The following is a 72,089-nucleotide window of genomic DNA, read 5'->3' as shown; positions in this document are numbered from 1 at the left end:
AGACGATATGCCTGACATGTCATCGTAAGACCAGGCGAACATTTCCGCATTGGCACGGAGGAAGTCGACTATGGCAGAACGTTGCTCGGGGCTGATCTGAGTCCCTACTCGGACGAGCCGATCCGGTGTCTCGACCGAGATCGGCACTTCCTCCCAAGCCTCGGCGGGAAGGGGCCGAGAATCTGGGTTCGGCTCGGAAGTGAAGTCGAATGTTTCCGCCCTCGGCCATCTGCCTGAATCAGCGATGGAGTCAAGTTCCTGTGAGTTCGGCAGTTGACCCTTCTGCTTGATCGAAGCGGCGTAGCAAGACCGAGCCGAGCACTGATCCCCCTGGATGACAATGCAGTCGTCGCCCACCGGACACTTGATGAGGAGGTTGGCATAATGGACGATGCAGTCAAGGTCGACCAGAGCCGGTCTGCCCAGGATGATGTTGTAGGCTGACGGCCGCTTGACGACGATGAAGTACGTCATGCAGGTCTTCTTGATCGGTCCCTTCTCGAGCGAAAGGGGAAGGTAAATGTGTCCGAGGGGCTGAACCACTTCTCCCCCGAATCCGACCAAGGCAGGTGTATCGGTCTCCAGCTTATCCTCGCCGATTCCCATCTGCGCGAACGCAGAGTGGTAGAGGATGTTGACTGAGCTCCCTCCATCGACGAAGGAGCGTGCAATGGTAGTTCCGGCCACCTCAGCCACTATGACGACCGGATCATAGTGGGGGAAGATGATCTCATTTGCTTGGTTAGGCTCGAAGGTGACCGGTGCCCAGTCTTTCCGTTGTCTTTTGGAAGTGCTGGGCTGACCCGCTTGGATCGACAGGGACTCGTGAGCTTGAGCCGCCTGTCTGACATACTCCTTCTGGGATCGGTTAGAGCTTCCCACGAAGGTTGGTCCCCCGCCGATCGATCTGATGGCAGCATCCTGGACCTCGATGGTGTTGGTGGGCTTCTTCGACGCGGCCTTGGGTACCCTAGGCCCACCGGCCAGGAATTGATTGATCTTACCCGCCCGGGCAAGAGTCTCAATCCCGTCGCGGAGAGCGTAGCAATCACCCGTGACGTGGCCGTGATTGGAGTGGTATTTGCAGAAGACGCCCTCCCTGATTTTGTCCGGGGGTGGTCCCTTGATCTCCCTGGCAGCTGGGAGTTGGTCCTTGATCTTGGAGAAGATCGCCTCCAGACCGGCATTGAGGGGAGTGTACTCCGTGTACTGGATGAACTTGGGCCCCTTGCCCAGAAGTTGGCGTGGCTCCTCGGTCCTGGTCTTCTTGGATTGGACCTGGGGTTTGGGACTTGCAACCTCTCCCTCCTTCCTCTTGGTCGAGGTTGGCCTGGGATTCAGGGCCTCCACTTGAGCATCCCACTCCTCAGCCCGCGCCCACTTAGTGGCTTCGGCAGAGAGCTCATCGTAAGTGGAGGGAGGATTCCTCATTAGGTGGGAGCGGAGTCCCCCGGCGTGCAGACCTTGCATGAGGGCGTTCTTAGCTGACCTATCGTCGCAATCGTCGCACTTCGTATATTCGATGTTGAAGCGGATCAGATAGGCCTTGAGGCTCTCCCCTTCCTGCTGCTTAATGAGCGACATATCGTTCAAGTTGTAGAGTCGTTCGGATACAACCCGATATCTCGCCAGGAAGGCCCTCCGGAGGTCGGAGAAGGAGTCGATGGAGTTCGGTTGGAGAGTTCAGAACCATCCCCGAGCCGAGCCCTTCAAGGTCGAAGGGAAGATTCTGCACTTCGTGGCTTCAGACGCCTGGCGGGCCTCCATGGCGTATCTGAAGCTGTCAAGATGGTCGTACGGATCCTTGGCCCCATCGTACTGATCCATCTTGGGGGGCTTGGTGTCGCGGGAGACCTCAGCATCCATGATTCTGCTGGTGTACGGGAGGGGGAGTTCCTCTCCGTGGTCGGCTCTACCGGTGTACCCCCTGGAAACCTCGACGTGGCCGAGCCGATCGTGGACGCTCCGGATTTGGTCCTGGACCAAAGTCCGGACAAGATTTTTCACGTCGGGCGGGGTCGGCTCGGCCGCATTTTCCCCTGAGCGTTCGGCCTGGTTACCGAGTCTCTCACTCACCGGTTGGCAAGTGATCCTCTCGCTCACCGGTCGTCGATCCGACATGATCATAGTCGATCCCAGTCGGTCGCTCACCGATCGTCTCCCTGAGTGAGCCCCTGATGGGGAAGGATCCTGGCCGGTGATGGGGCCGAGCCTATCCCCAATCAGGACCCTGGTTTCGGCCGAATCGGCTGGACTGTTGGCCCCCAACCTGGATTGGGCCGGGGGTCGCCGGTTTGTATTCAGGTCGGCACGGTCTCCGCCTGAATTCCTGGGGACACGTTTCCCGAAAACCGCCTGTTTTTGCTGAAGAAGACGGTGGGCGTTCAGGCACTCGGCCTGTTCGACCGGGGGCATGTCCTCGAAGCCCGGGAAGATGTGATCCATTTCCTGCCGATCGGTCTGGCCGTTCGGCTCGGCAGGAGTACTCTGCCGAGAAGGAGACGGTGAAAGGACCTCCTGCTCGGTTCGGGTCCGGCGCGATCGGAAACCCGATCCCCCACTATTCTCAAGCTGAGCACGGTGGCGCGCAAGTTCCCCGGCCAGCTCGGCCTGTTTTGCAAGCAGCTCATTATTCTGCTTCAGGAGTGCATTTTCAGCGGCTAGATGTCGCTGGCTCTCCTTAAGGAGCTTGTGAGCAGCTCGGATTTTTGAGGGACCCTTGGACTTAGATGTCCTGGGGAGTTGTGCTCCCCTCCTCTTCTCAGGTGTCTCAGGTTGATGTTGTTCATCATTCTGAGACGCCCCCGAAGAAGAGCTGGTGTCCCGATAGACGGTAGCCATGATGACTTGTGTGAAGGAAGAGCTTAGCACTTGTGGTGATGAACACAACGGCTGAAGTCAGCTTCCCACAGACGGCGCCAATCTGTTGATGCAAATTCTCGTAAGGTAGATGCAACAACTCAGAATAGCTGATCAGGCTGATCAGGTGCTTTGCTGGATGATGAAGTGGATGTTGGTTGAGATCTTCCTGCAAAAGAAAAAAAGATCAAAGGAGATGGACCGGTGTGGTACCAGCCAAACACACTCCGATGATGAAATCAGTGATGGTGTTTGATTGTGGATGAGGAAGAACAGAGGATGAACTTGGGAGAATAGGAAGAACAAGGTAAATGTTCTGGGTTATTCTCAGCAAGTTGGGTAAGCTCTTTGGTGAGTGGAAATTTTGTGTAAGTGTTTGTGGGTAGATGCATAGATTGCTAGATCTCATTTTGTGCATACATGATCCTTTTATATAGGCAAAGGAAGACTTAATGATTAAGTTACCTGCATGTGAACGAATGGTTGCCAGAGACCCACGTATCTGGCCAGACCTAGTTGCATGTTCAGCTGCTTGCTTCCTCAGCATTCAATGCTGCATTGAATGCCCTATTAAGTGCAAGGTTGGAAGGTTCAGGCAAACTGCCCCAGTAGTCATGAATGCAGGCCTGACATTCCCTCTGTCAGAAGATTTATGTCAGGTGCATTTAAGTGTGGCGGTTCGTCCCAGCGTTATCTTCCCGGGAATGGCGGCGGAGAGCCGAGCCGAGCCGATACAAGCACATATTCTTATGCGTTGACATGAAGTCTATGTGTGGTCGGATCGGACATGGGGTTCCAGACCGAGCTGATCCAGTAAACTGAGGTCTTTCCGAGCCCTAACTGGCCGACGCCAGAACTCGAAAAGAGACCATCCCCTGCGCCGAGCCAAGCCGGGATGACCGTGGAAAGACGGACACTCAATCCCCTGGAAGATCATAGGTTCGGCTCGGACCAGGGGTGGTGGGCCCGGCATGGAGATCCGGTCTGAGCTAGCAGAGGAAGTGCTGGTCAACGATGATGTGGAGGTCAAAGTTTGACCACTGAGAGTCAACAACACCGAGGTTGGTTTTGACTAACCACGTGTCGAGCCGTGATTGGCTGTTCGGATAGATGTGGATTTTCCCACAAACAAGTCCTTAGGCTTAATTGCTACATAGCTTGTTTCTCAAGGAACTAAACAATATTACAACTCTGTGGTAAAAAATAACAATAATAACAATATTACAACGCTAACCTTGTAAAACCTAGCCACTGCCTAAAACTAAAATCACCCTAGCTCCCTTTAATAATTATCCCTTCCCGAATTGGAAACCTTTTAGATTAATCAAATCTTTTCCGAAAACTTTAAGGAAGTTTATGTGTAATTAATTTCATTTTCTAATTTTTCAAAAATTTCAAGATGTAAATTAACACCCACTACTTATCCCCAATTTTTTTTACCCATCTTATGGGTCACATGATTAATTTGCACACCCATATCACTAGTGTGGTATTGTGATTTCGGTGTTGCTTTATTTTATATTATATTTTTTTTAATTAGAGTAGGGGATTCGAACTTGAAAATAACTTTTCCCTACAAATTGTAGTGAAATATCACTAAACTAGTGGTATGTTCGTGACCGGCCAGTAGTCTATACTCGTTAATAGTGCTCACCAAATTTTATTTATCAAATGATATGACCATTTTCATATATTTAATTTTGCCACATTTATCTTTTTAACAACCAAATTATTGACATGCATGCATGATCGATATTGAATATTATTTACAGTTAATTAGAATTACATCCAATTTTGGAGAGTCATTCAAACTAAAATCATACAGAAATTTAGATCTGTACTTAAATTCAATTTTTTTGGTTAAGGTTCAAAAAATAGACTTTTTAAACAAAAATCATAGAGCTAAACTATAACATAAACGCCGACAAACCATCAATCAATTGGCACAATTGAAATGTACCCTTAAAGTATTTGTTTCCTTGTTTGATTATTTAATATTTTGTGAGCTGATGCATTTTTATTAGATTTATATAATTTAAATCCCACAATTAATTTTAGGATAATATGATAATATTAGGATATATAATATAATATTATAATATTACGATAATATAAAACTAGGATAATATTAAAATTTAAATATCATTAATTTTAAGATAATATTAGACATTTTTTAAATTAAAAACATTTAGACAATATTTTTGGACCTCAGTCAAAAATAAAAAAGTATTAAGGTATTAGTCTAAAAAATAAGAGAAAATTGGACTGACCTGTGAAACATTCTATTATTTAATATAGAAACTTGGTAAACAAATTTGGAAAGTCTAAAGTTATTGTAGGTCGGTATATTTTAGTTGTACCAATGTGTGGATTTGACATATTTTAATTGTACCAATACGTGGTGAATTTGTACATTTAAATTAATTGTACAAATACGGTTAATTGAACATTTCAATTGTACCAACAAGTGGGTTGATACATTTTAGTTGTACCAAGGCTTGAATTTGACACATTTTAATTGTCAGTACTATGAGTATTAGCGTATGACTAGTTAGCGTTTATTTTGTAGATGCTGTAAATGTTAACATTTATAGCATTTTATTAATAAAACCTAATTCTGTTATCCTTTTCTTCTCAATAGGGAGCAACCCCGTGTTTGCAAATACCCATATTTCTTGTAGTGACTATACTAGCTAGGAATCTTGAACTTGTCAAAAACAAAACAAAATTCATTAAAGACCCCGTTTCTGTTTTCCTTCATCATGACTCTGGATTGAGCATTTAACAAAGACAGAGAATACAAACACTCACACGAACAGTAATCCTTATACCTAATTAAGATGGATTGAGTTTCCCAACCACGAAGGTAGCAAAGGAAGCACTCATGCAGATTTAATTATTGGCTAAATATTTTTAGTTTTCCAATCACATTTGATTCCAAAGCAACTTATACTTGAAGCACATATATATATATATATATAAAGTGTTGATGCAAATTCTCGTAAGGTAGATGCAACAACTTAGAATAGCTGATCTGGCTGATCAGATGCTTAATTTGCTGGATGATGGAGTGGATGTTGATTGAGGTCTTCCTGCAAAAGAAACAAGATCAAAGGAGATGGACCGGTGTGGTACCGGCCAAACACGCTCCGATGATGAAATCAGTAATGGTGTTTGATGGGGGATGAGGAAGAACAGAGGATAAACTTGGGAGAATGGGAAGAACAAGGCAAATGTTCTGGGTTATTCTCAGCAAGTTGGGTAAGCTCTTTGGTGAGTGGGAATTTTTGTGTAAGTGTTTTTGGGTGGATGCGTAGATAGATTATTTTGTGCATATGTGGTGCCTTATATAGGCAAAGGAAGACTTAATGAATAAGTTACCTGCATTGTGAATGAATGGTTGCCAAAGACCCACGCACCTGGTCAGACCTAGTTGCATGCCCAGCTGCTTACTTCCTCAGCATTCAATGCTGCAATGAATGCTTCATTAAATGCAAGGTTGGAAGGTTCAGGCAAACTGCCTCAGTAGCCATGAATGCAGACTGGACACTCTATCTGTCAGAAGATTTGTGTCAGGTGCATTCAAGTGTGGCGGTTCATCCCAACGTGATCTTCCCGGGAAAGGCGGCGGAGAGCCGAGCCGAGCCGAACACATGTCCTTATGCGTATGCATGAAGTCTATGTGTGATCGGATCGGGCATGTGATTCCAGACCGAGCCGGTCCAGTTAAAGGGGGTCTTTCCGAGCCCTAACTGGTCGGCGCCAGAACTCGGATGGAGACCGTCCCCTGTGCCGAGCCGAGCCGAACTGGGATGACCGTGGAAAGATGGACACTCGATCCCTTGGAAGATCATCGGTTCGGCTCGGACCAAACATGGTGGGCCCGGCGTGGAAACTCGGTCTGAGCTGGTAGAGGAAATGCCGATCAGTGATGATGTGGAGGTCAAAGTTTGAACACAGAGAGTCAACTCCGAGGTGGGTGTTGACCAGCCACGTGTCGAGCCGTGATTGGCTGTTCGGATAGATGTGGATTTTCCCACAAACATAAAGCACTTTACTTGAACAAAGCAACTCTACCGGTGGATATAGGTTTGAATATGTACCAGTTTCAAATTTTAAGCAAAACCAATATATATATATATATATATATATATATATAAGCAAATGTACCGAACAAAATATCAAGCATTAAGTAAGAGTAACAAGCTAGGCATAAAACTAAATAAAACACTCTATTTGTGTCATTGGCTTTCTTCGCAGCTGCCTGTGTCTTGTTCTGCGAATCCTCCTTTGCCAACTTCTTATTCTCCGCTATAATGTCAAGTTTCTTATGGGTTATCAATTTCTTCTAGTATCCTGAGTTCTAGCTTTGTGATGGAACCAGCAGCCTTAGAAGAACCATTTCATTGGACAAGTTGTAGGTTCTCATTGTCAGGAAAGATTCATCTTACAAGCAGTGCCGTTCCTGACTTAGGCCCAGGGCGAAAATATGAAATGGTCCCTTTGTACACAATCTTAGTTTTACGAAAAAAAAAAAATTATAAATTTCTATAGAGATTTGTAAGTTACAACCCTTCACTTATACGCAGCATTAAGGTGGATGATGTAATAAGTTTCTAGATAGGATAGAGTTTGAGTCAATTAAAGAGGTCAAGAGAAGTTTGAAGTGATGGTCGATCAATTTAGGTTTTTTTTTTTTTCTTTCTTTCTAAGTGGGTGACCCAATTTCCTTATTTAATTAATGAAAGGTTCTTTCATATTGTTTGATCACCATAAATAACATCCATGGTCTAAAAATTAAAGTACAAAATGAAGGATTAGCGCAAAATACTAGAAAAAAAGAAATAAGTTAAAATCACATGAGAAAATAGATTATTCAATAGACTATATTATTCCCTTTCCACTAGTAGTACTTTCAACAGGACAGGAATAATGATTTGGTACATATCATATATAAGATTCAACACAATGATAGCACAGTTGAAAACAAATTAAGCACTGCCATAAAACTATATATATAGATTCAGAACTGATATAATGGCCATTAGAACCAAATTAAGTATGCCCAGCTGCGTCAGTTCCACTGAGGATGAAGAAGGCTGGGCTAGAAGCTCCTCCTTTTTCTTGAGTACTTTCTCCTTCAGTTCTTCTAGAGCTCCCTTTAACTTGTAGAGTCCCTCCAAGCTAATGGTATAAATTGGTGCACTGATTAGGCCCTATCTTCTACATTCTCTCCTTGCTTCTACATTCTCTTCTGCAGATTAGAGTACTATATATTTTATTAAGATTACGCAAAACAGCCTCTTGTTCTGCCACAATATTCCAAATGGTATGATCACCATCCGTCTGTCGAGAATGGTCAAAAGAAAAGGCCTTTCCTCCATGGGAGAAGATGACGAGGGCAGACTTAACAGCACGCAAGGTCCAAAGTTCATTACTCTTCTTGAAGATGCCACATCCACAGATATCCTTCCATTGTTCGATCTTCTTTTGCAATATAAAGCAAGGAGAGATGCATTTTGCAATTAGATCGATTGAACTGCATGCAGTCTTCAGGCCGGCTAAAGCAAAAGCATGCACTAATTAAGTTTGCAAGGACATAAACAATGAGAAGTTATAAAGTTAATTAGCAGAACTATTATACTCACCTTTGCACATGATCGATTCTTCGAATATTATCATCTTATTCATGTCAAACTGTTCATGAAGAGAAATAAAACGTATCAATTGGAGGGAACAAATGAAATAGTAGACAATCCTATTTATGCTATAGTAATAGGAGATCTAGCTTGCATATACTGGCCATTTTAAATGTCGAATTTTATTTCTTCTAATTTATCGAACTACTACTAGTTTGCTTTATTGTAAATCGATCACATTGGAGAATGATTACAAATGAAAGAATGGGCTTCTCATATCAACTGTCACTTTAATTTATACGTACTAGACCATTTAGTAAAAGAAAATAACTAATTGTCTCTAGTCAAAGAGTGATCTCTTTACTGGCGACCGGTTCCTTTACTATGGCAATTGACACCCCTAATTAAAAAGTATTGACTAAAAGTAAAGTAATGCATCACCTAAACAATTTACAAAGGTGCAAAAAAAATATTTGTATATAGTATATATGGATTTAGACATACATGCACAAGCATTAATATGATTATGCACCCACACATATATACTCACACACTTAATTTGAAAGTAAAATGAAGCGAGAAAGAGAGAGAATAACGATTGCAAAAGTCTACATACCTAGCAATATATGTTTCCTTTTTCAAAACGCGAATTTGACCTCTTAAAGAAGGCCAGTGAGCTTTCTACCCTATATATGTACTGTTGAGACTGCCCTCGTCATGTTCTCCACTATAGGCAAGGCCTTTTCTTTTGGCCACCCCCGCCAGTGTTCATTTCGTAATAAACAGGTTTGACCATTATATATAGGAAGTTAGATGTTGATACCATTCAAAGTGATGGTGAACAAGAGGGCCTAATAAACAGTACTCTAATCTTCTTGAACAGTTGGAAGTTGAGGAGAAACGAGGGGAGAAACTTAAGCAAAAGAGAATGGAGAACCCGGCCAGGGCCTAATTGGTTAAGGGAACCAATTGATACGCTTAACTTGAGGAGCTCTACAAGTTAAAGGGTTCTCTAAAAGAACTAAAGGAGAATGCTTGTACTAAAGAAAAAGGAGCACCTTCTAGCCCAGTCTTCTTCACCCTCAACTGATCGAGAACTCCGCGGAAATATTGTTTGATACCCCTGGAACTGACCTAGCTGGGGTACTTCTTCTGTTGATTCTAATGGCCTGTATTAATGTGGTCATAACGTGAGCAGATGAAACAAAATGAACATGCATCACTAAGACAGTTGAATTTATAGTGTTTTTTATTTTTTTTCCTATGGACCAAATGACTTTATATATAGTTACTTTTTTTCCGTCACTTTTGGTGTATAGAAATTGGTAAAAGCGAATATACAATACAAACAATTGAAAACAATGCTTTCTCATTTGTTCATACACTCTGTTTGATGATTGTTGCTACATATATAATATATATAAAGGGTATTTCCTTGATCCTTTAATTTTGGTCAAAATTTAAAAAGGGCGTACAATTGAATGTAATATATGAAAGATTGCTATATATCATACCAAAAATAAATTTATATACATGTACACACACACACTACAACAAGAAAAAAATTAACAAGAATATGTTCAGTACTATATATAAGCGATCGAAGAAATAGAGAAAAGCAGAACAGATGGATATATATATATATATATACCAGATTGAACTCAGAAGTCAGAACTGAATGGTTTGGTCACTAGCTATGTGACATGTATTGTACGTAGTCCATGTAGTGAAGAACTGTCATGGTGTGCAGTGGGCACACAATGAAGAGAAACATATATACAGTAGGTGGTGAGTCTGGTGACTGTTGAGCTTCGTGGTTTAGAACGGATTATAAAGCTGTAGGAGAAACGCAGAAAAGGGAACTAGGGATTTTGTTCTCAACAAAATTTTCAAATACATTGTATCCTTCTTAGATTATTTAGCGAGCAAATATGGAAACTGTATTATGAGTGAGACAACTGAAGGTTGGATACAATGAACAGGTTTAATATTTTCCACCCTGTACTATAAGGAAATATTTAGAAAGTACGTAGACCAAATATTACTTAATACTAATACAAGTCATTGAAAAATAACGAATTCTTCCATGTAATTAATTTCCTTAAAATCTAGGATTTTACAGATAAGTTTTTCAACCCAATTCATCATCATTCTGTTATTTTCCTTTCCACAAATGACTTGATTGAGGATTACTTGTCTGCTAATCGAAATTATTTCGATAATTTAACTCTTACATTTCCATCTGTTTTGTCGTTGAGGAGAAATTTTAAATAAAAGTGGTTCATACTAATCCATAATTTCATGTTATATACATTAACAAATATACTTTGAAGTTCAAATTAAAAGAAAAAAGATCGATGATGAATTAAAATAAACAGTAAGTTATCATGTGTGTATCTAAAAGGATCAAATTGATTAATTAGCTCAAGTGTTTGAGGTGAGTGGGGTAACGAGTTAGGTTTTTATTTCACGTGGCATATATATATATATATATATACATGTCATTAAAAAAATCCACGTCAACATTTTCCATGCTGCCACTAAACACTAGCTTTGACAGGTTGGCAATTTTTCAAAGTTTTTAAGTGTTTGAAATTTTTTAGCTTTCATGGATCCACTTGAAAAGGCCATAATAGTTCGTGGGTCAAAAGGTGATTGAGCCTACATGAAAGAGGCCCAATGTGTTTAAGTTAAGGGTATATTGTCTTAATTAAAGAAGTTAGGAATGAAAGACTTATATCCCTTAGTACTTAACCTAAAACGTTCCTAGTCATAGGATTGATATCTTGACAATATATATCAATCTGATATGTCTGGTACAATCCATCGATCTCTACTTAAGGTCTAAGATAATCGGTACCAAATTATCAGTGTAGAGACACTAGGAGAAGATCGTGAGTGTTCTCTTATGGTTCACTGAACATGACTGTAGTATGGCTGGATACATGTAATGAAGTATTACACACTCGTTAACGGGAATTCATAAAATCTTGATAATATAACCAGTCCCTAGAAATTAGACACCACAATTGTCATGTGCATTCAGTCATTATACTTTGACTATACGGTCAGGCTTTAGCCATCGATTTAACTAAGGAGGTTGATTGGGTACTAGCATTGGGATCGAGTAGGTGTGTATGCAATAAAGGATCTGTCACTCCTGATATTAGGAGAGATGTTCTGCAACACAACCAATATACGTTTAAATCCAAGAATCATTGGCTAGAGTACGTGATCAAATAATAAGCTCCTTTAATCCATGGAATCTTTACATACGGGGTGAGCCTCAAAGAATCATGAAGGTTGACGGACTTCCATACATGACTATTATAACTCAGAACATCGTACGTATGACAGAGATAATTTATTATATTGTAGTCAATTAAGGCTTCTTTCCAATTCTAGTTAATCCAGATTATCATGATATGTTGTTAAGTGTCACTCTTGGCTTGTGGAGAACAATATATAGGCAAAATGGTAATTTCATTCGAGCTGAGTATATATAGAAGAAAGTTCTAAACTCAGTATCGGATTTAATTAGAACCTAAAAGGTCACGTGCCAATATGTGTGAGATTGTTAGAAATTGAGTATGGACAAAATTAATTAAAAAGTTAACTAATTGGGGCTATTGCATAAATAATAAAGGTAGAATAAGGGCATAAATTTAATTAATTAAAATTTCATAATCAAACAATTATTTAAATAAGAATTAAATAAAAAATGGGTGAAGCCCATTGCCCATTTGGGTTCATCATGGCCGGCCACTCATATAAAGAGGCTTATACTGAAGTTCAGACTTCACTTAAGTCTTACGAAGTTTTCATTGTACGTTGTTATTTTCTCTTTATCCAAAACCCTAGAGAGCTAAGCTAGTACCTTCCTTTTTGTGAGTCCATATCTTCATCTCCTTCTAGCATTGACTTATTAGAAAGGGAACCATCAACTTCCGAAAAAGATCGAATTGGATTTACTAGATCCTTAATCGACTTTGAAGCACGTCTCGTATGATCCTTTTATGTTTTGTTTATATTTTGCATCATATATTAATACGATCATTTAAAGTTTTAATCTCTACTGCGTTTATATGATTAATTTTTAACGCCTCCAACACTGAAGTCATTATTATAGGTAAATTTGAGCAGAGTAACGACAATCAGCCAAAGTGTCATATATTTCTTACCTTTTAAGTTAGTATTGCAATGTTAGGTCCATGTTATAGTACAAATATATAAGGTCACAACCTTGTCCAAATGAGAAGGTGAACCTATGCTGCCGAATGTCCCCATGAAACAATCCACACCCTTGAAAAATTATGACTTGATCGTCTCACCTGTACCAATTTACACAATCCCCAAACAACATATAAAGGAATAAATTTTGTTGTGACGTTCACTATCTCTTTTTTAATCATGTAGGGATGAAAAAAAAAAAAATCCAATATATTGTACTCATAGTTATCCAACATCGTGTCAAGCAAGTATTTTGGTAAATTTAGGATGTTTTGATGATAATCCTTTTTTTCATGAAAGATTTTTCAATAAACACCCACACATAACATTGGTGGTCTACACGTACTATAAAATGAAGAACAAGATCTACATACTGAATAGAAAAATAAATAATTTAAAAAAACATTTGAGAAAATAGATTATGTGATGCACATTTAATTATTAAATAAAGAAACACTCAATTTTTTATTTCCTCTCTATCTCTTTTACTGTAGAAGGATTTGGGAATAACTACATCATATCATATAATTCAAAACAATTGCAAGACAATTCACAAAAATCATTCAACATAGTTGTTAGTTAAGGTTAGACTAGAACAGCCGGACCACAACCCTTGTGTTGATGCAAAAATCCGTAAGAGAGATACAACAATTTAAAGTGGATGATCTGGCTGATCGAAAGCCTTGTTGGATGATGAGTTGGATATCGATTTGAGATGATCAAGATTTATTGAATTGCTGGTTGAAGATGATGAGATCTTCCTGCATTGACACAAGATCAAAGGAGAAGGACCGGTGTGGTACCAGCCAAATATGCTCCAATGATGAAGTCAGTGAAATGTGTTTGAAGGTATTTGAGTAAGAACAAGGAAGAACAGATGATGAACTTAATTGGAAGAATATGGGATAACAATGCAAGATTTTCTAGGATATTCTCAACTGGTTGTGTATTCTTTTGAGTGGTCTTTTGTATGCAAATTGTGAACTCTTTCCTTTGTGCATAAAAATGAGTTTATATAGACAAAGGAAATGGTGAAGGTTAAGTTACATGCATAAGGATGAATGGTTGAGAAAAGGCCACGTATTCACCCATGAACAGTAGCATGCACAGCTACTTATCTCCTTTACATTCAATGCTGCATTGAATGCAAGTATGGAAGATCAAATGGAATTCCCGAATAGTCATGACTGTGAGCTAGGATGTCCCATCTGTCAGAGAGTTATGTCAGAGATATTCGAGTAAGGCGGTTCGTCCTGACTTTGACCTTCGTAAATGACGGTGGATCCCGAGCTGAGCCGATCACATGTGCCGTATTCGTGAAATCATGGAATCTACATGTGATCGGATCAGACATGGGTGATCCGGTTGGGGTAGATCCGATAAATGGCATAATGACCGTCTTTAGATGTTTATCAGCTATGATTGGATTTTTGTAGAGATAATCATCACATGCCAAGCCGATCCGGTCTGAGATATTTAAGAAAAGATGAACATTCAAATTCTTAGAAAACCCAAGGTCAGTTCGGATCGGATTTGGGTAATCCATCAAGATGAGCTGATCTGACCTGACCATGAATGTGATGCTGAACTGGCATGGTGACATGGAGGCTTAAATCTGACCAAGTTTGACCATTGAAAAGTCGGAGTTGAAATAGGATCTGACCAGCCACGTGTTGATCTGTGATTGGTCGTTGAATCTATATGGATTTATCCACAAACACCTTGCCTTCTAGCTAAGCTGCAAACCACATTTCTCATATGCTCGCATCCCCAATTGTCTAAAAACAAAGTACAAGATCGATGTCCTCTTTTGAGATTTGTAGCTTCTGGTGAAGAATTTAGTTCAAATAAATAAAAAATGGGCCACAAAAGAAAGCGTATCATGATTTAATGTACAACAAATCTTGGTTTCCATCTGCTTTGTCGTTAAGGGAAATTTTTAAATACAAGTGGTCCATCTTTGCCTAATTTCCTAGCTCAAACATGTGGGAGAATAAGATGCATCAATATATGCTTCTTATCTAAACATTTAAGTAAATGTTCTCAATGTTTAACATCATATTACCTGAATTAACCCAATATGAAGTTAATTGCGATTAATAGTTAGTAGAACAAAGATTAATTTAGCGTGTGCACAAAACTAAAGAAAATGGAGATAGATACACTAGAGATTAACCCAAGTGGTGAGGAAAGATGAAAAATTGAATAAGATTTTTTCTTTTCTTTTTTTTTTTTGGCCAGGAAAAATGGAATAAAAAAAAATAGGCTGAAGGATGGATTTCTTCCAATGTAAATTAATAAAAAATAAAAAGTAGAGATAAAGTTGAGACTGTCATAGTTGCCACGAGTGTAGGTGCATCAATGGTCCAATACGTCTTTAATGGGTCAAGATGGGCTAAATTTGTGGCCATATGGAAAGCCCAAATTGATCTGTGCACACCACCATGTGGCTCATGCCTTGGTCCATCAACTTACAAGGAAATATATATATATATATATATATGGTCAAAAAATTTAAAATAAAAAAATCCTCAAGTCAATTGCAAGCCTTTGTTCAGGTCCATGTTTGATTGTTTTTAGTAGGTATGAAAATAAATAAATACAAAAATTATGAAAAGAAATAAATAAAGGTAGGAGAAATTCAATATATATATATATGGATGGAGAATTTATCATCCATATCCAATTTCAAATATGAATCTATTAAAATTTGGATATACATATCAATGAAGAATGCTAACTACCTTCCCCTACAACCTTCTCTTTTATTATTCTCATTATGCTGTGTAGTTTCATGATCGGAATTATTCATTTTTTAGATCCCTTTTAAAGATCATCTCTGCAAAGATAAAATAAAAAAATAAAAAAAATCAATATATAACTATACATTTTCAATAAACATATGATTTTGGTAACAATTAGACTCAACGTCTATTTATTTAATAATAGTTAGATGACTAAACGATTTTTAATTTAGTTATTTTTTTTGTAGAGATGATTATTAAATGATGATCTAAAAAATAAACAGTTCTGATCAAATAGATTGGAGAAAGATAACTAGCATTCCTCTGTATCAATATCTGAGACATTTATGGTCTAATTATAAAGCTGAACCTCCATATAAAGTTTATCTTGGTCATTTTCCATATAAGGTTTCACTTTCCTGCCATAAGCACTCATTCGAGTTATGAAGCCCAAGGGAGTACACTATTGTTAAATATCTCACATCCCTAGGATATAATTGGGTTGCACAGTAGATAAGTCTTGGACAAGCCAATTATAAGGATGAGTTAGGCTCATGGGCCTTTAACATGGTATCAGAGCCCATGCTATATATTCTTTGGAATTTTGGACCAACTAGTGTATCCTCTAAATTGGGCTCAGTAACCCGCTCATTGGGTTGTGCTACAATGTGGCAGTGGATCCAACCCTGGCATTGTGGGGAGGTGTAAAATATCACAGATCTCCATGACATTGTTGGGTTGTACAATGTATAAGCCTTGAGAAATCATCTCCTTACAAGCCAATTTTAAGGGTGAGTCTCATGGGTCTTCAACATGCAATTACATCTTCTAATTATAAATATTGACGAAAAAACCTCTGGTGCTCATGTCAGTATATTATATTAGTAGTGTAACTACAATCAATCAAAGGTTCATATATTTCTTACCTTTTAATTAGAGGAGTTATCAATTATATTTATTCTTTAATTAATCAATAGTTTAACTTAACAAAGGAGTTATCAATTATATTTTCTCCCTTTCTTCGGCCATCAACATTTGGCCGGGATCTCTCTTGGGCAGCTGAGATTTAGCTGGATTTGTGCAATTAAGTGAGCAAAGAGTGAAGACAGAGAAGGAGAAGACATAAATTGTTGAAGAAGACAAAGCGAAATTTCGGCAAAATTTTTGAAATTTTGGAAATTTCAGCGAAATGTTGACGAATACATGTTAAAATTTTCATACTTCTAAAAAACGAAATTTCACCGAAAATTTGAAAATTTAACTCCTTGGTTGCAACACTCGATATCTCTTTCTAATCATATAAAGATGAAAAGATAATCCGTATTCAAAGTCATCCAAACACAGGGTAAAGCTGCTCGAAGCAAGTACTTTGGTAAATTTAGGATTTGTTTTTTAAATATTTATACTCCCTTTTTTAAAGAAATATTTTCCAATAAACACCCACACATGTCCATAACATTGGCGTTCGATCTACATTGTAAAAAGAAGAACACGATCAAAATACTAAATAAAAAAAATAAATGAATTAAAAAAACATTTGAGAAAATAGATCATTTGATGAACTTTATTATAAAAATTGGAACTCTCAGATTTATTATTTCCCCACTATCTCTTCTCAACCATGGCTGCAGAAGGATGGGGGAGAGATTACATCATATCTAAAGCTAATGGTCAAGGAAATGGCCATTAATTAGGATCAGAAGAAGTACCCCTAGCTAGATCAATTCTAGGATTGTCAGAAGAGGAAGGTTGCACTAAAAGTTCCTTCTTTCTATTTGCTACATTTTTCTTCAATTTTTCTAAAGCTCCCTTGAACGTGGAGAGCTCCTCCAAGTTGAGCTGGTCAATTGGTTTGCACAACCAATCAGCCCCTGAGATCTCAATGCTAGTTTTCTGAAGTTCCTCCCCTCTTTTTTTCTCTATTTCTAGTTGTTGAAGCAGAACAGAGTGTTCTTTTTCAAGATCTTGGATAATAGACTCTTGCTGAACCATCTTCATTTGATTCTTTCCACTGCCCATATTTGCCATTTTTACTCTAGAGATCAAAAATGAAAAAGAAACCAAAATATTACCCGAAAAAAGAACAACCAAAACGTAGTTCTACTTGGATGGGAATGAGAAAGTTTTAGGAGAAACTTGGAAATTTATAGGGCCATGTCCCCTAACCAACTCTTAAATAATTAATTCTAATTTTTTTATTAGTCATATATCCAGATTTCTTTCCATATATTACCCTTGTTTTTGGACTATTTCCTTATATTCCTTAGTTATATGAAAATTATAAGAAAAAAACTTTCATATTTGTGTAAATAAAATGAAAAATTGAATATTGTAGTTCTTCGCTGGCATTTTCAAAACTTCGTTTGATTGGGTATTTTAGACAAAAATGGAATTAAATTTCAAAACAATACTACCAAATATATATTTAAAATGAAGTGTAAGAGAACTATCTATTACTAAATATGTGCAAGAGATGGGTCTGAAGAGAGAGAGGGAGAAGGACATAGAGGGAAAGAGAGAAAGGGGGCAGGGAAGGGAGCCAGTAGGGTAGTGATGGTGGAGTGGAGATGAGGGTGGGGGCTGGGGTTTTTTTTTTTTTTTTTTTAATTTTATTGTAAGGAAAATAAAATTATATTATAAAGAGTGAAGGGTCAACTAATAAAAAATTATGGGGGTAAATTAGAATTTCTCTAGCACAAAAAGTCAACCTAAATTATCATCCTGAATTAAGTATAACTCAATATCCTCGATATGAATATGCTTGAGAGTCCTTACAAGAACATTTTTTCCTTTTAAGTGAGAGATTTTTAATTTTTGAGAAAGGGAATATAGGGGTAAACATTTGTGAAATCTAAAAAGACATAAACAAGCATGATCTAATTAATTATACATGTATGTATAACAACATAGCAAATGCATGTTTATCCAAATCATGGGTGGAGGAAGCTCCCCCATTGGTTGTCTCATGTCCTATTTGAGGACAGACTTTCTTTTGGTTGGATGCTTTAATACGAGTACTCCAAAAACAAATAATTAGAAAATTGTGAATTGACTTACACTTCACCAATTTTGGACAATTCCCAAAACATATGTACTTGCTCTACTTTCTCATAGGGTAATTAAAGCCGCCCAAAGCAAGTCTCATGGTCAATTTAGAATGTTTTTTGTTCTTTCTACTAGTTTCCTTAATTATTTCATGAACGGTTCTTTCATAATCATCACAAATAACATTGTTGGTCTAACTAAAGTGTAAAATGAAGGTGTTGATGCTCATAATGTGTAAGCAGTCAACACCACGTCAAACTAGAAAAAGTAATATGACTTTCCAATATCCGGTTGATACATGGGCTATCGAGCACCCTGCACAAACAAACAAAAGAATTGAGCGGGAAGGGCACTAGTGTGGTACCAACCAAATACTCTTCGACGCGCAAGTCAGTGTCAAGGAGGAGTCTGAGCAAAAGGAAGAATTTCCATACCTTTCAAGAATGGTGAGAGGCGTCTTTATAGTATTGTTCCATTTATGTCACGTCGTTAGACATGTGTCATGACCAATCTGCTACTGACATGTATCCCTTGGTGACAACCTCATCTTCCCTCAAGCAAGAAAGCCTGGGGTGCTTCTTGAAGAGGTGCCACATGTTCCCAAAGGTAAGGATGCATCATTCTCCCATACAACTCTTAAAGGTAAGGATATTTCCACCAAAGATATGATGTGGTTGGCTATAGAAAAGCATAAATAGGGGTGCTGAGCATTGACTTCCATTGGGAGTCCGAACATTCATCGACACCGAGAGTCCAGGAATTGGCCGACTTCAGGACTCAAAGCATTGATCGAGAGTGCAAGCATTTTTGAGACTTCAATCATTGGTCATTACAAGAATTTTCCCTACTAGCAACTGGTCCCACTTGTTGTTTGGTAGATCTCCATGATATCGTAGTTTTGGTAGAGGTAAACATATGGCCAATTTAAGAACGACCTTTATGTGGATCGGAGAGACCTAGAATCTGTGTATCCAACCAAATGTGGGCTATCCGAAGATGTGCTTGAGTAAAACAAGCCATATATGTTGTTCCTCAAAGGTATCGATCGCAAATTTTTTTTAATGCCATTCCAATACCTGTTAATTGGAACATAAGAATACATTGCCAATAAATTCACTGGAAATGCTATGTCTGGTTTAGTGCATTGTGCTAAGTACAATAAAGCACCTATTGCACTAATATATGGTACTTCAGGACCAAAGATCCTTTCATCATCTTCTTTGGGCGAAAAAGATCTTTCTTCATGTCAAGAGACCAAATGACCATTGAGGTACTCAATGGATGGGCTTTGTCCATACCAAAATGTTAAAAGTCACTCAGTATATGTTGCTTGATGGACAAAAATCCCACTAGTACATTACTCGATTTGAAGGCTGAGACTATTTTGTTTTCCCAAGGTCTTTCATTTCAAATTCATTCTTTAGATACTACTGCAGTTTTTGTGAGCTCATCAATATTAACAATCAAGTTCATATCGTCCACATATATATACACACTACAACAATGGCAAATTCAAAATTCGATTTCTTTACGAACACACAAGGACATATAGGATCAATAACTTATCCTTCACTTATCGAGTATTCATTGAGGTGATTATACCACATTCTTCCAGATTTCTTCAAACTATACAATGATCACCACAATTTGATTGATTACATACCTCATAGTTTTGTTTCAGGCAACTTAAAACCTTCTCTTATGTAAATATTTGCATCTAACTCCCCATATAAATGTGTAGTCACCAGGTCCATAAGCCTCGTATCTAAATTTTCAAAAACTACTAGACTTATTAAATAACAAAATGTGATTGCATCGCAGGAGAACATATTTCTTCATAATCAAACATAGAGTCATGCTTTATACCTTACGATCTCATTTTTCTCATTGCACTTTCTATTGAATACTTGTAACCAACTAATTTCACATCATGTGGTGTTTGGACTACAGGTCTAAATACTCCACTTTTTTCAAAGAATTCAATTCATCCTAAATTGTTGTTTTCTACTTAGGCCAATCATGCCTCAGTTTGCATTCACTAATAATGTGTGGTTCAGTATCATCACATTCATTTATCTCATAAACGAATGCAAATGAAAAATTGTCATCAATGATCATTTTATGGTGATACCACAATTCATTTGTGCACGCATAATTTATAGAAATTTCTCTATTGTCAAGTACCTAAGCCTCTTTAGAGGCTTGGGTCACTTCAGGGACCCTTTTCATTTTCTTAAAGAATTGCGAATTGCGGATTGCGGATACACTGTCAATTACATTTGGTTATAAAAGGTCCTAAAATTGCAAACAATATAAAACATAGAGATCAAATAAGGAGTTTTGAAACCACAGGACCAAAAGTATTTCTTCTCTTAGTTGTCTGGTAGTAGGAAGTAACTAACTATAAAATGAATCGTGGCATGTTATATATACCTTCTATACAAAATTAAAGGGCCTCATTTTCTTATTTTCGCACAAGACTCCAATATTCTCATTTCTCAAGGACGGCACTGCAAATAACAAGCCACTTGTTTGGCCTAGAGGAAAGATGGCTAAAGGCGCATATGGGTTTGAGAGCTCAGGACAGCCCATGGGCTTGATCCAACTCATTGGAGTAACTCCATTACATGAGCACAAGTGCACAACACAAGAACTAACGCACGGCTCGTAAGAGTGGACATCATCCACCATACGAGATCCTCAATCAACTCGAAAAAGGTTGGATAAATTGATAAGATAGATGAAGAGTTACTAGATAACTGTCAACTCATACTATAACCAGTAGCTTAAGCATTTACTTCGAAAGAACCAACAAAACCCTTTACGTTTATGTGCTTTTCAAGCTGCAATCAAAACCCTTCATTTTTCTAATCAAAGAATTTCATTATATCCCTTCTAGGGTCGTTCTATTTCATATGGTCTTTTGTAAAAATAAACGATATACAGATAGAATATATTTATTTTCTGCTTAATACTAATAAAATAGACCTTCCAATGACTAAATAGGAATTCCTACCGAAAGACCAAATGTACTGTGGTCTCAAGAATAATATTCTAACTCGTGGTCTCAAGAATAATATTCTAACTCGTATGCAATTGATTGAATAAGATTACTATGTCAGTACCAACAAAAAAAAATTCATCAAAATTTTAAAATCCGCTTAAGCTTTGGTCTTAAGGGTGAATGATCATTTAGAAAGTAGGTTCCTGCATCAACTATAGATGGTAAGCAAATCAATTAAATTAAATTACATAAACCAATTAAATCAAATTACAAGGATAGAAACAAGGGGGGTTGATGGAGAATAACTCACTCCCTAAAACTATGGCTATTTGACAATTGCGCAATACCACTACTCAAAATTTGAATAGAAAGCTCAAAAAATTGCTGGTCTCAAGCATATCTCTATGGTTCTCAAGCTGGAGAAATGTGATGAAACTGGGGGTGACCCTTCAATGCTGAAGTCATGTGATGTAACTAAGGAGTAAATGTCTCAAGCATATTCCGTTACTTGAAATAGTCTGGCCGAAGAATTGTGATGAAATTAGGGGTTGAACCATCTTCGTCCTTCTGTTTCCATTCCCCATTACTTTGGATGTACCATGACACTTTAGGAGATAATGGTGTATACAAATCTGCATGCGAAGAATTGAAGACAAGCATAAACAATTTTTACAAAGTGCTAAATATGAATTGAAGACAGTGGACTGCATATAATTTTTACCCAAACATAAAATAAAATCGCAGATTTGACCCAACAAAAATCATATCACAGATTTTAGCAAGCCATCCAGTAATTGTACATATTCTTGCATCAAGGTGCAACCCTGCCCATGTAACTTAAAAGATGTGCATAGGGAATGTGGCCTTTTCACCATCACATTTAACATCATTTTGTCCTCAAAGCTAGTTCTTCAATCAGAAAAAGACCTTGTACCATAATATGTAGCACAGATACTTCAGAAATTGTATATATGGACTATCCAATTCGGAAAGGCAGGAAACATGTCGAATACTTCAAATAGCGTATAGCTGACTTTTTGGCCCATTTGACTTTTGGATATGGCAAGGATACGTGATGGATACAATCAAGATAAGGTCAAAAGACAGCAAGGGTCTTTTTCCAATTTTTTAAAATCAGGGGTCTACTGTGATTTTTAAAAAATAAGGGGTCTTCGTGTGATAATTAAAAGATTAGTAATTTAAATGCGGTAGCATAAGAGATGCGTTCTTTCTCTTCTCCTTCCTGGTTTAACAAAACAAGGAAGGGGGATAGGTTTTCAACTTTTCTGATTGCCTTCATTGAAGAGGAGAAGAGTAGAGTAAAGAGAAGAAATAGAAGAAAAGAACTCACTTTGCACAGCACCAGAACATGTCATTTCTTCTCCACCACTATTTCATCTTTGTATTTTATTTTCTCTCATTCCTCTTCAGCTTTGCATTTTCTACGTATCTCCTCTCTTTCTATGGATTATCCTCTTCTCTCTTTCCATGTATTCTTCAATCTCTTTTTTCTTTCTTAGAGACAGTCAGTAGGTGTCATACATTTTGAACCAGACCAGACCAGGCCTTTTTTTTTTATCAGTCCAGCGAGTGTGGATTTATGGCAGTTAAAGTATATATTATCTTTAAGTAAACAGTTTTTGGAGATTTTTTGTATCGCTGCATCAAATCCTATTGTATCCCGCATCAGTGCAACATAGCCACCATACCTTTCTATTTACATGCCCTAATGGATTTCGGGAACAGATTACTCTAGTTACCTACTAAACGCGACAATCTGATTTTAACTCTAAGATCCAGCTGGAAAAATATAAAGCCAGCACTTGAAGCACAGAACTTCATGGAAATAAACAATCAAAATCTGCTTGTTCCAAGAATATTACATTTAATAAATTAAAAGTGTGTATACGCCTATGCAATATTTTTTAATGCTGACCAGTCATCAACTCTATAATTATTTGCACTAGAAGTCAAAGTATATGATATCATTAATTGAAGTACAGGAAATAAATAAAAGAAAAAAAAAAACGGATTATATACTACAGTAACAAAGAAAAATGATGCAAAAAAAGTTTAAAAGACTTCCACAGCATTTAGAGAAGCACACTAAAAGTCTCAAGGGGAAAAACTGTCTATAATTGCTATGTATGTGGTTGCCTTTTAGTGTTTGCAAATTTGACATTTAAAGGATTGCAGTTCTAGGGAAGATTCAGGGTTTGTAGAATGAACAGATTCATTAAATATTAGATTTAATGTGGACAGAAGGGTTGACTTCAAGAATTCTGCTTGCAGAAATTCTAGGGGCAGCATCTGTTTCGAGTTTTTTTTTTTTTTTTAATGGCTTATTTGAAGGGTTGTTTGGGAGCTGCTCAAGATTGTAGGAAATACGTTTAGGGTTTTGGATGGGAAAGATGGAGCTGTAAATAGATAAGAAACAAGGAAGCGAGAGTCAGTTTTACACCATTAACAATCCAGATTGTAGAGAGGGAGAGGGAAGAGAACAGGAGAGAGGAGAGAGAGAGAGAGAGCACACTCTAGGCATGCATGCTTCAATAAACAGAACAATCCTAGTTCCATTATCAAAAATTGAACTCCTTGAGTACAATAAGACATTTGGAACTACGATTCGCTTTCCATGAAAGATTAGAACTCCAATTATAATTACCTAATAAAAAAATTAAAACCTCCCTTTTTTTTGTGTTTTTCCTCATGAAGGTATTTGGGTCTTCTAGAGCACCTGGCTAATCCACCAAACACATACAGTTTGCATATTGCATGCCCCATGTAATTAATGGGGAAAATCTCTCAGAGGTGGCACAAAGGGTTAGCATAATTCAAACTTAGGACCATTACTTTCTAGAGCAAGCTCCTGACAGTGAACCAACCTCTTTGGGTCACATAAGGAACTCACATATTGAAATTTCTAGAATCTAAGATAACTAAAAACACTTCAACAGCTGATTTAACCCTAGACTACTGGTAGCTTTGAACTTTAAAACCACACAGGACTTGTCTTCCAATCAATGTTGGACAAAGGCCCTACTTTTTTTTGGACGAAGGTGGGAGAACATATTGGCCCTACATGTTAAAAACCCTAAAACTGCTAAATCTAAAAACCACCGAGAGAATACTATCTGTATGCCCTTGTTCTTTCTGTATCCAAATTGGTTTTAAATGATTCTGAACAATGCTCAACTCCTGGCGAGGGGGAAGTGAGGAACTTCCTCCTCACCACTAATGGCATATATTGATAGGTATAAATTGGTGAAAGTGCAGGGCAACATTGAATAATTCTTATTAACAATAACTTCAAGTGGTTGGTCTCATCGCTTTCTATGCCAATCAATATATACCCAGAGCCTAACTGAGGAGGGAGTTCCTCTTCAGTCCTAACTGGCCAGAGCCATGCATTGGCCAACAATTTTTTGACTTGTTAGATTGGAAATTACTTAAATTCAAAAGAGATGCCCAACAATCAAATCTTGCTTTCGAAGTGAACTTTTTTCATTTCATGTTCTGGAATCTGGGTTTTTATTATTTGAAGTTACTCATGTGCAGATGTTTAATGTTTCAAATTGTTAAAAATTATGCTAACAGCCATTTTGTACTTGCAAACATTGTGAAACCTGGATAGGGTATAAAGTCAAGAGAATGAACTGCTTAATCATTCTCCCAAAACCTCACATTCTCCCCATTATCTACCACAAATCTGCAATGATTTATAGAGGAGTCATATTTTGGGGCTGATGTCCTTTCAAGGGCATCGACTTGATCCCCTCACCAAAGATTTTGGTATCCCAGCTATACTTGCTCCTTATAACCTTATGTCATGAAGCTTCCCTTTCTAAGGAAACCTCCACAACCATTCACCAAGAAATGCCTTATTTCAACAACAAACTTCCCACTTCCAATCCACCCATTTCTTTAGCTAATGGCACCACCTCCAATCTAATTAAATGCTCTTAATTCCCTTCCTCAATCCCTGTCCACAAAAAATCCTTCATAATATTCTCCAACTTCATTGCAACTCCACAAGGAATCTTAAAAAGAGATGAATAGTATAATGACAAGCTGCTGAAAACTACTTGCATTAATGTAAATCTACCTCCTCTAGAAAGAAATGCTTTTTTCCACCCCCAATCTCCTTTCAACTTTTTCCAACACCGGATTCCAGAAAACACCTGAGCTTGGATTCCCACCAAGGGGGTAGTCCCGATTACTTTAATGGCTAGGATCCAACTTCAGACCCCAAAGAACCAGCTACCTTTCCACTTTACCCTCATTTCCCACCAATGAACAGTTTGACTTATTAATCTTAAACCAGAAAGACCACAAAAAACCTCCAAAACTGTTTAAAATATTTAACCAAATCCGCTCCTCCCCTGAAAGAAAAAATATTGTGTCATCAGCAAACTGAAGATGAAAGAACTCAACCCTATCCCTCCCCACTTTCAACCCCTTCACTAGCTGAACCTCCCTTTCCCTTTCCATTATGCTGCTCAACACATCCACTACTAGTGTGAACAAAAACAGTGAAAGTGGATCTCCTTGTTCTAAACCTCTTAAAGCACCAATTTTCCCTCCTCACGTTTATCATAATAGAGAAATTTACAGAACTGTGTCTAAACATTATCTAACATTTCCGCTCCATATGATCGTAAGGTATTTCAAAATCTATTTTAAAACCATGTCCTAGTTTCTCTTTTCCCCATTTCTTCCGCCACTTCATTTGCCAATGCACAGCATCCAATATCCGCCTTCCTTTAACAAATGCCCCTTTGAGCACTTGAAATTGTCCCACTCAACACCTCCCTGAACCTGTTAGGAAGAATCAAACCAGTACAACACAGGACAACGTTATTGCCCAACCAATACAAACACTACCAACCTTGCAGCCAATACTTTCACAATGATCTTATACAAACTTAACAACAGGCTTATCAGCCTAAAATCTCACACCCTTACTGAATCTACCTTTGAGGCAGATATAAGTCTCATTTGTCATGGCATTAACTACCCCATTTCTATAAAACTCCTCCATCACCTTCATAACTTCACTTTTCACTGCCATCAGGACCACAACACTTACCCTATCGTCCCAAAGCCATAGTAAAACCTCCCTCAATCAAAACAACAACAGCTTTGAGATTATCTTATATAAACTTGACACCAAACTTATTGGTCTAAAATTTCCCATGTTCATTGAGGACGTATCTTGTTCATCACTAGTCCACATTGGTTGAGCTAAGTGTCTAGTAATGCTAATATATACATGTTGCGTGTCTCCACCTAATAGCTTAGACTTTTAGGTTAGATACTGCAATCTTATAGCTATTTGGTTTATGATATCAAGACTCAAACCCAGGCAAGGGAGGGAAAAAGTTTCAAAGGAACAGGAGGGAAATTCCCTGTTGTGTAGCCAGCATTTGGACCAAAAACAGAATTCAATAAGGCCTATGTATCATACATTAAGAAAAAGCACTGGACTAAGCTTCTAATTTATAGGTAGCTGCCATTTTAACACACAAGACATGTGAATTTCTAACAGTCAAGCATCTGATACACACAAGATGCAAACCTGTAATTAAAGGTGGATCTGGCTCTCTTGTACTATGCAATATAGCAGTTCCAGATAACACAGTGATGAACCCACAAAGTTCTGAGGCTATGCTGCTTGCACTTTGACCAGAATAATCCTACCAAAAGAGTACACATTTTAGATTTATAACATAAAGTGTAATATCTCTCTCTCTCTCATTTAGATTTATAACATACAGTGTAATCTCTCTCTCTCTCTCTCTCTCTCTCTCTCTCTCTCTCTCTCTCAAGCACATCATGCTCACGTGATGATACCTTAAACATTATTGCACTGGCTAATATTGTAAAAGATGTGAACATAGCATAATAGATAGGAGAAACAATTGCTGTGTTGAAAGTATCCAGCGCCTGCAACCACACCAGAGTTAGAAACAAGCTAAAAAAAACGTTCACAGTTCTGACCAAAACATAATAAGATAAATAAGTAATTTATACCAGCAAATTGAACGCATCTTTCATACATGCACATGCATACACAAAAAAGAAAGAATAAAGATGAGAATAAATAATGTTTATGTATACTTGAGGTAGGACAGATTGTTTTTACCGATCTGATGCAAGATCTTTTCTACTCAGACTAATCTTGAAGTGTAGTAAAAGGGGGTCTCTCACTGATGATGAGGTATGTAGCTGGCAGCACCAGTTAAAGACTAAAAAGGGAAGGATAAAGTCAGTTCCAAGGCCCGAGCATTGATTTGGGAAATTTCTGATGGTTTAGAACATTCTTGGGACCTTTCATCAGCAACCCTGGGTTAACTAAGCCTTATCATAATGTATTATTGCTCTTGGTTAAATTTTAATTAGGTTTCTTTCAGTTTTAGTAACTCAGGGTATACTAGATTTTCTGGAACTTTATGTGTCAGAAATTATTTAGTATATTTTATGTTTAAAGACTTCCTAATTTATTTTAGTAGTTTCCTAGTTGGTTTAATAGTTCTATTTCTTTTTATTAAGGAATCCTAGCCCATGATGGAAAAGGATTGGAAATGGTCTATATAAAGTCTTCTGCTATCCGTCAAGTATGCATTGGTAATAAAGAGTTTTCCAGTGACTTTTAAAGTTTCATGAGTGTCTGACTGCTCAGGGAACTAGGATGATGCTTAAGAAACCTAGATGTGTTCTTTTCAATCTGTTTGTCAGAAAACTACCTGCAATCTAAAGATCTAAATTCGATAACCCAAACCCATTTACATCAAAATTTTCTTACATAAAAGTATTCCTAAACCCTATTGCTTCAAATCCCAACCCTATAAAACATCAAGATACATATTTATAAAGTTGATTTATCCAAGACCATACACCAGAAGATGTACCAAAAGCTAGGTCCTTATCTCATCTTGTTACATTTCATCAACTTAAATTTGAAGAATAATTATAAATTGAAATAAATAAATAAACAAACTCACTGAACACTGATTCTTCCCCTATTCTAGTTAATGGATAATCGGAACTACATTCAAACACTCATCTAAAATTTCATGTGACAATAATTACCATCTCTCAGATTTTTGAAGACAGAAAATAAAAAATCAATAAATTAAGAGAAAAACAGATACACGCAAACGTAGCCAAGAGATAGGTAAAAAATTAAAAAATTAAAAAAAAAAAAAAAAAAAAAAGAGAAGAGAAAGGACACAAAGCTGTCATGTTGTGTTATAGTAGTGCATAACAAGATACTGACCATGTTTAAATAATTTAATTGTGTGATGATGCAGGTAACTGCAACCATTCCAAAAATCCATGTTTGGAAGTAAATTAACTGGTTTGTGCCCTCTAATGTGAGTTTTATTGCGATGCCAATTGCTTTCACACTCATGACCTGCAATATGGAAAAACTAATGACACATGAGAAAGCCAAAACTGTTACTTTAAAAGTGAGGTATTGAAACCGTTAGCTGGAACGCTAGAATAACTTACTGTCAATGATCCAATTACAGAGCATATTCCTATATAAATCAGTATATTGGTTTGGCCATAGCGGGGAGAACAATACAAAATCAAGACTAACGTTACAGCGACCACCGAGGCTGTATACAAAAGAAATGCTGGAAGCAAGAAAGCAAACCAATCAGAAGGAAATGAAGAAGCATAAGAAGATATGGGCATCCACTAGTTATTAACCTTTTAGCAGTATACCTGGTTGTATTGCTAATTCCCAGATTTCTGTTACGGAAGTGAGAGAACGCTCTTCGGGTGCATGGAGTACAATCACAATTGAACCCACTATGCATAAAAGACACCCCAACATCCCCATTTTCTGGAGTTTCTCCTTCAACAAGAAATGCGCTAAAACAGCACTGCCCATATCCATACACAGTTCACCTTATCAGAAATATGGTTTGATGATTGAAAAGGAGACTGAAACACACACAGAGGTGTGTGTATATATATAGAATTGGGAAATCAAATGTACCTAACAATGATACTCAACGCACCAAGCGGCGTCACAAGCCCAGCAGGTGCATAAATGTATGCTACAAAATTGGCTATCTCTCCAACAACCACTGTCAATTGTCCAAAACCATGACTATCATGAATATCCAACCCTTTCTAGCAGAGTAAAAATAGATAAAGTAAACTAGTAAAGGGCAAATTCCAACTGAAAGGAAATCTTTAGAATAAAATTTTAACCAATAAAAATAGAATTTCATTAGCACAGGGCAAATTGGGCAAAGTTAAAAATGGAATAAAATCTCGAATTTCTTCAAATTATGAACAGAGCCTAAAACAAGTTAATCAGAACAAGTAGTAATTAATAGAAAAATAGCAAAGAAACTTACTTGTAACCATTCCTATCCACCACAGAGGCTCTAAAAGATACCCATATCCCCCGACACCTTATACATTAACAATTGAACCAAGAAGAAAGAGTCGCCAAATTAACAATTATTCATAAAATAATAATAAAAAAAATGATTTATAAATAAAAAGAGAGAGAATTACTGGCACGAGGGCCATTAAAGCCGGCCCGGCGGAGACCCTTCTTCTTGATGATGAAGCTGGAGCCTATGAAGGCGCTTGAGACCACCGCCAATATGAACCCTTTCAAATTGCTCGAGTACATTTATTTGTTTGTTTCTTTATTAACATTTACAACAGTAAGGGGGATTAATGGACGCTCATTCTACAATGCGGACAATACAAAATTACAAACCCTGGAATTCAGAAAAGAAGAAGAATCAGAAGAATTAGAAGAGAGAAAGATGTTGGGCTGAGATGAGTAGTCCCCTCCCTCTTTGACCAGTTGGATGTATAATTTGTATTGTGAGGTGAAATGAATGAGAGAAAGACGCCGTAATTCCTTACCTGCCAGTCCTCAGCCCCACTGCTTCCCATCCTGTCAACTAAGCCATTGCCCATTATTATTGTACTTTTATATTTTATATTAACGACATTTGGGATCATTTTGTTTGTGATCTAGTCTTCTAGACAACGGGAAATTCTATTGAAGTCTTACGGTCCTTAGTGAATTTAGAAAAATGACCTTTTTATGAATGACTTTTAGTAACTCTTAAAAAATAACGAAAATACAAAGAAAAAAACCTCAAGAAAAATTTGGAAAAATGACCACTTTTTGAACCCACTAAAGACTTCTAACTCTCTATTTTTTTCCATAGAAAACTAACTCAAATGGGTTGAGAAAATACTTGTGAAGCTAGGAAATTCTAAATTTTTTCTAGACTTTATTTTGTGAAGAAAATTTATTTTCCGTCAAGACTGAGAGGTTTTTTGAGTTTCACGCCTTCACGGAAAATGTTTTGTTTGTGTCTAGAAAACTAACAGTGCATATCTCATATTTTTCGGAATTCGAAAAATTATACTATAAATTTCCAAAGAGTCTTTAGTATTTTAATTTTCTAAAATTTAATTTGAAGTTCCAAAATTTTCTGGAAAATATTGAGGAGGAAAATTGGTGTTTTGATCCTTTAGATAATTAGTATTCACTTAATTGTCGTATGCCTAAACGTGTGGCAGACATTCTCAGAATTTTTAATAACCTTATTCATTGGACCTTTCCCTTTGTCATGTTTGACATTATTCCACTTATGGTGGTAATCGATGCGAAGTTTGAGTATATTTGAAACTCAAGTTATGGTTATGACCACCACGACCTTCACCATTGTGATAAACATTTTGACATCCATGGGCATTGGTCACGTGATGTCGTGACATTCATTTTAGGGAATGTTGATGATCTTGTTGGACGAGATTGATGATTCTTCATCAAAAACTCATAATTATACTCATCAAGTAAGAGAAGAGATATCAGATCTGCATACTTTTTGAATTGACGTTCTCGATATTGCTACTACAGGAGCACATTCGAAGAGTGAAATGTGAAAAAAAGTCTTCTCCAACATATCCTTATCAGTTTTTTTTTTCTTCACACAATGTCAGCTGGGAGCTAATTTGGAACAGAGCAGAATTGTATTTTAAAAATAGATTTGAAGTCTTGGAAGTGCAAGTGCATCCAATCATAGCAAGATTTTGGAAGGATCACAATTTTCTGGTGATCATATCGCTCATTCAAATTATGCCAAAGAGTTAGTGGATCTTTGACCGTTAGATATCACTCTTAAGTCCTTCATGTATATGGTGACAGAGAAAAATTAAGACTTTAGTGCTATCTTGCTGGGATGCGTCTGTGCCTTTCTTGATTGTGTTCCCAAGATTCATAGTTTCAAGATGAATCTCACCATCCAAGACCCATGATAGGTAATTCTTTCACGAGATATCAAGTTCAACAAACTCAAGCTTAGTCAAATTTTTCATTCTTGGTCACAACATAAAAATAATAAAATAATTAGAATCTATTTATATAATAAGTAAGATCATAAAATAAACTTTAGGTTTACAATGCACCGGGGTAAGTGATCACCCGCCACCCTTGTTTTGCTATTAAAGCCCTATTAAAATTCATCAAATCTGTGAAACCAAGTTCTCCCTCCAGCTTCAAAGAACATAATTCCTCTCATCTAAGCCAATGCATGTCTTTTTTTTTCTTTGAATTTCCCCATCAGAACTAAGAAGACATAGAGGTTATTTCTCGACAGACCGCTTTGGGCATTATAAAAATGCTCATATAATAAATAGGAATGGCATGCACAACAGCCTTCAGTAGCACCTTCTTCCCAGCCTTCAAAATGAGCTTCTCTTGCCAACACAAAAATCAACCACCACATCCCCCACAATAGGCCAATACCGTTGATAGAAGATCGCCGACATCTCATCACTGCATGGAGATTTAGAAGGATGCATCTACTGCATGCCCACTCAATCTCATCTCTAGTGAAGGGTTGTAGAAGTCTGATGTTCATGTCAGTGGTGATTTTCGGCTCAATCTTGTCCAATAATCTGTGCATTTCTATACCACCATTAGTCGTAAAACGGTTTAACACATAGTTACAAAACATACATCCCACCATTGTATAATCAGTGATCCACTCATCATCCTCATTTAACATGCCAGCAATATAATTTTGTCTTCTCCTTTCTTTAGCGCAAGCATAATTTCGTGTTTTTATCTCCCTCCCTCTGCCACGTAACATGCAATCGCTAGCGCCAATAAACTTCATCCTGATCAATAAGCTTTTCAAGAGAAAGCTCAAACTCCTTTTTCCTACTAAAAAGCCTGGTATTGCATGGGTTGCCCTTTATGTATTCAATCTCAATTTGAAGCTTTTTTTATCTTCCTTTCTTCCCCCCCCCCCCCCCAAAAATTCTGAACTCCATTTTGTCAAACGAAAACCACAATTCTTCACTCCATGCACCACATACAATCCGGCCATCTGCTACACTATCTCCCCAAACCTGCCGAATAGTATCCTCACAACCCACTTCCTGATTTCATCATTGCTCAAAAAGGAACCGGCGCTTCACATGCCTTCACCCACCATTGTGAGATTTGGGAAGTTGCTTCCACAAGAATGGGGATGTGATCCGACCCTGGAACCTACACATGATGAGTGACCACCCTCTCAAAAAGGTCGTGCAAGCTAGCATTAATGACACCTCTATCAAGTCTTTCCTTGACAAAAGTAGCTCCCCCCTGATGCACTCCTAAGTAATAGTGTCGCCCACAAATGGTATATCAGTAAGTGTCAAACCATAATCCTGGAATAAGAGTTAATCTCGAATTAAGGTGTGAATCACACTCTAATTATAGAACTAGTTCCTATAAATTAGAATGTGACAAAGGAAAATAATATAAATAGAAATAAACTCATTACTTCCAATATACAACAAAATATATTCAAGCTTAATTTACACCATACAACTTGTCTCAGGGTCTTAGATTTTACAGAGCTTTCAAAAGTATGATTAAACTTCAAACTTTGTTCACACTTATTTACAAAGACTATGTTGTGCTACTCCTCTTAAGGGTTTGGATCTTCAATTTCTGGACTTGCAAAGTTTAAGAGGAGGTGAGTTCTAACCAATGGTTTAGTAGGGAGATTCAACCTTATCATGCAAAATTAATTATATTGAAGCTCAGTGAAACATACAACATGAAACAGATAATATATAATATATTAATCTTAACAATTCATGAATGTTATGTTGCACTTCATTAACAATCTCTTAAAGAAATAAATTACCACACATCCTAACTTTGGTCTCTGCCGAAGGTCCCAATGCACCTTGGGAGTTTAGATCATTTTAGTCTCAACTGAAGATGCTTCACGCCTAGCGCACACTACGAAATCTAAATTTAACTCTCAATCCCTTCTCATCACCATAACTTCCATTTCTCAATGAATCATGCTTTACATTCAAATAAATGCACGAATAATAAATTATAATAATAACTAATTCCTATCATGCTCAAATAATTCACATAATTCATATAAGTCACGTATAATCACACATATCGCATTTTTTTAACAAAGATTCAATAAAATCAAATATATTTGCAGTCAAAGTTCCCCCAGATCTCCCTACCTCGAATAAGCATCATAATTAAACCCCAAGATATACTAATTACTTAGTAAAGTCTTTAACAAAATACTCCAAAATTCAAATCTTAATGGCATTCTAAACTCTGGGAAAAACTAAATCCCAAACTTAACTCATAACTCTCAATTCAACCCTAGAATTCTCTAAACCTTGTGCTCTGATACTAACTCGTCACACCCCAATTCTGGATTAAGAGTTAATCTCAGATTAAGGTGTGAATCACACTCTAATTATAGAACTAGCTCTTATAATCAAAATGTGACAAAGGAAAATAATATAAATAGAAATAAATTCATTACTTCCAATATACAACAAAATATATTCAAGCTTAATTTACACCATACAACTTGTCTCAAGGTCTTAAACTTTGCAGGGCTTAAGAGGAGTAGCACGACATAGTCTTTGCAAATAAGTGTGAACAAAGTCTAAAGTTTAGTCCTACTTTTGGAAGCTCTGTAAAATCTAAGACCCTGAGACAAGTTGTATAGTGTAAATTAAGCTTGAATATATTTTGTTGTATATTGTAAGTAATGAGTTTATTTTTATTTATATTATTTTCATTTGTTACATTCTGATTATAGGAGCTAGTTCTATAATTAGAGTGTGATTCACACCTTAATCCAAGATTAAGGGCCAGTTTGGTATTGCTGTGTGAAAAAACAGCTGTGAGGTAAAACAGTTGTGAAGTAAAGTCAGCTGTAAAGTAAAGCAACTGAGTGTTTGGTAAATTATGTTTTCAAAAGTGCTGTGAGTGTAAAAAACGGTATCAAAGTGTTTGGTAAATGTTAATGTAAAAGTGCTGTGACTGTGTATAATTACTAAAATAAACATGATGCTAAAAGTGTCTTTCACTTATTTGTTTGGTAAAAATAAAATGTGTTTTACTTGTTTTTTAAATTTTTGGCTACAAATTTTTATTAGCATAATTTTTCTAAGAACAACATTATTAAATAACTATATCTATTATTTTTTTAGGTATATTATAATTTTAATCGTGCAAATAAAATATCATAATTAATTATCACAATATAAAATATAACTAATAATAGACATATTTTTTAATTTAAAATAAACAAATTAAAAATATAGAAATCAATGAGGATATTATGGGTAAAATAAAATATTCATTGTTGCTGTGATTCACTGCATCTTTCAAAAGCACCTAGACACCTGCTTTCTATTTTTGTTGTGGGGAGTTGAGAATTGTGAGAAAAAACAGTTTTTAATTTTTTTACCAAACACCAAAACTGCTGTAGGTGATTGAGAATTGTCATCCACAGCAGCTTTTGGGTCTTCCACCGCAATCCCAAACGGGGCCTAACTCTTATTCCATGATTAGGGTGTGACAGTAAGACTGCAGTCGATGACTTTACGAAAATCTTGCATTAAGAACTCGGGCCTATCACTTCTTCCAAACTTTTCCCCAGCAGAGAAAATTTCGTTGAAATCCCTGAGCACATGCCATGGCCCATATTGCAATCCATGCAGTCGCCTTAACAATGCCCATGAGTGCCACTGTTGACTTGCATTTAGGGTGCCATAAAAGCCTGTAACACAGACCCCATGATATTCCCCACTAACAATCTGCATATCAATATGCCCCATAGAATAGGACATTAAGAAGCCTCAAATCGCAGCCCTGCTTCCATATCATCATCAAACCGCTCTCTAGACCCCTACGCCTTACATATATAGATCCTTTCATACCCAGCTTATACGCCACATTCTCCATTTGTCTTTCTGTCTTTTTCGTCTCTATTAAGAAAATGCCATGTGAGATTAACTTTTTTCAATTATTTAAATGCCATGTGACACAAGTTTCAGTACCGCTATCAGCTTTAGCAGACTATGGGCTTGTTTGGGAGTGCTTATGTAGAAAGTACTTTTGCTTAGTAGTGCTTTCACTAGAAGCTTTTGTCAGAAATTCATAGATTTTTTTTTTAAAAAAATTCAAGTGCTTCTTGTTAATATACTTGGAAGTGCTTCCTAAGGAAGCAGTTGGTAGGTGCTTCACCTAGAAGTGTTTCCAAGTGTTTTTAGAACAAAAAAACGCTTATTTTTTTTTTTTTTGCCAAATATAAGCAAAAATGTTTTTGACTATTTGAAAGCGCTTTTAAGCATTCTAAAAGCACACTATTCACGCAACTTTCAGACCATATATGACACATTGACACTCACTAACCATGGAAGGCCTAATAATGCCAGCCACTGAATCTTGTTTTGATCTAACGGCTCACACATGGGCCACTTGTCTTGGTACACATCGGTAGAGCTAGGGGTCACCAAAAAGCCCAAGGCCCGAAGCCCGCCCGGCCTATTGGGTCCGAAGCCCGATCTGGCCGAAAATTTGGGCAGAGCTGGGCCGGCCTGAATAGTCATTGGGCTGGGCTTGGGCCATCCCCTTGAAGCCTATGGGCCGCTCGAAGCCCGCCCGCCTGAAGCCTGCCCACTTAGGCCCGGCGCAAAGCCCATTTACACACAATATATCTTCAATCAAAAATATAGGATTTAGACTATGTTGTGAATCGAACATGAGACCTTATGGAACAAACTTTAATTCTCAACCAACTGAGCTGACTAGTTTATTTGTCTAATTGGTGAATCATAACATATTTAATAGGTTTTTTATTTGTATACTATAATAAATTATTAATATGCTTATTAAGTTATTATATAATACTATAATCATATAATGTTAGTAAATAGTAATAGTGTAAACTGTGTAATATCATAAATAATAAACTTTTAAAATTATATACAACATTACAAATTTACAACTATAGTGATTAAAGTTATTATAATAAAATTTTATAATACAACTATAATTAAAGTTATTAAACCATGATCGTTCATTAATTCAACGATCTGAACCGTTCATTTTATAACCACGATCGTTCATTAATTCAACGATCTGAACCGTTCATTTTATATGTTGATAGTTAAAGATCATCCTTACAAAAAATCGGTCAAATAGCAATTCATCTACCCGTTCGAATGTTTGATTATCATTAGAAAAACCATGATCATTCATTAATTCGACCACCGTTACGTCACTTTTACATCTTCGATTGAGCTAATTTTTTGCAAGGATTCTCTTTGAGTGGGGAACTAAAGTTTGAACAGTTCGGATCGTTGAAAACACGATCGATATATGAGCTTCTACATATAAATATACTTGAAGAGTATAATTCTAATAACTTTCATATTGAAACCTTGTCGTTTCCATAATTATGAAGACCACAACGTGATTTCAACAATCTGACATGTTCATTTTCTATGCTCATAGTCAAAGATCATTCTTACAAAAAATCGGTTAAATCGAAATTCATCTACCCATTCGATTATCATTAGAAAAAGCAAAATCGCTCATTAATTTGACCACCGTTATGTCACTTTTACATCTTCGATTGAGATAATTTTTTGCACGATTTATCTTTGAGTGAGGAACTAAAATTTGAATGGTTCAGATCATTAAAAAAACAATTGCATCGCTTGTTTATAAAAATATGTAATAAAATATATAATAAAACATATTTATATTTATGTTTTATTATAGTTGTAATGTTGTATATAATTTTAAAAGTTTATTATTTATGGTATTACACTATTACTAACATAATAGTATTATATAATAAATTAATAAGCATATTAATAATTTATTGAAGTAAATAAATGAAATAATTATTAAATATGTTATGATTCACAAACTTGACAAATAAACTAGTCAACTCAGTTTGTTGAGAATTGAAGCTTGTCAAGTCATTGAGAGATGGTTTTACCCACTGCGAATGCAAGCAACTGAAGGTGGAGAGAAGCACTTATCTCTCCATTCGTACCTCGTTCCCTTCTTCAACCACCCCTATAGGAATAGGAGGAATGATAATAGGGTGAACCATAGCAATTAGTTCTCACTGCCATCCTTCCCTGTGAGGTCTCATGTTTAAATTACAACATAGCCAAAATCTTATATTTTTTTTTATTAAAGATATATGTGTCTAAACAGGCTTTGGGCCCATTTTGGGCCGCCAATTCGGGCCTAGCCCGATCCGGTCCTCCAAGCTCGCAAGTCAAAGCCCGATGGGCAGGCTTTAGGCTTGTTTATTAAAGCCCAAACCCAACCCGGCCTGGCCCAAAAATCCTATTGAACTCTTATAATTCAAGTCCGAGCTCGCCGAACTCAAAAAATTTTGCCGATCCCTAGGTGGAGGGCTTCTTCTTTTTTTGGCCACAAGGTGGAGCGCTTCATTGTAGAATAATTAGGTACAAATTCTAATCTATGGCTCTGAGCTTCCCCCCGTATGTTACTATCGCTCCCAGCTTCCCCATATATTATAAACCAAATGAGGCTTTAGAAGACAAATCGATGCCATCACAGGCATAGGAAAAAGAAGACGTATTCAACGTCCTCAATTTCCTTGTTTGATTTCTGAGTTTCGAAACATGTGGAGTAGGATGATGAGGATGAAACCGAGTTTGGGGTTGGGGAGAAGGTGGTTGAGCAGTGGGAGTGAGGCAGGGAAGAGGGTCGCGGCGGTTTGGGGGAATGGTGACTATGGGAGGCTGGGGCTTGGGAACTTGGACTCTCAGTGGAAGCCTGTCCCTTTGCTTTGCTCTTCCTTTCACGATCAAGGGCTTGTAGCCATTGCTTGCGGTGGTGCTCACACTCTCTTCTTAACAGACAGTGGCCGCGTTTATGCCACTGGTCTCAATGATTTTGGGCAGCTTGGGACATCACATGATGTGACTTATACTAGTGTATGTATGGCCAGGTCTTCATCTTTTCTTTACTACTCCTCTACTCTTTTTGACTACTGGTGTGGTTTTTGTTTGTCACATTGCAGAAGCCAGTGGAGGTATCTGGAATTCACAAGGAAGTTCTTCACATTTCAGCTGGTTATCATCACTCTTGTGCTATTACAGGTATTTTTTCATCCACAACTAACCATAAGTATTTTTGTAATTTGTATGCTATATGGCAAGAAAATGGGCAAGGCCCCCAAATCCCCTACACATAGAGATGGAAGCTATGCAGACTAACTACTTTCCTGAATATAGCAAGACACTTTTTTTATTATGTATCTTTACAGTGGGTTATAGCAACAAGAAAACCCAATTTATGATGATAAACCTTACCTGCATTTGTTTTTCTTAAAAAGAAAGAAACTTTTGTTAATCAAGCTCAGACTAGACAAGCAACAATGGACAATTCTATAGTACATTAAAAAGAAAAAAAAAGAAACAGATCATCAGCCTCAAACTCAAAAAACAAAGAAGAAATCTAACTTATAGTTGCCTTTTAAGTCTAATAGGATGGAGACAAATTCACATCCCTTAGCACACTAGAAACCAAGCCCCAAAGAGATGACGAAAAAGATATTCTATTCCACAACTCGTCCACATCCGCCCCTCTATAATCTTAAAAATTTCTTTTATTTCTCTCCACCAAGAGGACCCATATGAGGGCCAGCATCCTACAACTCCTTGCGGAGGTTGTTCAGGGAGGGTAGGTTAAGGTGGGACACTTCGGAATCTTGTGCTGCTTTCTGTCAGAGAGATTGAAGTTTGTTGAGGGGAGAAGAGGGGTATGGTGTTGGGGAGGTGTGCAGTAATGACTGTTTTGTGGGTAATCTGGTTGGAGTGAGAAATAGAAGGTTTTTTTATTATGTTAGTGGGGAAGAGGTGGATAATTTGTGGGAGAGAGTTTGTTTTTGGGCCTCATTATGGGCGTAAATCACTCCAGCATTCAGGGATTATTTCTCTTATACAATTTTATCTAATTGGGAGGCTGTTTTGTGTTAGGGCTTCATTATTGCTGTTGTACTAGGGTCTAGAGCTTATGTGTTTTCTAGGGCTGTGGTACTATACTGTTTTTATTTGTTTTTTTGGACTTTCACATCCTAGAGCTTGTTATCTGGGAACTTTTAAGAAGGTGGACATCTTTCCAACTGTATTGTACTATGTACTCTTGTATTTTCATTTAATAATATACTCCAAAGAACCTTGGCCCTTTCCCCTGCCACATCCTCTTTCCCTCTCACTTAGCGAAGAACATATTCTGTCAGGCAATACCCACAACAAACCGCTTCCTTGAACATTTTGGGCCATCTTTCATGCATTCAATTATAAGTTGTGATACTTGATGCTTGGTCAAAATGTTACACAATTTCAAAAACTAAAATGAGGACTTCTACTTATATTCATATATGGAAATGTTTTCTTGCCATTCAGACTGTGAATTTGGATTATTGATTAGGTTGACTCTTGACTTAATGTGTGGTTTAGATTCAGAGTCGAATAAGAGTACGTTATCCTTTATATATAAGGAGCTTCTAAAGAGGGTTCTCGCCTTTATAAATAAAAAAGGAACCACACATTGGGTCCAGCTTGCAATGTGGTCCATCAATCCAAAATGTTTATTTTTCGGTTTCCTTCCAAGGATCGGTCCTACAAAAATCAGCCAAATTGGAAACATTTAGTTATCTAATTTTGGTCAAATAAATAGACAATCATTGTATTTTTGATAAACACTAAAATGATCATGATGATAATTAAATGGCTAAGCGGTTTCTAATTTGGCTTTCTTTGAAAGGATGATTCCTAATGGGAGACTTAAAAATGGGCGGTTTTATTCATCAGACCACATTGTGAGTGTTCCCCAGTAATGCTTTCTTTTCTTAATAAGAGGGATCCCTCTTTAGAAGCATCAAAATATATATGTATATATACACACAAAGTTTAACTCTTGAATGAAATGTTGTCCAATTATTTGAACCATCCATTTTTTAAGAATCATATAATGCAAAAAGTCAGCAAAATCAGTAATTGTTTAGCCATTTAATTATCATCATGATGATTTCAGTGTTTATCGATTGTCTTTTTATTTTATCACAGCTAGATGACTTAATGATTTCTGATTTTGCTAAAATTTGCAAGGATGATCCTTGAGTAAGGACATAAAAAATTGATGGTTTAGATTATTGCATACATTACCTTGTGGTCCCAACAATCCCGTACCAACAATCCCATACCAACAATCCTTGGAGATTTTGCACTTATTCAATGATATTCTAGCTGTGAGATGATAAATTACGAAGTTGAGTTTGCTTTTATCTTTATTATATCTAGGGGGAGGGGTGGGGGAGAGGCAAGACCAATGGTTAACTGTTAATTAGGCTCAAGTTGGTACAAAGTGAAAATGATGGTGAACTTTGACGTGCATTTCTGAAATATTGAACCGGCTATTAGGTTGAACATACAGATTTCAGTGTAGAATGCACAGAACAAGTTGTGATACAGGGTTTTTCATTTAATGAATGTGACTTTAGCTTGATTTGTAACAATGTGGAATTGCTTTATCTCTCTCTCTCTCTCTCCCTCTCTCTTCTATTTTTTCCCTTCTCTTCCCTCTAATGCAAATGCTTTGTTTTTTCTTCATCAACCACATTCACATGTCAGTTTTCCTTGCAGCAGATGGAGAACTATACATGTGGGGGACGAACTCAAATGGGCAGCTTGGCCTTGGAAAAAGTAAAAACTCTACTTTGTATTGATTGTGTTGTAGGTCATCTTAGTTACTAAATTGTCAACTTCTATACTCTAGTTAATCACTTCATCAAATTTCTCAGTAATGGGTTTTAGCCTTTGGAAAAAATTTGACATTGGAACTTGTTTTCAGTAAATGCTATATTCTCTTCATATGCAGGGGCGCCAAAAGCAGTTCCTGTACCAACCAAAGTTGAATGCTTGGCTGGAATGACCATTAAGATGGTAGCTTTGGGATCAGAGCACTCAGTGGCTGTTACTGGTATATGGAAATTTTCAAAATGTTAAATCTTTTTCATATTGTGAATTTAGTTAATCACTTACAATAGTAAGATTTTGTTTTGTGTTTTTTTCCCCTTATTTATTGTTTATATATTCTTCACCAGATGAAGGTGAGTCCTTAAGTTGGGGAGGAGGGTCTGGAAGACTTGGTCATGGCCATGAATCAGGCATTTTAGGAATTTTCAAAAGTACCAGGTGGCATTTGATTTCTTTTATGCAAATGTTTAGCTGTATACATAGACATTATCTTCCCTATGCTTTGTTGGAACTGGTGAAGTTCCCTCAGTAAGACCCATAGCTACAACCCAAATTCGGTCTTAAGTCCTAACTCCACAAAGAGCATTGGAGTAAGTAAGTGATCAATAACCTCCTCTCCAAATTTACACATAATACACCATGATGATGGCAAAATACTCACACTAGGCCTCCTACATCGAATGTTATCACAAGTGTTACCCTCCTGTGAGCTAATATCTAAGCAAACATGTGTACCTTTCAAAATACCCTATCCATTTAAATCAAATGGGATCAATTGAAAAGTGACAGTACCTTAATCCTGATTGTGGGGAATCTTGTGTATCACTACTTTTTGAGTGTCATTATACTTTAGGTGGAGGTAGTATGGCAAAATTTTTGTGGACATGTTGACTAACTTTCGGGAAATTTGGTTAGGGAGAAATGCTAGAATTTTTTAAAATAAGAAGGAAGAGGAGGCACTTGCATTATGGGATAGTGTGTTTTTGGGCTTCTTTGTGGGCATTAGTTGCTGCATATCTGAGCGATATTTATTTTTCCTTCATGCTGATTGGGGAGCTGTAGTTGGGTGATTATTGTTGTTGGTTGTGATAGTTTTGTTGTAGTAGGAAGGTTTTTGAGATTGTAGGCTCTCTAGAGATTGTTTTCTTTGTTCTGTTGTTATTGTGGACCTCTTGTCCTCTGCTGGATGCTTCCTTTATACTCGTTTGACCTGTTTAATAAAGTCATTGTTTCCTCTTAAAAAACAAAAGTGTCATATATCTATACAATTAGGATCTAAGTTGAGGACTTAACTAGAGGACCACTTTGTTGGGGTCACCCCGCAATGCGGTCCCATGATCCGAACAATCCATTTTTTATGTTCCTCTTCAAGGATCGTCCCTGCAAAAAACAGCCAAATTATAAATCGTTTAGTCATTTGATTACCACTTTGATTGTTTCAGTATTTATGGGGAACATTGTATACCTCTATTTATTTGAGCACAAGTAGATAGCTAAAATGATTTCCGGTTTGACTGATTTTTTTTTTTGTAGGAATGATCCCTGAACAAAACCTTAAAGTGGACGGTACAGATCATGGGATCTCATTAAGTTTACCTTGAATTTTGTTTTTTAGCTTCTTTCTTCTACTTCTCTCTCCATTCTTCCTCTTTCTCTTGTTTCTCGTATTTATCTTTTTTTCTCTTTATTTTTCTTTTAGAGAACAATTTTATGTCTATTACTATCAGCACAATCTTTGTTCTGCTTCAATTTATATCAGACCACACTTGGTCCGACATCACTGTAGTTAATGAAGTACAACCACTGACACCTGGTCCTGCATCAATTTTTATCACAGCACTTGCATGGCCAGATATGGAACACAAAATGATGTGGACAGTTCAGCATGGCAATAACACATATACAAATGCAAATGTGATAAATCAAATGATATAATCCAAAATTTAAAATGACATGGATTATATCCTATCATGGCATCCAACATTTGCCTTAAGAATTTTGAAGATTATATAGAGGCGGATGTGGAAAAGTTGTGGGATATAGTGATTTTTTGGTCATCTTGCCTCTACTTCTAGTGTCTTTAGGGTGTGAATTTGTCAGCCATTTTGATAGTCTGGAAGGAAGCTATCAGTTGGACTTTTTTTTTTCTTGAGTTTCGAGGCTGATCTGTTTCAGTTTTGTGTTTTGGTTTGATATGCACTGTAGAAATAGTCTTCTTGTCCATTGCTTTATAGTTTGAGTTTGCGATTAATAGAAGTTTCTTTTGTTTTTTTTTTTTAAAGGAAAAAAACAGCCTTCAGTTTGCTTAAATTTATAGTAATTAAGAGTGTATTGGTTTTCCACAAAATATGTTTGAGTGGTGGCATCCACCATGGGCGCATCTCCCTTCTGGAACTATCAACTATCTAGCAATAATTTTGGGTTTGCATTTTCTTTTTATACCAATAAATGTCTTTTGCAGTGAATATACACCAAGGCTTATCAAGAAACTTGAGGGGACCAAGGTACAAGCACTAGCCAAACTTTCAAGTTTCTGATTCATATTTAGTATCCAAATATATTTGTTTTTATTATTATTAATATTTTTGCTCATTCAACTTCAATGTTATAAATGCATAGGTTAAAAAGGTCGCTGCTGGTTTGCTTCATTCAGCATGCATTGATGGTATTTTTTTTTTTTTTTTTTTGAACTATTCTGTGGTATAGATTCACTTGCTGAATCTAAAAGATCTTTGTTATATCATTTGCTTTTCCATATTTTGCAGAAAATGGATCCATGTTCATATTTGGTGAAAGAGCAGTAGATAAAGTGGTAAGTTGCAGATAGTGCTTTAAATGATATTGACTATCATAGACAGGGGTGGAGCCAGGATCTTCTTTTAGTGGGTAATGCGAGCATTGATATTAACATATTATAATTTTGGCCAAGATGAAAGTCTCTAATAAGTCAATTCTAATCTACTACAAAACCACAAGTAATAACGAATAAAATAAAACTTAGCAGACTTTTGAAAGATTCTTTGTAATTAAATTGTTTTAACTAAGCAATTAATGTACAATAGCAAATACTATAACGTCCTAGAAAAAGTAACTTTATTATCCAAGAAAAACCATTTATTATAATCAATCCACAAAAAGATATTAAAAAAACTATAACTTTCAAATTCCTGTTATGCATTTCTTAAAAAAAGTAGATTGACTAGAAGCATATATAATTTATTTCTTAATCAATGTCATAATTGAATGGACTAAGTTAAATTTAGAATGTATTTACTTGATTCCATTCTTTCTGAGGAAGTTAAACTTTTCTTCAAAGCACTTTTTGCTTCTGTATTTCTATCTTCTGTTGGAGTAAAAAGAAGCCCCACATAAGGACTACACATGTGACAAGTTTCATTGAAATCAAAATTTTTCAAACCTAGGATGCACAAACATAGTATGACACGGATACTGTGGCATGAAAAATCCTCAAAAACTAGGACACAAAATGACTGGGTCACAACACTGAATAAGAAATCCTTGCATCTTCTTGTAACATGTTTTTCAATTTCTACACAGACCAGAAGAAATGAGTCACAATAATCTTCCTAATTATGAAAGGAACCTTGCATGTTACTGTATGTATGTAAGCCAATTCTGTTTAATTTCATATTGATTCCTGATTTCTTTCCGGTGGATGTAAATAGTGTAGTGAATTAACACCCCCTGTGATCTTGTCCTTGATGTATTCTAGAGTTAAAACAGATATAGCAAACAACACACAATATGGCAGCAAAAGTAAACACAAAGAACACCAAGATTTGTTATCGAGGTTCGGCTAACTTTGCCTACGTCCCCGTGTGATCCTTAGAGAATCACAGCTGCACTATGTATAGAATAAGAGTACAAGAACTTATTGAAACCCTAGACTACCCAACTTGCAGCCGCTCTCTTCTCTCTTGCACAAATAGCTCTCTTGTGTTTTTCCCTCTTGAAAAACCCTTCCCTTGAAGTCACTCACCCTTGAGTTTCTAACCCGAGTCTCCCTTTGAGTTTCTTCCCTAGAAGTCTCTAGCTATATATTTTTTTTTTATGAGACTTGCAGCAGCCTATTTATAGAGCATAGACTTACCACTTACAATATGGATTCCTAATCCTAATAGAATTAGGTAATCTACCTATTAGCTAATTCTATTCCCTTGTACACAAGGAAAACCCTTTAGAACTCCTTCCCACACTAGGAAAGTCTTGTGCAAGTCCTATTTGTCTTCCAAAATCGTACCCCACTAGGAAAACAACAAACTACCCCACTGCCCAGTCTCCCTACTGCTCTTGGCCAGAACTGTAGCTTCCTCCAGAAATTTCCGACGAGACAAAACCACAACAATCTCCACCTTGGCGAGTCGGAACCAAAGCCATGAATGTTGTACCTTCGAGATATTCTCTAGTCTTGAAGTAACCTCGAACAAACCTCCAAAACCCCTTCACATTGGCAAAAAACCTATTGCCTCAATGCACCTTAAGTGAGAAGGTGCTCCACCTCAATCAACTAACTTTGAAGATTGAGCAAGCTCAACCCGAGCTTGTACCTTCGAATCTTAATTGCAGCCTCAAGATTCTCTTCGCCTTTTGTTCCATAAACCCATTCATAGCCAACGTTCTCCTTGGATTTAGGAACTAACTTCCAACTGAAGTTCCTTTGTAGAGACAACCTAGCACACCTCCGACGTTCCCATTCCTTACTCTCACAAGCCCCCTTGAATGTAGCCGGATTTCCCTTACTAACACCATAGTAACCTCTGTCCTTTTCCCACCAAAACTTATGAGTTAGCTTGATGGTACTTTTGGGCTTGGACTGCCTTGTGCTCTTTTTCTCCACCTGTTCTTGAACCTTTGTTGATTGTTGTTGCTGCCCAAACTCTTCAACCCTTGTGTTATGCTCCACCAGCTCAGAGTTGGCCTTCTCTTGAACTGGATTTACCTTCATAACCACCTTGATTGCCTTTATGGTTGCATCTTCCTTAACAACAATCAAACCTTCCTCATCTTTATTGACTTCCCTTGCTGCATCCTTGAAGTCAATCTTTGATGAATAACTAACCAAGCAACAATCATGATTTGTTGCTTCTTCTTCCTTAGCCGTAGCACTTATTTGATGAGACTCTTCCTTTGTGAGATGATGCCCTTGCTCTCCCTTGTTACAATGCTCCATGAGCTCAACATCCAAGCTCTCTTTGGTAGACGCAGCTGCTCCACCTATCACTATAACCCCGGAAAGCTTGTAGAGATTATTAGATTGCACAACTCCCTTCAGGATCACACTTAATCCTTTTGAGACTTGGAGCTTCCCTGCTCTAGACTTGAATGCATACCCATTCTTCTCTAGAGTTCCAAGAGAGATAAGATTTCTTTTCAATGTAGGAATATATCGCACATTCCCAAGCAACCTAACAATTCCATCTTGCATCTTCACCTTGACTGTACCGACGCCATGAATCTTGCACACAGAGTTATCCCCCAACAAAACTTTGCCCTTACTAGATTCCTCATATGTATGAAACCACTCCTTGTTTGCACACATATGAAAACTACATCCGGAGTCCAAATACCAAGCATGTGGAGTAGAATTACCTGAAGATACCACCAAAAGCTCCCCATCGTCGACCACGACGTTACTTGAGTTTTCATCCTTTTTCTTCTTCTTCTCCAGCCATATCTGGCAATCCCTTTTCCAGTGGTCTAGTGAACCACACTCGAAGCAACCACCTTCTTCATCGGAATCATTGGACTTCCCCTTTTTGCTAGATCTGCCCCTCCTTTCCTTCCCTCGACTCTTCTCCTTGCCCTTAGCGTAAAGGCCTTGTGATGACTGAGTGCCTTCAGTTAAATCATCTAACTTTGCATATGACTGGAGCGCTTGCACCACGTCATCAAGCTTTGGAGTCTCCTTTCCAAACATCAAAGTTGTTCGGAAGTGCTTGAAAGAAGATGGCAGGGATCTCAGCAAGATGATAGCCTTATCATCATCCTTGTAAACTTCTTCGACCTTGTCGAGATTAGCTATGCAATGCTGAAATTTGCATACATGATCCGCTACATCTCCACCTTCTTCTAGTCGAAGCCCGAAGAGTTCATCCTTCAAGAAGAGTTTATTGGACACCGTCTTGCCCATATAAACACTCTCTAACTTGTCCCATGCTTCTTTTGCTGTCATCGCCTCTGTGATGTGAGACCTCACGGATCTTGTGAGGTGGATCTCTATTGAACTCTTGGCCTTCTTGAGAACCTTGTTCCATGTTCCTTCTGACGTGGTTGTCGGCTTCTCACCAAGAAGTGCATCATCCAGATCCTGCTGCACCAGCACGTTCTTCATCATCCGTTGCCAATCTGTAAAATCATCCTTGCCATCATATGGCTTCAAAGCAGGCCTTAAATCCCCTAAGTCCATGCTTCGACCTCCTCTAGACATCGCGGACACCTATTACCAACCTGGCTCTGATACCAATTGTAGTGAATTAACACCCCCTGTGATCTTGTCCTTGATGTATTCTAGAGTTAAAACAGATATAGCAAACAACACACAATATGGCAGCAAAAGTAAACACAAAGAACACCAAGATTTGTTATCGAGGTTCGGCTAACTTTGCCTACGTCCCCGTGTGATCCTTAGAGAATCACAGCTGCACTATGTATAGAATAAGAGTACAAGAACTTATTGAAACCCTAGACTACCCAACTTGCAGCCGCTCTCTTCTCTCTTGCACAAATAGCTCTCTTGTGTTTTTCCCTCTTGAAAAACCCTTCCCTTGAAGTCACTCACCCTTGAGTTTCTAACCCGAGTCTCCCTTTGAGTTTCTTCCCTAGAAGTCTCTAGCTATATATATTTTTTTTTATGAGACTTGCAGCAGCCTATTTATAGAGCATAGACTTACCACTTACAATATGGATTCCTAATCCTAATAGAATTAGGTAATCTACCTATTAGCTAATTCTATTCCCTTGTACACAAGGAAAACCCTTTAGAACTCCTTCCCACACTAGGAAAGTCTTGTGCAAGTCCTATTTGTCTTCCAAAATCGTACCCCACTAGGAAAACAACAAACTACCCCACTGCCCAGTCTCCCTACTGCTCTTGGCCAGAACTGTAGCTTCCTCCAGAAATTTCCGACGAGACAAAACCACAACAAATAGAAATAAATTTATTTATTCTTTAATTTTATGATAATTCCCATTAAACTCCCCATGTCTTTTGAAATCTTAGTGGAGGTATTGCCCCCATTCAGTGGATCTGTGCCTAATCATAGATATGGATGTGGATCTCATTAAATATTTCTTTAAAATCTATTATCTATATACCAAACTTATTCATAATTCTGTTTAATGGAAAATAGGGGGTTGGAAAGGGGAACACTGCAACAACACCGTCCATGATTAGCAAACTACCATGCTCGGAAGAAGTCGCATGTGGTGGCTATCACACATGTGTCCTAACAAGTAAGTTAATTATCTTATCATCTTCTTAAATGAAGTCAATCAACATCATGTCATCGTCATCATCATCGTTGTCATCTTCATCATCATTCTTTAGTCATCTGCTTACATGAATGAAACAAGTTTTGATTGAGAGCATAATTTATAAATGCTCCAAAAAGTAATAACATGGGCAATGAGATTGATTTAGAGTTACCGGGATCGGATGTCCCCCGTCCGAGCCCTGATTGGTGCATTCACGACCCATAATGGGGAAATGGGTGATCTGATCTCCTTAAGACATAGACAATACGTCAGATTTAGTTTACAGCTCCTTCATATAAACTTCAGATTTAGCTCCTTTCTCCTTCAGATACAGACGATACTTATGGTTTTTCAAGAAAACTAATATAAAAAATTAAAGAGGCAATTCAGATTTTTGAAGAAAAGCAAAACGAAGAAAAGAGAAGAAAAAAAATGAAAAACAAACAGGCTATTCAGATTTCTGAAGAAAAGCAAAACGAAGAAAATATAAAGGGTATAGAGGAGGTAAGAACTATAGAGAAGAAAAACACTCTACCATAGTAGATGAAGACTGCAAAAGAGATCATCTTGTCTGAACTTTGAGAAGAAAGAAGATTTTTGAACCTAGGAGAAAGATTTGTTAAAGAAAGGAGTTGAAGTGTTTGAATCGTGTTGAGAAATCTGAAGTAGATAAGCTTGAAGGAGTAATGATGTTTGTACAATTTTATCTGACCATGAGGTGGTAGCTGATGTGTACATGCCACCTCAATTAATTAGTGCAGTCAGATCCTGAGTCCTGATCGTGTGCTTGAAGGAGTGATGGAAGTTATATAAGAGTGCATAAATTGATGAATAGAAACCGATGATTCATGGGTTATAAGATTAAGTCTTACTTTATAAAGGCGGTCCATTAAAGAGACCCTTTAATGCCATGAAGAGTAGCCATGCTAGATTTTTTTGTTTCTTTTCCCTCTTTGTATTATACTTAGAAGAGGATTCACAAGATTGAAATTGTTAGTATGTGTATTCAACTTGATGTATATTGTTGGGTTGTCTCCTATTAACTTAAGCTTTTGGAATCAGTAGTAACCTAACATGGTATTAGAGGTTTGGCCGTCTCTCTAGTCTTGTTTTTGAATCTTGGTAATTCCGATTATGTAATTTAATCGATCTGCATGTGCAAATTTTGTTTGTTTAGGTTATTGACAATGTGTGGGCCTACTTACAATGGGGAATGTTAGTTTGTGTTGCTTGATATCTCTTGCTAGGTTTTGTTTACTACTATCTAAAGCTTTTAGGATCTAGGTTTTGTATACTAAATAACCCTTTTTGATGTGGTTCCTACTTGTTTAACCCTATTTGTGAAATCTTTACTTTTCTAACCCTTTTTTGACTTGAAATGTCTATAATGCCCCTACTATAAAAACTCCTATCAAAGACAAAAAATTTGTCATTTGCCTCTCCATCTCCATCCCACCCTAACTCTCTCTCTCTCTCTCATCAAGTCAAAAACCCTACAGATCTCTCTTTCTGTTATTGTTGTATTTTTTTTTTTTTTTTTTCTGTTCCATTCCGTTCAAAAACCAAAGATGAGCTAAAGGAAATAGTTTTGTGGTGAAGACTGAGAAGAAGCTTCAGATCTGGAAGGGGTAATCCTCTAATGTCTTAATCGACGCCGACTGGAACGCGCTCCTCGGAGACTTGGGGCTTGCGCTTAGGGGACACGTGGAGGACGTTCGTGTTAAGTGTACGCCACCGGCGTGTTGTGTTTTTGTCTCGTCGGAAATTTCTGGAGGAAGCTACAGGTCTGGCCAAGAGCAGTAGGGAGACACAAGAGCAGTAGGGAGACTGGGCAGTGGGGTAGTTTGGTGTTTTCCTAGTGGGGTACGATTTTGGAAGACAAATAGGACTTGCACAAGACTTTCCTAGTGTGGGAAGGAGTTCTAAAGGGTTTTCCTTGTGTACAAGGGAATAGAATTAGCTAATAGGTAGATTACCTAATTCTATTAGGATTAGGAATCCATATTGTAAGTGGTAAGTCTATGCTCTATAAATAGGCTGCTGCAAGTCTCATAAAAATAAGTATAGCTAGAGACTTCTAGGGAAGAAACTCAAAGGGAGACTCGGGTTAGAGACTCAAGGGTGAGTGACTTCAAGGGAAGGGTTTTTCAAGAGGGAAAAACACAAGAGAGCTATTTGTGCAAGAGAGAAGAGAGCGGCTGCGAGTTGGGTAGTCTAGGGTTTCAATAAGTTCTTGTACTCTTATTCTATACATAGTGCAGCTGTGATTCTCTAAGGATCACACGGGGACGTAGGCAAAGTTTGCCGAACCTCGAGAACAAATCTTGGTGTTCCTCGTGTGTCTTATTTTGCTGGTATTATCTGTGTGTTTGCTATATCTGTTTTAACTCTAGAATACATCAAGGACAAGATCACAGGGGGTGTTAATTCACTACACGGCGGGGGAGAAGTTTCTGTGAAGATGCAGAAGATGAAGAAAGTGATGATGGTCATGATGCTGAGAGCTATTCAAGCTCGGATCTTTTTGAGCTTGATCACCTTGTTAGGATTGGAAGGTACAGGGAAGAACTTCCAGTATATGAAACTACTAATTTCAGAACCAATCAAGCTATTGCCCAAGGCTTGATCTTGTAATTCTTTTTGTTTTCAGTAAAAGAAAAAAATATGCCGATGGCTCTCTCTGGGTTGCTTTAGTTTTTCCCATTTGTTTGGTAATGTTAAACCCAGTGCATACATTGTGGATTTGATTTTCTTTAGTATTCTACAAGTGGTCCTTGGACTGCACGCTTATTGGGGGCAGATTTGTGTTCTATCTTGTTGATTTGAGTTTTTTCTCCTTATTTGTTTTAATCTGTTCCTATGCATGAATATTTGATGGCAATCCAAACAAAAGAAATATATATGTTTAGATGGTTTTGGTCATCTGATCTGATCTCTATGGATTTTGAAGGATGGAGGTTGATTTTGCTTGCTGAGTTTATAAATTTGGGTTTAGGGATTTTACAGATCTGGGTTAAAAGATGAACAAGATGAACTGGTGCTGCAGCTACTTCACATGGTGCTGCAGCCATTCCTGAGGGATATTTTTGTCCGAAAATGGCCAAAGAGTCATGAAATGTAAGAGTTTTCCCGCAAAGGTCAATAAAGTAAGTCCCTTCATTAAAAGGGGTTAAAATATAAAATTGCCCTAATAGAAACTAGCAAGCCAAACTCAACCAGCATCTATCAGTTTTCCTTTTGTCCTTTACATTGCAGCCTATTTATCTTCCAACTAATAATATTTTCCACCAATTTTCCTTGATTAAGTCAAGTTTTAATACGAACCATATTGCAAGTTTGACAACTTCCCTCTAATCCGATTATTCTCAATGTTCGTGGGTCCATGAAAGAGTATGTTCTGTTAATTGCTTTTTAGTGAACTGCATATCTGCCTAAATAAATGGAAGCTGACTCTAATTCAAGAAAATGAAGGGATAACATTGGTACGAGTAAAAATGGAAACCTGTAGGATGTATTCTCATGTTTAAGAAAAGATGCATAATGATTTTGTCATTCTTATTATGAATGATCCTACAGCTTGTTGTGCATTTTCATGTGTTCCATTCCACCGCAGTCTCTCTTTTTCACTCCAATCACCAATTTGCAATTTACTTGTAAGCATTTTATCCTATTTGACCTTTTTTTTTTTTTTTCTTGTTTCACATAGGTGGTGGAGAACTATACAGTTGGGGTTCAAATGAAAATGGTTGCCTTGGTATTGGGTATATTCCACCTGAAGTTTTTTTTTTGATTGTGGCTTGAAACATTTGTTTAGTTTTTAAATTGCTGCATAAAACATTTGTTTTGGTTTGCTAGTAGTTACAGTTTCAGAATGCAGAATTTTGATATTATCGTTGGTTTATTTGTATGTTTTGGTGTTCAGTACTACAGATGTTTTTCATCAGCCTGAAAGAGTTCAAGGTCCTTTCTTGGAATCCTCTGTAATCAAGGTTTATACCACACTTTATTCAGACTTAATGCTTTTTGGGTTTCTTGCATGATTTTTCTTCAAAACAACATAGAGCATGTTCTATTTCCTGATGCTCCTTTGCTATTATCTTAATTAATCTTTTGAGTTAGGAGCTTGAGATATGAACGAAAGGAAAATTTGTCAGAGTAACTAGAAATACCCAAAAACTGACTAGTTAAGTCTGGGTCCCATTTATGGCTACGGGAAAAAAAAAACCCACAAATGTTTACACATTTACCCCTAGATGATTCCCCATCTAAAGGTTGAGATACATATTTACTACACCGGGGGTTGTTGTAAAAGATGGTCCATTTGGGTACAAAAATCTCGTTGACATAACTTTGGATTCTCTCTCCTATGGTCCATCTGAAGGTGGGGGTGCAGTCACCGTTGAAAGTGCAGGTACTTACTGCTGGAAGATGGTGAAGAAATTAGAGTTTAGAGAAGGAGAGGGTAATCTGACAGAGAGAAAGTTAAATAAGGGAAATAGAGAGACACAGAGAGAGAGAGAGAGAGAGAGAGAGAGAGAGACAGAGAGGCTGAAAAAATGGACACCATTAATGTGTATTTGTTTCCAAGAAAGTAATAAAATGAATTTCTTTTTTATTAAATGTCAATTGCATCTCAACTGTTAAATGGTAAATCATCTAAGGGAACAATGTGGGTAAAATTTGTGTTTTTTTGTTTGTAGCCTTTGAATGAGATCCGCCACGTCTAATATTCAAATGCTTAATTTACTTTATAATTTACATGTAATAGCTTGAACAAATGCCAATATACAGGTATCTTGTGGTTGGAAGCATACCGCAGCAATTTCTGGTAAGAACTATTTTTATAGTCAAAATTAAATTGCACCATGTAGGTTCATGTTTGGCTCATAGTAAAATTATTAGCATGCATTCTGTCATTGAATTTGCAAATGAGTGCACCATCTAGGTGCAACAATTTTCAACATGACATAAAGCCAATAGAAAATTAGAGGGTTGGGTTGAAAATGACACGAGTTCAAAAATGGCATGACCTGCTACCACAAATAATAAACAAGTCTAGTTAGTGTCAAACATGAATAACCCGATTGTCATGAGAAATCTGCTTAACTGATATTGTATAAACAAAATGTCTTATTTTTATTTACTTCTCTTATTCGTTGATCTAGTATTGTATGAATTCTTATAGAATTGGAGGGGTTTTCGCTTTTCTTTTCTTTTAGTGTTTTCTAGTTGCTTGTCGAGTGGATTTTTATTTTGTATGGTATATGAGTGATAGTTTTGGTATAGAAATAATAAGTCCTACTCTTGAGTTTCTGATTCACGAGGTATGCATGTTGATCCGAACATAATGCAATTAACAAACATGTCAGATTAATGTCAGAATTAATTAAACAAGTATGGTTAGAGTTGATTACTACTCAACATGAACATGACACTACACAAATCAAATTCAACAAAAGACAAGTTTGGTTAGATCTAATGTAATTCCTATGCCCATTTCAGAGGGATGGGAATGATTCATTCCCATTACAGCTTTTGGAATTGCTGGGAATGGTAACCATGAAAAAACTTTTATTCTCATTCCAATGTTTGGTTTGTCTATATAGGAATCAAAATTTGTTTAGTTTTCCAGTAGTACCTTTATTTATTATGTATTTTAAGTTGTTAGTGCTTAGAACTTTTTTTGGGAAGAAACAAAATTTTATTGCTCAACACAAAGCAGTTGACAGGAAATCCACTTCAATGAAACAAAGAAACAACATGAACCAGACAGAAAAAGCAAGAAAAAAAGATACAATTGCCCCAGCAAGAAAACCTAGAGCTGAGACCTAGGAAGAATATCCCACTGCTACCTTCCAGTTAATCAGAATTTCAGAAATGGATAAGTTTCTGAATTCCGAAGAAACCGATGCCAAAAGAGCAGACCAATATAAAATTGTCCCATTATTCCTCCAGCCGATCCCCGATCTTGTCTTCAAAATTTCTCTTGTTCCTCCAGTCTCTGATTTTAGAACAAATGGTATTTTCAATTTATTATGGAGATAATTTGGTCATGAAAAATTGCAATAAATACATTTCCAAGGGATGGGAATAGCAAAACCCAAGGGGGCCCAAGGGTTTCAGATTACTCCTTCCATGAGTATCCCATACCCATGCAAAAGGTAACACATTCTCAAGACTGTACTTACCAAACATGAGAATGAAATCTCATACTCATTCCCAAGTCTTCATTCCCCGAACCAAACGGTCCTTAATAGTAATAAAGAAATCCCCCTCAACCCTTCATAACATGAAACCAAACATTAGAATAAAATATCAACTCCCAAATTGACATAAATGAAGTCTAATAAAATGTCCCCATATAATCTGCATCAGAGTAGCAGTTGATCTTGCTCCTAGCATCCCAATTTTACTCAATAATCTAACACATATGTAGCTCTGGGATATGCAAGGACCTCTGTGGAACCGTGCTACTTTTATTCCCAATAGTTATCTCAACAACACCTCAATCATATTGTGCTTGTATGTCACTTCCTCGTTCTTTCTTTTTTCCTAGCTTTTTACGAGTGCATTAATCAATGTTTGTGCGCACTTTTTAATATGCATTAATTTCATGGTACGTGCTTGATGTTTAAATTGTGATGTGCTTTTATCATGATTTGATGCAGTACTCTCTCTCTCTCTCTCTCTCTCTCTCTCTCTCTCTCTCCTTTTTATGGAAACTGGACTCAAATTATGTAAATTTGTGTTTGATTTCAGAAGGCAGTATTTTCACATGGGGTTGGGGAGGTTCACACGGAACATTTTCTGAAGAAGGACATTCTTCTGGAGGACAACTGGTTTGCTTCCAGCTCTCCTACATAATTTTCAACTGCATTATTATAGTAGTTATTCTGTACGACTGTACCACATGAAACTTTGAGTGAAACAATAGTCATGAAATGCAAAAAGTTGCGTTGGATGCTACATTTTGTAGGTATGGACAGGAGTGTTGCACATAGACAAATAGCAAAAATCTAGGATTAATTGTCTTGGTGAATGTATAATTAAATCTTAGAACACCTTTTAATTCTAATATCAAAATATTTTTCCAAAAAATTACAAACACTATCTTCTAAAATTTTATTTTTCATTAAATTTATTGCTATTTATTTGATATTTCTTATATTTTTCTCTATTTTAAGTAAGGACATATTTTAAAATTGGTGTTTTTAAAAAATAAATAAATTATTGAACCTATTACAAATATTTTGAAATTCAGGTAGACATGTGAAAGCAACAAAACTAGGTTTAAAATTATTATTTTTACGGAAGTTAATTTCCATTAATTTTAGTTTTGTATACTATAATATTTATTTTTCAATAAGTTAGAACTATATGCACTCAATTTAAAAGAAAAATTAAGAGAAGAAAATAAAAATTAGACAATGTGTTGGGTTGCTCAAACTTAAAGCTAACTCTTTCGTTCTAATAAAACACATTTTTATATGGTAAATATAATTTTGTTTTGATGAGAAACATGATTTCATTAGATGAAAATAAAGAAGAACAAAGTACAATACCTAAAACCTAATTTTCGTGTTTTGCTGCTGTCTTATTCTTGAAATCAGCTTCCATTTCAAGCAAAAACAAAATGGAACAAGATCCTGCAAGCATTTCTAATCCCATACCTAGTGTATATCCAACATTTCTAAATCCTGAAGCCCACCACACAAACAATTGTAGGCTAATTTCTGACTGTGCCCAACATCAATGGGACAAATACAGGATGGTTAAATTGGAAATAACATTTAAGCCAGGTTATATGTAACCTCTTATTCTCACAAACTTAAAATTGCGGACACACCCAGCCACTAGCCAGCAGTTGTGGCATTTGACAATAGGACTCATTGGATAGAAGTTGCTTTTGGCTGCAGTGCAGATCTTTTTGATGATTCCTTTCACTGGGAATTAGGTGATATGTCTTGTTCCTAGGATCTTTTGCATGCTATTTCACATTTTTTGTTGCTGCCCTTTTGAGTCCATTTACTGCATTACATAAGATTTCATCTAATTGCATTGAGAAAACCAGTGAAAAAACAAGACTTGTATAAGACACTGATTAGTTTTATAAGATGTTTTTTCTGGTAAATTAGTTTCGCAAGATGTTCAGTTTTCTCTGCTTTCTTGTGGTTCTTTAATTATTCATATGTGGTACATATAACTTATGTTTGTCATTTTATATCTTGTCATCATTGATCAGTGGTAGCTATCTATGTTTCTTAAGGTCCAGTATTTCCTATTTGACATGCCAACTTATTCTTGTTTTTTGAGAAAAAGAAAAAAAAAAAAAACATTCCTTGTTTCTGGTCACTAAAAGTTTGTGATTGGAGGTGTAAAATATTAAATAAATAGAAAAGAGAAAAAAGGGTGGGTCACGCTTTGAAATTTTGTTAGGACATTGCTTTTCCATGTGTTTTAAGATTTCACTTTCAGTGTTCATTATTATTTCTATTAGATGGTGTTGGTAAGACAGTGCTTGTTTTTTTTCCAAATTCTAAGACCTCAGACATGTGAAGATGTGGAGGACTACTAGTATAAATTTTGGAAGAATTGTGACAAGTTCTAGGTTTCAGTCAACATTATGTTTGTTAAAATTGTTGCTTCTTTTTCTTGCTTAGGTTTTCTTCCTCTGACAGTTTGTAGCTCAAAATAACGGAATTATAACGTTATCGGTTTACCAAGTACATGAGTGAAAATTGGAACAATAATAAATATTCATGCATGTTTGCTATTTCAACTTTCTGCTTCTCCTTGAACATAAATTAATAAACTATATTTCTTTTCCACATCTGGGTTGAGGAAGGTTCTAGAATGCAGTCATTAGGCAAGTTTCCATATTTAACACCTTTTTGGCTTGCTGTGATCTGCGACCCCATTTAATTTGGTTTTGCATTTGTTACCCATTATTTCTTTTCACTGTAGGACCAATGCAGTCTCTCTTTGATTAGATATTTCTTTTCGTTTTGGTTATATGACGTTTCTTCTGTAAACGGATTTCCTTTCATTTTATAGGGTCATGGAACTGATGTTGACTACATAAATCCCACAAAGGTTACTTTTGGGAAGAATGTGAAAGCATTAGAGATATCATGTGGATTCAATCACACTGGTGCCATACTTGAATACGCATAAGCTTCAGCATAAAGACTGACGAGTACTGGTTCAGACAGTCATCTCTTTGGCCTACTTTATCCATTCATTCATTCAATGTACATTATTTAATATGTCTCAGTCACCAAAGCAGCAACCACACATGTTTATATTACACACGAATATAGATAGAAGTTACACACTTCCTTGTGTAACTTTTAAGATGCAAACATATACGTATGTATATACCATAAAAGGTCCAACCATACAAATGATGTGATTCATTAGTTACAATGATGAAATATAATAAACAAATATTTACACTGCTTGGAAGAGCAATTATTTTTATTGTAATTCAATTGGAAGAATACTTGTAATATATGTATACATGCCTTAGCAATGTATGTACTCTTGACAATGCTATAAAGAGCCGTCTGTAGGGCCATATGACAAAATAGAAAGAGGTTAAGCAAAGTCTAAGAGGTCAGATAGACCCAAGTGGCCAAGTCCCTTAGTTAAAATAAACTATGAAAAAAGTTGGTCTATTGACTATTGAAACCTTTAAAACAAATATAAAAATTCTAATTAATTAAGCAAGTCTTAAAAATAATTTAATTAAAGTCTAGAAAGGACTAAGGAATTACCTAAGGCCTTTGGGGATTAAAGCCTACATTTTGCAGAATCTAATTCTCAAAACTTCATAGAATTGTAGAGTTCACCACTCAAGATATGAAAGAAAAAAGTTGGTTTAAAAAGAAAAGCTCTCTAAACTTAGAGAGAAGAAAAAAAAAATTGAAAATGGGCGAGTTTAAATGGAGAAGTGGATGTGTATATATTGGTGTAGCGAGTTGGGTCAACCCAACAGGACGCGCGGACCCTTCAAATGCTGTCATTCTGGCCAAGGGTCTTCTCGCGACAACATTTTTTGCCTAAAGTCACCAATTTTTTAGTTAGCTATTGAGGCAGCAGCCACTAGTGGTTTGCATTGGCAATTGCCACCGTGCAGTTACTATTATTATGTTAGTTGTACAGGATGGGGTGGGAAGTAAGCTAAGGAAACCTTTTTATGTGAATGGTGGAAGTAGCAGACGACCAAATCTGTCCTGCATATGTGACAGATTGGGCATCCACTAATGCTGCAGATGGTTTCTTAACTGTACTCACCATTAGATATGTGGTTGGTGTGTATTAGTTGATCAGCTATGATATCATTAAAAAAATCATTTCCATGAAATGAAGGACTGTCTTGATAAAAGTGGGTTAGCTAGCTCACTAATTCCAACGGTGACTACCAAATGGCGTTCAAAATGCCTTAATTGATTAATTTTTCTAATATTTGGAATTGATTCTCAAAATCTAAATTAAATGCTAGTAATTAATAAAAACTGATGAAACAAGGAGCAAAGTCATAGTTGAGGCAAAAGCCACTTGTATATCACCATGTGACCCTCCTAAATAGAGAACTCCCATATTGCCAAGAGAAAAAAATAAATAAATTCAATGTGCACTAAAACTATCACCAACTCATTGAAATTTGCATTAATTTGTTGGTGTTTAGAGCACTAGATCATGTTGCCTTCCTCACAGCCTTCCAAAATTTACCCTCCAGTTCACAGAAAAAAAGGAAATAAGAAAAAGAACAAACTCCAAATAGGATGGTACTTTAGAAGCATCAACCCCAAATTATATATAGTATCATATGCAGATAATGAACATAAAATTCCAACTTCTATTCAATTCCATGAGACTAATAGCTTAATTCACCATAAGCGAACTGTAATATTATTTACATAATAAAGGTAGCAACGACTGTAAAATAAAATCACAATTAAGCTCACAAAAACTTACAAAAGAATAAGGACCTACAGGGAACAATCAAGGAAATCTTTTTCAAACAAAGAGACGACATGCAAGAAATGCCCTTCCACAGATCTAGCATTGATAAAAACAAATATGCTTAGCGAAAAACCCAGTAGACAACAACACATAAAGCCAATTGAACAAAAAATTGGCATTTACTATAAACAATTAAAAGTGATGTGGTGGACAAAGTCTAGTCTAAAAACCATTGAAATGCATGAGAGATGGGAAGAATAACAAACCATTGAAGGGAACTAGGAGACTAGCATGGCATTCTAATCATTCAAAGAACTTAGCAAGTGGAAGGTAAACATAACTTTCCTAGTTCTAAATCCAAGATCATATGGGTTGCAATATGTAACATACCCAAGTAAACTACCAAAGTCTCTTCTTCTGTGACGCCCCAAACCCCCAGGCTGGAAGATTCGGTGCACCACAGCGCTACACTAACCATTCAGCCTTAGATGGAATTACCAGGCTCGACAACTCACATCTAGAACCGAACAATCAAATTGATTCAAGAAGTTTCCACCAACTTCAACATTAATCCCAAACTCTCCAATTATTTCTTAATCCCACGTGCCCATGCCATCATCCCAAGTTGCTGGCTCTCTAATCCTTTTGTTAACCAACCGAATTCCACCTTTTTCCCTAAGCTTCCACAAGCTTCTCATTTCTTCTACTCTTTTCAACTTAAGTCATGTGTTCCTTGTGTTGGAAATTTATCCACCATTAATCAATCATTGATTAATCACAAATGAAAGGCCAAGATTAATCCACCTCACCCATCTTTCATTTTCCAATTTTCTACACTATTTCAACTTTAACAAATCACCAAAAATACATCCGCGCTCCAAAAAATATCACGTACTCGTAGCGATGAATATTAATTTCCTATTGGCTCACAACCCACTTTTGATCTCCAAATCTTTTGAAAATTAAACACAAAAATTTTCGGGATCTCACACCTTCCACCTTGTGTTGATCTCTACACCCAAGCTCAAAACTATGAACTCGATCTCTAAAGGTTAACACACTAGATTAAATTATAGGAGGAATGAGTATAGAAAAGGGTTGCTAATTAAAACACCCTTGGATCTCTATAAGATGGTAAGAGAAAACAAAGGAGAAAATATGAGAGAGAAAAGAGAGGGAGGAGGGTGCGGCAATGCCTTAGAGGCTTAGGGTTTGATCCCTCAAGTCGAACATTGGAAATCCAAAAAATTACATCCAACAAATAAAGAGGGAAACTAAAGCCTAAGATAAGTTAGATAAGTAAAGGAGGGATGAACTAAGCGCTGATGTCAAAGCCAGATCTTCCTCTTATTCTCAACTAACTTGATTCGCATGACTAGCACCATCCATATAATACAAGTCCCATTTCCATTCATCATTGTCAATCTTATCCTTGGTATGGATGTCCTAAAGAATACAGTGAGTAGGAAAGAACAAAGCCACACAACCAAGAGACTTTTTTAGTTGATTAATAGATAACATATTGCAATTTAGGGATGGAACAAATAGGGTATTAGACAAGGTAAAAGATGAGATAGACATTGTGCCAACTCCAACTACTGGAGAAAGACACACCATTAGCATTAGTAATAAAAGGTTTGGGGCTATGAGAGGACAAAGACCGAAAAGAGTATCGATCACAAGTCATATGATATATTGCACATGTATCAATTATCCATGTATTTGCACAAGTAACAACAAGGGTGCATAGAGAAATTAGACATACCTGGCTTGATAGTGAAATAAGAAACAGTAACCGAATTACCATTTCGAGCCGATTTAGTCACCTTGGAGGTTGAGGTTACCGGAGATGCTTTCATACCCTTAGGATGTCATTCTGGAAAACCATGTAACTGTGGAAACACTTATGTACCATATAATTAGTACCATTACAATGAGTGCGTCGTTGAACCTCATTCTTTTTAGGGCATAATCAATTAATTCCTAAAGGTTTTCCAACCATAGCCAGACTATTAGCCGAAGAAACAGCAAGCATAGCCTCTTCTCTATTAGCCCCAGCACACACAATAGTATAAGCAGTTTGAAGGTCAAGTAGATGTGTAGTAGATAAAACTCTCCCTCTAACATTATCCAGGTTTGGTTCTAAACCAACCAGAAAAACATACAATCTATTAGCACTAACCAAATTATTATAATGTTCATTATCCCTTGAACATTCCATAGGACAAGGTTGGATTGCATTAACCTCTTGCTACAAATTCTGCAAAATACCATATTATGTAATGATAGAGCGACCATTATGACGAGTAGACATCACCTAACAATGAAGTTGGTATGCTTTGGATGCATCCTGACTTACCGTATATTGTCTCCTAAGAGCCTCCCAAATTTTTTTAGCAGTACTCATCTGAATGAACAAAGACCTCACATCCTTGGTCATAGCATCCAAAAGCCAAGACTTAACCAAACAGTTTTCACATTCCCAATTAACCCTCAAATTGAGCAGAATTATGATCCTTTGGAGCAGCCTAAGTACCTGAGATAAGACCCCAACGTGTACGACCCTGGATTTTTTTTTGAGTATTCAAAGCCCATTCAGCATAATTGGTACCATCAAGTTTCTCTGCAGTAATCGCAAAATCATTAACAGTTATTGGAGGGAAAGATGGAACCAGAGACTCAGAAGAGAAGAAACAATGATATGCCTTCGATTAACCTTGGAAGACTTGGTTGGGACTAATTGGCCATGGGAGCAAACCACTAGAAAGCAGTGGAAAAAAAAAAAAGGAAAACAAAGATTGTCGATCGATCGATAGTACCAGCAAGTGCTCGGTGAAGGGTAGATGAATCGCAACAGAGAAACCTACCTTTTTTTCGAACACATGAAGAGAACCACAACCATAGGCGAAGATACCTCCAAAAAACACACAAAAACTTACAAGATTTTCAAGGAAAAAAAACCTTGAACAAACCCAAGAACAAGGTCAAGAACAAACCCTAAAAATATACCAAAAAACCCAAAATAGTAGTAAATAGGAATTTTGGGTGACTCTGATACCATGCCAAGAAAACGTTTTAGGGTAGAAATTTTTTTATATTATTATTCATCCTAACTTGGGTATTTATACAAGTACATATTAACCCTCATTACACAAGGAAACAATAATTACACACATGTCCCACTCTTTCCATATTTTACAAATACTCCTAAACTAACTAGGAAACACTCACATTAACACTTCAGTGGTTGCTTGACCTTAGGTGCTGACAAAAGGGGTGCAATTATAGCCGATGTCGTGCATTTGGCTATTGTTGCTGCTTCAAGCCTGATTTTTCCTTCTGCACGAGTTAAAACTTCTCTCACGTTGTGAAGAGGTTTCTTTACCAAGAAATTGTACAATTGCATCCCTGGGGTTAGCCCTTCGCAAAACACCATGGTCGGGGTATATATGTAGGTCACATTTCTCTAGGGTTGACATTTTAGTGAAGAACCGCTTTAGGTAATCCTTCAATGTTTCCTACTAATTTGGCTGGTGTTGAAGAGCACATTTATGTCTTTACTTCTTTTCTGGTTCCAAATGTACTGGGCGATAAATACCTCATAGAGGCTGGCAAAGTCGCTGATGGAAGATATCTTCAACTTCCTGAACCACGTCAATCTTAAACTGCCTGCTTCAGGCTAGTAATACTTCAGCGTCTTCGCTAATTTTGCTTGGTTTTGAAGAACACATCTATGTCTTTACTTCTTTTCTGGTTGCAAATGTACTGGACATTTAATACCTCATAAAGGCCTGCAAAGTCGTTGATGGAAGCTGGTTTAAACTGCCTAAACCACGTCAGCTCGGCGCTTCACAGACCAGAAGGAAACAACTTGCACATCAATCCTTTAGAACTTCCATTACCATTTGTTGCTGGAAATGGTAAATATGCTTCATGGGATCGGTGGTCCCATCAAAGAGTTTGAACTTTGGTGGGGAGAATATAGAGGGTTTCTTTGTCTTTTGGATTTCCTCCGTGAATGGGGATTTGTAGATCTACCGGTGTTTGGGACTTGTACTCCTTCATTATTCTTTCCACCCAATTTTCTCACTCATCATCATTCTTTTGACTCAACGATCTCATATTCTTTGTTATTTGCCTTCATATGTTTTCATACTCTCCAACATAGCATCATTATATATATGAACACAATCTATGATGATCCTAAGAAAACTTCAAAATATATTTTATCTGGGTTTTCCTTTATTTATAAGGTTTTTTAAGATATATGTTGCACAACAAATGGCTTCTCATACATATCTGATAGAGTTCCCACGTACATGTTTGTTTTCGATTCAAACCTTCTCTAAATCATTTTACACAACTATCAATATATTGAATTTCTAATTCTAATATAAAGTGCAATGTAAAATTGCCGAACCACAAGAGTACAAAATGTAATTAAACCCATATATAAATAGGCATACATTTAAAGGATTATGGTTTCCTCAGATGAATGAACTGAGGTAAATTGTATTGATTATATATAAGTTTACACACAGAGAATAATCTTACAATAATGACACAATCAATCTTACCTACCCTAAGAATCATATACATTAAACACCCTTGATTCACTAGGAAATACATATAAGGAAAGTCAAGGAAAGGAATTAAGTCTGATGGGAGGAAATCACGGTAGAATGAAATGGGGCTGAAGTTTTGGCTAATTGTGATGACCGTGAATCTTGGTGTTTATCATCCCCCTGCAAACTGAACGGGGGCGAGCGCACCAGAAGTTTGGAGACAAGTTCAAGGAAACGAGAATAAGATAAGCCTTTAGTCATGATGTCAACTAACTGATCGGCAGTGCAGACATACTACCAAGTTCATGGCGAACCACCTTTTCACGAACATAATGGTAGTCAACTTCAACATGTCTGGTCCGGGAATGAAAAATAGGATTGGAAGCAAGAGATAATGGCGAAATCTTATCACACTAGACTAAAGGAAGATAAAGAGGGAGGCAAAGATCTCGAAATAAATGCCGAACCCAATAAATGCCAGCAGCAGTGTATGCAAGTTGCCGATACTCGGCTTTAGTGCTAGAGCGAGAAACTCTTCTTTGCTTCTTAGATTGCCAGGAAATAAGATTGGACCCAAGATACATACAATAGCCACCTGTGGAAACATGATCGTCGGGATCTCCAGCATAGTCCGCATCACAAAAGGCATTAAGACGAAGGGATCCAGAAGTATAGAAGAGACCATGAGAAATTGTTCTTTCAATATACCGAAGAATTAGTTTGATAGCACCCCAATGAAGATTAGTAGGTGCATGAAGAAACTGGCACACCTGATTGACGACATATGTGATATCGGGACGCGTGATAGTGAGGTATTGAAGTGCGCCAACAACACTCCGATAAGGGAGCGGATCAGAAAGAAGAACCCCAGCATGAGAGCTCAATCGGTGAGTGGTAGAAGGTGTAGACACATATTTGCAGTGCAACATATCGTTCTTAGCAAGTAAATCCAGAGCATACTTATGTTGATTGAGAAACATGCCAGATGAAGAGCGAGAAGCCTCAATACCAAGAAAAAAAACAACGCGCCCAGATCCTTCATAGGAAATAAACGGTCAAGTGCTTAGACAAGAAAGACCATGTGAGCTGAATTGTTTCCTGTAAAAAGGATGTCATCTACATAAATTAACAAATAAATTGTAACGGAAGCAGTGTGATAAGTAAATAAAGATGGATCGGTTGTACAAGGGACAAAACCCAATTCCTCAAAATAACAAGAAAAACAAGAGAACCAAGCCTGTGGAGCCTGCTTAAGCCTATATAGTGATTGTTGAAGTTTACACACAAAATTAGGTCGAGAGGAATCAACAAAACCTTTAGGTTGCTACATGTAAACAAAACCATCCTCAGATAAACACCCATGTAAAAAGGCATTTTGCACATCCAATTGTTGAATGGGCTAGTGAAAGGAAACAGTAAGAACGAGAACAAGACATATGGTTGAATGTTTCACTATGAGACTAAAAGTCTCCCTATAATCAAGCCCAGCTTGTTGATGAAAATCATTGACAGCTAGGCAGGCCTTATAACGTTCAATCGACCCATCAGATCTCCTTTTAATCTGATAAACCTATTTGTTAGGGAGAACGTTCATAGAGGGTGAAGAAGGAACAAGAATCCAAGTGCCAACTTTCTACAAAGCATCATACTCAAGCTGCATAGCTGTTCCCCAAGCTTCATGCTTTTGATCCTGCACATAAGAACCAGGTTCAACATCAATAGCATTAGATAAAGAAGTCATAGCCCATTTGGGATTGCGCTTGACAATGCCATGTTTACCCCAAGTCTTCATAGGATGCTGATTAAGAATCACGAGTGGAGACGAGACAACAGTGACTTGACTAGATAAAGGAGAGATGTTGGGAGTAGACGATGCAGCGGACAGTGAAAGGGATGGCAGCGAGGCTACGTGGAGGAGAAGTAGGAACTGCGTCCGTGAAAGACGGTGGAGAGGAAAAATTATGATCAGTACTAGTAGGTGTAGATGTAGGCGTTGTGCTAGGCACAAGAAAAATCACGATTGTTCCGTCCTCCATGGCCACGATTGTTCCATCCTCCTTGATGTTGTGCTGCCATAGCATAATGATTGGTTGATTGCTCATTGATCAACCCTTGCCTATGAAAGCGACATTCAGTAGTGATGAGAAGTGCTTTAAGCCCATCCAAAGAGATAGGTGTGTCGCAGGCTTGAGATGAGCTCACAGAATTCTCATACAAAGGACCAACTTCGTCCATGATAATAGAGACAATTTCAGTCTCATTAACTGGTCTCCCTACTACATAAAGCAAATCGGCAATACGATTAATCTTCTCAAAATATTCAGAAATAGACAAATCACCTCTTGTAGTATGTAGAAGTTTATTCCTCAATTGAAGAATTATATGCTGTGATGTGGATGCAAATTTAGCAGTCCAAGTATCACAGACACATGTGCTTAACGCAACACTCAGTGACAGATCTACACTGTGGGCTAGGTGGGCTATAGCCCATCCCATATAAATATATATATATATATTACACCTACATTTTTTGCCTAGCCCACTCAATGAAAAAAAAAATAGTTTCCTAAATTTGTCTCTCTGCCTCTCTCCATTCATAACTGGTCCTTCTTATATTTTATTCTCTTAGCTATTTAGAGATTTAAGGATTTATGGATTCAATTTTTATGCAATAGTTGTGATATTTCTAATTTACTTTTAAATATTTGTAAAATTAAATGAGAATTAATATTTGATTATCCAAATTGTTTAAGAACTTAAGGAAAACTCGTGTAATTTATTGATGTGGGAATGTGTGATTGCTTTTAAACTCAATCTCAATTATTGAAATTGCAAGTTTGGAAACCAAGTAAGCTCTAAATTTCAATATTAAATTCTAGTTGCATATTGCTAGAAAAATAGGTTTCTATTGTATGATTTTGTTTTGTAAATATCCTTACATATCATGTTTATAATATATTACCAATATGTTCTAGTTTATAATATCGGATCATCCACAAATTTCGAAGAGAAGAAAATGTTTGTGATTCTGAGTCTCAAAGTGAAGGAGTTGATACTCAAAGAGTCGAGTTGGATCCAAATTAATTTTGAGAATACTACCAGTGCGCACTCTTGAACGTGATCCAAGATTACGTCAAGTAATATGAAAATATCCTATTAATGAACATGATAATGTTCGAAGAGCTTATAATGCACTTAGGACTATGTCCCCCCTGATTAGGTGTATCTTTTATGTTTATTAATGAAATTTGTTTCGTACCGTCGAAGTTTTTTTAGGCCCCATAATTCTAATTCCTGGATCCGTCCTTGGCAACACTCCTAAGAATTGGCTCAGTAAGTGAGCTATTGATAAAACTTAAGACAGCCTGATCATTCTTGATCCATTCTTCATATGCCGGATTAACAATATCACCAACAAGAAAGGCATTGGGATAGCGAATGGAACCATCTACATAGCCCAAGAGACCACGACTCTTGATAAAGGGTGTCATTTGGGCACGCCATGCTAAATAGTTATGTTTGGTGAGTTTGATACTAGTATTTTGAGAAGTGAGAGGAGTGGAAATAGTTGGAACAAACTGACCATTTTGGTGCAGTGGAGTGACAACAAGAGATGTAATAATAGAGCCAGAGGAAGTTGAAATCACAGAAGACAAAGGAGTGGAAAAGCCCAAGTTTGGGTTCACATTAGAAGAAGGGGTCTGTTGGCGTGAGTTATGAATAGATAGGTGACGTGAGCTGTTCATGGCTTAATTCTAGGAACTAATGAGTGATTGCTAATTTCCTGGCTGTAACTATAGTTGACTTTCCAATACTTTCCTAATTGTAATATTTTGAACTTGTATATATTTCCTCCAAACAGGAGATGAATAATATACTGAAAACCCAAAAATACCTTGTGTTAACATGGTATCAGAGCAATCCTAAACCCTTGGGATCTCTTTGTGCCGCTGCTGTGCTTTTTGGTTGGATCTTGCCTATTCGGCTATTCCGCTGCCGTGATCCGTTGTTGTGACGTGCCTACCCTGTTGCCGTAATCTGCTGTCGTAATGTGCTTATTCCGCTGTCGAAATTCGCTGCCGTGACCATCTCTTGTTGTTGGGTGTTTGTTGTTGCTATACTCATCGTTTTGTCATTCAATGGCCTCTGAAAAAGGTGAGAAAAGTAGTAGTACTGGTGCTAGTACTGCCAATTTCCAAGTTGCACCAGAGAAATTGGCTGGCTCTGCTAATTATGAATCTTGGGCTCGAGCGGCTCGTTTATCTATTGCTGGACAACGAAAAATTGGCTACATCATGGGATCAAAAAAGGCACCTCCACAGGATGACCCAAAATATGAAGATTGGGAAGAAGCAAATTGTCTTGTGCAATCTTGGCTTCTGAATGGGATGCAGAAACATGTTCGTGCCATATTTGATAGATTGGAAACTGCGAAGGATGTTTGGGAGGCTGCGAAAAAAACATACTCTGTAGGTCAAGACTCTTCCAAGTTGTATGAGTTATACAGGAAGTTTGTCAATACAAGACAAAATGGTGGATCTCTTGAAGCCTATTATGGTGAATTGCAACTTATTTGGCAAGAGATCGATGCTCTTGAACCAAACCAGATGAAGGATCCTGATGATATTGCCCTCCATGCCAAATCTCTTAACAAGATCAGATTATACTTCTTCCTTGCTGGACTCGACTCTCACTTAGATGCTGCTAGAGTCCGTGTTCTCCACACCGACCCTCTTCCTGACGTGATGAATGCTTATGCTACTGTGATTACTGAAGATAATCGACTAAAAGCTATGATGGATGAGTCTAAGACTGAAGGGAGTGCCATGGCTACTAGAACAGTAGGACCATATCGTCCTCCATCAATGTCATCTTCACCTGCACCTAAGACTATCTCTACTGTACCTCACCATGCTCCCTCCAAATATGGTGGTGGAAAATTTGTGCCCAAGGGGGAGCGAAAGTGCACTCACTGTGGGGGTGACACACATGTAGTTGAGAAGTGTTTCAAACTTCATGGCAAACCTGATTGGTGGGATGAGTATAAGGCGTTTCTCAAGAAGGATGATCCTGTAAGAGCCTCTCATGTCAAGATCGAGATAATTGAGAAAATTCCCCATGCAACCAATGACACTTCTGCCAATACATTCACTTCGTCGGTCAAGCCAGGTAACTCTAGTTATGCTTTAAGTACTCCTTCATTTACTAGTGATAATACATGGATAATTGACACTGGAGCTACCGATCATATGACTAATGACCCCACAAAATTTACCAAACTTTCTAATTGTTCCAAAAAGATGCAAATCACTAATGCTAATGGTGATTCATATCCTGTTACTGGAATAGGCACTATTCCTCTTACAACCAATATTAGTTTAGAATCAGTTCTCCTTGTTCCCTCATTATCTCATGATTTGTTATCTGTGTCTAAACTACTTACCACCGGCAACTACTCTGCCCATTTTTTTCCCAATGATTGCTTCTTTCAGGATCTTCGCACTCAGAAAAGGATTGGGCATGGTTTTAAGAAGGGGGAATTGTGGCTCATGTCTCCGTCCTTTGACTCAAGTACTGTTGCAACAGTTCATCATGATCATACAAGTTTGGAGAAGGATATTCATCAAATTTGGTTGTGGCATCGACAATTAGGACATTGTTCTTTTGGGTATTTGAAGCATCTTTTTCCTTCCTTGTTTGGTCATTGTAGTGGAAAAGACTTTAATTGTGAAACTTGTGTTTTGGCCAAAAGTCATCGCACTGTTTTTCCTACTAGTGATAATAAAACTGATGTGCCATTTGCCTTAATTCATTCTGATGTGTGGGGTCCATCCAACAATACTACACTTTCTGGAAAAAGATGGTTTGTGACATTTATTGATGATTGTACCCGCATGACGTGGGCATATTTGATCAAACAAAAGAGTGATGTTTGTGGTGTGATTCAGACTTTCTGTCGTATGGTCAAAAATCAATTCAACACGACTATACAAGTGCTTCGATCTGATAATGGGGGAGAGTATGTGAATCATAGTCTGACCACATTTTTCCAGACACATGGCATTCTCCATCAAACCACATGTCCTTACTCTCCCCAACAAAATGGAGTAGCCGAACGCAAAAACCGTCATTTATTAGAAGTCACTCGTGCCCTCATGCTTGACAAACATGTCCCCAAATATCTATGGGGCGATGCCTTGGTTTCCGCTGTTTATCTCATCAATCGAGTTCCGTCTCGGGTGCTACAGTATCACACCCCACTCCAAGTCCTCTCTGACAAACTGAAGTTGCCACCTTTGTCCAACCTTCCTCCTCGTGTGTTTGGTTGTCTCGCCTATGTTCATCTCCACCCTTCTCAGAGAAGTAAGTTAGATCCATGTGCTTTACCATGTGTGTTTATTGGCTACTCTCCTACACAAAAGGGTTACCGCTGTTTTCATCCTCCTTCCAGAAAATTATACACTACTCTGGATGTTACTTTCAATGAAGCGGCAGGGTACTTTCCTACCACAGTATCTGGTTCTCCTCTTCAGGGGGAGAGTGATGATGAAGAGAAGAACCCCGAGTGGTTAAGTATTGTTGATGTATATGATGTGGGTGCAAAGAGGGACATTGTTGAAACTATTGGACATAATGACACCACAGTTGAAACTACTCTACATGATGACAACGAGCCTACAATTCCCTCTCGTTCTCCTTCACCTGCTCAATCCGTTCCTGAATGTTCTGAAGAGGTAATTTCTGATCCTGATGATATTCTATCTGATGTGCATAATTTGTTTGAACCTATTCCTGAGACTTCTATCCCTGACCCTCAACCTCAAACTTATCAGTTACCTCCTAGAGCTAACCGAGGTAAGCCGAAAACCCAGTATGAGGCTGATCCCAAAACCAAAGCTAAATACCCCATTAGTAACCATGTGTCCACCCATAGATTGTCAAAGTCATATGAATCGTTTATTTGTCAAATATCTTCTGTATCTATCCCTAGTACATTGCAGGATGCTTTGGCAGACTCTAGATGGACCAAAGCCATGACAGAAGAATTGGATGCACTTCAGAAAAATGGCACTTGGGAGGTGGTGCCATTACCACAAGGAAAGAAAACAGTAGGGTGCAAATGGATATTCACAGTAAAACATAAAGCTGATGGATCTGTGGAAAGGTTCAAGGCCCGACTAGTCGCAAAGGGGTATACTCAAACATATGGTGTGGATTATCAAGAAACATTTGCCCCTGTCGCCAAGCTAAAAACAATACGTGTATTGTTGTCCTTAGCTGCCAATCGTGATTGGCCCCTGCTGCAATTTGATGTGAAAAATGCATTCCTACATGGTGACCTAAAAGAAGAAGTGTTCATGGATCTCCCACCTGGTGTTCCTACATCTGCCTCTCGAGAAGGTAT

At 37.3% G+C, this 72,089-nt stretch overlaps 2 protein-coding genes across 4 annotated transcripts; one reads left to right on the top strand and one right to left on the bottom strand.

Annotated features, from left to right (window-relative positions):
* Positions 1 to 21,729: 21,729 nt before the first annotated feature.
* LOC147283724 (putative magnesium transporter NIPA6) lies at positions 21,730 to 30,484 on the bottom strand. The gene is made up of 10 exons (XM_086243587.1): positions 30,426 to 30,484; positions 30,063 to 30,274; positions 29,900 to 29,956; positions 29,533 to 29,623; positions 29,256 to 29,416; positions 29,037 to 29,164; positions 28,801 to 28,938; positions 27,375 to 27,467; positions 27,100 to 27,217; positions 21,730 to 22,153 (listed from the first exon to the last, which is right to left on the bottom strand). Exons 2-10 carry the CDS (start codon positions 30,181 to 30,183, stop codon positions 22,026 to 22,028), a joined length of 1,035 nt encoding a protein of 344 aa, XP_086099713.1. The 5' UTR covers positions 30,184 to 30,274; positions 30,426 to 30,484; the 3' UTR covers positions 21,730 to 22,025.
* A 7,806-nt stretch (positions 30,485 to 38,290) lies between these two features.
* Positions 38,291 to 58,662, top strand: RUG1 (Regulator of chromosome condensation (RCC1) family protein). 3 transcript variants are annotated; one of them, XM_086243252.1, is made up of 14 exons: positions 38,291 to 38,831; positions 38,918 to 38,996; positions 41,544 to 41,603; positions 41,779 to 41,880; positions 42,005 to 42,095; positions 44,119 to 44,161; positions 44,277 to 44,322; positions 44,423 to 44,469; positions 49,028 to 49,130; positions 52,858 to 52,912; positions 53,074 to 53,140; positions 53,943 to 53,979; positions 55,914 to 55,990; positions 58,206 to 58,662. In XM_086243252.1, exons 1-14 carry the CDS (start codon positions 38,517 to 38,519, stop codon positions 58,323 to 58,325), a joined length of 1,242 nt encoding a protein of 413 aa, XP_086099378.1. In that variant the 5' UTR covers positions 38,291 to 38,516; the 3' UTR covers positions 58,326 to 58,662. The 3 variants fall into 3 exon arrangements, with proteins under 3 accessions (XP_086099378.1, XP_086099377.1, XP_086099376.1); XM_086243251.1 differs by having other exon boundaries at positions 38,294 to 38,831; positions 41,547 to 41,603; positions 55,911 to 55,990; XM_086243250.1 differs by having other exon boundaries at positions 38,294 to 38,831; positions 55,911 to 55,990.
* Positions 58,663 to 72,089: the final 13,427 nt, after the last annotated feature.

This window comes from Dryas octopetala, chromosome 5 (genome assembly GCF_963921425.1).
Source record: "Dryas octopetala chromosome 5, drDryOcto1.1, whole genome shotgun sequence".
NCBI lineage: Eukaryota > Viridiplantae > Streptophyta > Magnoliopsida > Rosales > Rosaceae > Dryas > Dryas octopetala.
Note: the sequence above shows the minus strand (reverse complement) of the source record. Positions and strands in the feature narration are given on the sequence as shown.

Excerpts from the sequence above, each read along its gene's own strand:
- LOC147283724 (XM_086243587.1), bottom strand. The coding sequence starts at position 30,183 with ATGTACTCGAGCAATTTGAAAGGGTTCATATTGGCGGTGGTCTCAAGC. Across the intron at positions 29,624-29,899 it reads GTGGATAGGAATGGTTACAA|TGGTTGTTGGAGAGATAGCC; the intron begins GTAAGTTTCTTT and ends GACAATTGACAG. Across the intron at positions 28,939-29,036 it reads CTGTAATTGGATCATTGACA|GTCATGAGTGTGAAAGCAAT; the intron begins GTAAGTTATTCT and ends TCCATATTGCAG.
- RUG1 (XM_086243250.1), top strand. The coding sequence starts at position 38,517 with ATGTGGAGTAGGATGATGAGGATGAAACCGAGTTTGGGGTTGGGGAGA. Across the intron at positions 38,832-38,917 it reads ATGATGTGACTTATACTAGT|AAGCCAGTGGAGGTATCTGG; the intron begins GTATGTATGGCC and ends GTCACATTGCAG. Across the intron at positions 44,470-49,027 it reads AAAGAGCAGTAGATAAAGTG|GGGGTTGGAAAGGGGAACAC; the intron begins GTAAGTTGCAGA and ends AATGGAAAATAG.